Source organism: Nicotiana tomentosiformis, chromosome 1 (assembly GCF_000390325.3).
Source record: "Nicotiana tomentosiformis chromosome 1, ASM39032v3, whole genome shotgun sequence".
Lineage (NCBI taxonomy): Eukaryota > Viridiplantae > Streptophyta > Magnoliopsida > Solanales > Solanaceae > Nicotiana > Nicotiana tomentosiformis.
Window position 1 is genome coordinate 131640925 of NC_090812.1, and position 72089 is coordinate 131713013.

The 72089-nt window shown below is 38.2% G+C and overlaps 1 protein-coding gene across 3 annotated transcripts; it reads left to right on the top strand.

The window, feature by feature from the left end:
* Positions 1 to 46211: 46211 nt before the first annotated feature.
* LOC104087106 (cationic amino acid transporter 2, vacuolar-like) lies at positions 46212 to 57332 on the top strand. 3 transcript variants are annotated; one of them, XM_009591510.4, is made up of 14 exons: positions 46212 to 46675; positions 47757 to 47958; positions 48160 to 48244; positions 49174 to 49314; positions 52084 to 52202; positions 52283 to 52379; positions 52459 to 52631; positions 52758 to 52824; positions 53237 to 53395; positions 54853 to 55123; positions 55527 to 55629; positions 56138 to 56250; positions 56477 to 56552; positions 56730 to 57332. In XM_009591510.4, the coding sequence occupies exons 1-14, from the start codon at positions 46510 to 46512 to the stop codon at positions 56884 to 56886; spliced, it is 1929 nt and encodes a 642-aa protein (XP_009589805.1). In that variant the 5' UTR covers positions 46212 to 46509; the 3' UTR covers positions 56887 to 57332. The 3 variants fall into 3 exon arrangements, with proteins under 3 accessions (XP_009589805.1, XP_009589804.1, XP_070047660.1); XM_009591509.4 differs by lacking the exon at positions 46212 to 46675 and adding an exon at positions 47075 to 47261; XM_070191559.1 differs by lacking the exons at positions 46212 to 46675; positions 56138 to 56250 and adding an exon at positions 47075 to 47261.
* Positions 57333 to 72089: the final 14757 nt, after the last annotated feature.

Genomic DNA, 72089 nt, shown 5'->3' on the forward strand with positions numbered 1-72089 from the left:
AGGGGTATTTTCATCAAGCATCATGAGGTAAGTGATTTCTACTAATGATGAGTTAAATACATGGATTAGGTGAGGAATTTAACATGGAAATGTGTTGAATTTGGGGTTATTGTTGAAAAAACTAGAATGTGGTAAAAAATAGATTTGACCACTAAATTGATTATGGAACGGGGTATAAATTATATATTTGAGTTCGTAATGCCATGGGTAACATTATCTTCGAAAATTTCCGGAATCAGGGCACGTTAGCCCGAGGTTGACTTTTATTGACTTTCTGAGTGAGTTTGGGAATCGACTTTAATAGTTAAATTATGAGCTTTCGAGAATATATTGATTGTTTTGTACGTCGTTTGACTAGTTTTGGGTTGCTCGGCATCGATTTGAGGTGACTAGTGAGGTTTGGGAGTCGAGTAATGGTCTTGGAAGCAAGGTAAGTCTCTTTCCTAATCTTGTAAGAGGAAATTAACCCCGGGGGTATTTTAATTTTTGGGTGCTATTTGTTATGGGTGCTACGTACGTATGAGGTGACAAGAGTCCGTGCGTAGCTAGATTCTTGTTTATGTCCAGGTTGACTTAGACCTACACCATGCCTTAACTGTATTATTTGAATTAAACTTGTTTGTTTGATTACTTGAACTTATAACTGGGATGAGACCAGGATTTATGTATTGACCGAGCCTCTTACTTCATATTTTGTGGGATATTTGATGATCGGTAGTTCTGTATCTTCTCGACTCGCATGTATCTTCGTGGATGATAGAGATTCATTAATCTTTTGGGAATGGGCCATTCGCCTTGGCAGTATTGTGAATTACTCTTATGGGATCGGACCGTTTGCCTCGACAATATTGTGAATTATTCTTATGGGATCGGTCTGTTCACCTTGGCAGTATTGTGTAAAACTATTCTTTTGGGATCGGGTCGATCGCCTCAGCAGACTCGTGTGTAATACTTGATAGGGAGTCAGCGTGCATATGAGTTTTCCTGACTTGAGATTTGGTATCGTATTTGATATTAGTTGACCTTGTCCCTTCAGGGCAGTTTATGGTATTTAATGATTTCGTAATTATTCTTGCTTAAGAATCATATTATTGATATCTATCTGTCTTGCTACTACTCATTGTGTTTCACACATGTCTACTTTATTTACATTGTTATTGGGCCACTAGTAAGTGTCGATATCGACCCTTGTCACTACTTCTTCGAGGTTAGACTAGTTACTTACTGGGTACGCGTTGATTTATGTACTCATACTACAGCTCCTCACTAATTGTGCAGAAACTGAGACAGGTACTTTATGTGGTCACCCGGGCACGTAGCCGCATTTGCTAGAAACCTTGTGTTGAGTTGCTTTCCATGCTTTGACCCGCAGCACCAAGAGTCTCCTTCCCCCTATGTTTATTTTATTCTATCTGATTTTATTCCAGACAGTAGATATAGCAGTTTTGTATAATCTACTAGATACTCATGTACTTTGTGACACCATGTTTTTGGGATTTCTAGTAGATTATTATAGTTGTACTTAATATTATCATCATTATGCTTTATGTTTATTTCGTACCGGTGATTTAGTAAGAATGAAAATATTTTAACATGATTTCTAGACTTATTTCCACTCCGTCAATGAAATTCTTGATTTTAAAGGTTTTATGAATGGATAATTGTGTTGGTGGTGAACTGTTGGCTTGCCTAACAGCAGCGTTGAGTGCCATCATGGCCTATGGTGGGAATTAGGTCGTGACATCAAGTCACCCACCACAGACATACATATGATCAACTATTTAACTACTAACACATTTCCATTGTACACAACTCCTAGAGATAGTTTCACCTCTCAAAATCCAATCTTTATACCTCAAAAGTGCAAGATTCCTTATCCTAGTGAACATGCCTACTCAAACACAACTTTGAAGTCGCACCTGCGAGCATCTCGAATGTGTATTTCATCAGTTCTTCCATGTCAGATAACTAAAATCTAATTCAATGACTGACTATCATACAAAGGTCATAGTGCTTAGTCGAATTATCTATAGACCCTATCTGTATTCATCCTCCACAACACATTCCCTTTTCTTGGTGACACTAAAATCGTCATTACTATGCTTCTTAAACAACTCAAATCATTTTCTCTAACTCTAATCCCAATCCTTTTGCCAGAAGACGAACCGCGGCTTTGCGAAGCAACCCATACCTCACAGTACTCAACACACCCTCCCCCCATGCCACATCTAAGTACAAGCATCCCATTATCTACTCCAAGTCAAAAGTAGGATAGACCTCAAGCTCTTAAAATCCCACTTACACATAATCAAGCCACTGGAACTGAATCTCTCCAAGTCAACCAAGTCACGCAGATTGCCAAACCCAAAAGTCCTACCACAAAAGTGCTTGTAATGTCCCATCATACCAAAGAAACTGATCATTTCTGTTACCATGCTGGTCCAAGCCACTGCAATGCTAACCCAACTTCTTCAAATTACTCTTGGCTTGACTTCAAGGCATAACTTTTCTTTCCTAATACAGTGTGTTCTTTGACCAAAACTCATCCCAAGTAACCCCGACGTGAAATTATGTCATTCTAAGATCCGTAAGCCACTTTATTCCCTTTCATGCATCCAAACTACCTCAAATAAGAATGATAAAGAAGTACTCCTAGCCTCTGCCATAACCCAATACAAATCTCAAATTCCTAACCACACGAAGGATCCAGTAAAACCTTAAGTATCATATCTTGTAACTTGAACCCACTAGAACCATTCTCAAGAGTCATGTGCTCTGCTTCACTCCCTGATGCATAGCCAATATGCACTGAATGACTTATGCTCCTTTAGCACATAAATACTCTAAGAAGCAGCCTCATCCTTAGGAAACCGAGTAAATCATTTCCCCTTGCACACTACATCCATAATGAATAGCAAACATGAGTCATCCCACAATCTCCATATATATCAATAAAGTATAGTACATCATACATCCAGCAAATTCCTTTCCCAAATCATCCTCAATGTTACCCTTCTCAAACTATAGCTAATACACAAGCATAATCCTGGTCCAGGAACTACAGTAAAATGTGTCCATATGCCCGTTCGTCGATGGTAGACTCCTCCACTTGGCTTGAAGCCATAATCACATCATTCTATGATCCATAATAACTTTTTCCTCCTTATGTCACACCCCGACCTGGGGAGAGTGACCGGCGCATAACCTAGATATCCCAGTCAAGCAAGCCTACCCGATGTCTTCTACCCGACCTTGCCCATGAATAAAGTGAAGATGTTTACTATTAGTTAGACAATAATAGGATTTCATGATTAACACCAATTTCATTACCATTAATTACATCCTATACAATTCCCAAAAACACATTACACATTCATAGTTTAGAAGTGGAAACTTGTGATACAAATAAAACATTTCTAGTTAAACTTTCCAAAACCAAGATATAACCCACACTATGTCTAGGGAGACTCTAATAGATACAAAAGAGTAATATGATGGTGCTGGCAACAAGGCCCCGGCTATACCTCAAAACGCTATACATAAGGAAAGAAAGATACAAGACCCCAATATGAAGTGGGGCTCACCAAGTCAGCAGAGAAAAGGGTGTACCACTATCACTAGTCGATGTCGCCTATTGTGGAACCACCTGCATCCATTAAAGATGCAGCGCCCCCAGCAAAAGGAACGTTAGTACATATGGAATAGTACTAGTATGTAAGACTAAACACTCTCTCGAAGAGTCGAGTAACAGTACAAAGAGAAACAACATAGGATCAAGGAGAGCCTCAAACAATATAAAAGCATCAAGTCAAGAGAAAGACAAGTTCTCAAGTAAACATCAATATTTTCAAGTTGGGAGATCTTTAGTACCGATACACCACTGTGTTTTTAGCAGGGAGTCCGATCACGGCCCGATAGGCTAAGCCATCTCACCCAAAGACATCCAATCACAACACTACCATGTCCGCGGCATGGCATCCGATCTTAGCCCGATCGGCTAAGCCATCTCACCACAATGCCGTGTGGATCGACATCACTTTTTGCTAGCAAATATCTCATCCCAATTAAATGAAATAATCTCAACACATCAGCCTCATCCTATTTAAGGGTAATAATCTCAACACATCAATACGGATATTTTACCCCTCAATCACTCCTACACTGGCACGTGTAGTTTCGGGGTTAGGTTATTTCAACCTACCCTTCCTCAGTGACTAAACAATACTCCTAAAACATTTATTATATAAAGGAGTTACAGTTCATTTCATAGTCTTTGACACATCTTCTTCATTTCATTGGCACTATTGGACACAAGTATAATTCTCATTCGTGGCACGATGGCCACATTTTATATCTTATATTCACTTCTTTCCTTTCAAGCTTCATAATATGCTATCAACAATAAGAGAATTTGAAGTCAAGACTTTAAGTATATATATGAGCAATAAGAGTCTTGAGAATATTGAGATTTTCTTCCACAATTAGGCATAATAACTTGCAATTTGAACATGATTTTAAATCACAACACCTTTGATACATTGATCATACTTGGATACATTCTCGAAGGAGATTATGTTATGATAGGAGCAATTGTCACACATTTTGAGTGTGTAAATATATATATATATATATATATATACACACACACACTTCAACATAATGCTTAATTGGAATGATCAAATATGTTAGGAATGATTCGAAACATAGGAATTAGGAACTTGGGCCAATCACACTTGAATCTTATGAGAACATCATGGAATTCGACTCTACAAGAGAAGTTTAGCCAACATATCTCGGTTGAGATTTTCTTAATATACTACAACGTTCTGAAACTCCTAGATACTTCAATCTAATTAGAGACATGACAAAATTGAACCATAATTAGGAAGAGATTCATGGGTTCAACCCACTAAGACATTTTATCAAGTACTAAATGTGCAATATGATTTCAAGGTTCTTTTATGGGGGATTTCCTTCACCCCATAACCAATCCAACACCAAGAGTTTACCCATACAAGTTCCATGAACTCCCAACCATCTATATCGTTACATGCATGCACAAAGAACAACTCCCATACCCAAGAACCATACTCCCCATTACCCAACTTCTACCCAAATTCAAAATTGAAAGCTAGGGCTAGAACCTTACCTCTTTAGTAGACAATTTTGCAAGCTTTCCTTGTGAATTATCTAAGTTTTGAGCAAGGAATTGAAGTGTGGAGATGTTAGTGATCTTCCTTCTCTCTCTAGCTCCCTTCCCCTCTCACTAAAATATCAGATTTTTGCCTTCTAAACAAGCCCCAATGACTTTTAATCAAAGTGGGGTCGGGTTATAAAAATAGAAAATGGACCCTCCGAATAACAGGTATGCGGCTCGCGAAGTGGACCACAAAATTGTCCCAGAACCTGGGTTGAAAGTTTATGCGGTCGCATAACACACCGCAAAAGTCTCCCTCTGGAATTTTTTATGTTGAATCTATGACGAATGTGCGGCCCGTGAAATGATTATGTGGTCGCATAATTGACTGCAAAATGAACTTCGAAAATTGCTTTGGTCCTGTTGCATTCTGCGGCCGGTCTGCGGTCCATGAAGTGATTTTACGGTCGCATAGTGGACCGCAGAAGTACCATGTTATACAAAATTATTCTTCCAACTCCCCGACGCACTGTACAACCCAAAATGTCCGTACTCTACAACCCTCAAACACATTAGTCTACCTCAGCACCACGAAACCCCAGGTCCAAGGTCAAATTTTACGGGGCCTTATACCTTAACTATCATGATCTCGTACTTTTACTCAACTGAACTTCTCATAAGCTCATATAACACTAGTTATCACAAATTCAAAATTATCAGCCCAAACATATACTCATCCTTGTGACAGTCGTGCCAACTTTCTCAAATGATCTGAACTCTCATTGTAGTACATACATTCCACTAGATAAAAGGAAACCTCTTCATAGGAGCCTCATAAGAAATCATACAACCTCAAACCTTCTCACAAGAGATACCCATTAGCCTCAACTCGACATCTTTCTATGACCTTACCGTGGTTATAACCACTATGTAATTAATTGATCGTCCCGAGTCAACACTCATCAACAAGATATAAGAATTCACTTTATTCCACAAATGAACAACTGAAAGGTCCATCAACACACTACAACTCAAGACTGTGTTGCATATCAATATGATAATCAAACATCCATATCCTTTTTGAATCTTAAGCATATCTTTCTCGTCACCTACAAACTATCTAAGTGTAGTCCTTTGTCACATAATGCTCATTACATAGCTATCTTGCCGCTCACTGAGCCATCAATCCCACTTGTAGGGACACTATCATACATAAGAGCCCAAAAATCACATACTCACACAACTGAATCTGCCAAGCCAATGTTGCGGTCTAAACCTGGCCTCAAGTCCTTTAGACTAACCTATCTTCACACCACATGAAAACATCTCGCAGCGCATCAATGACATCAAAAGTTATTGGTGCATAACATGTATCTAGTACTCAATATCACATACGAATGAATAAATACAATGAGGGTTTAAGCTTCAAGATGAAACAAAGCACACGGTGAGGAATGAAAGAGTGCGAAGTTTCTTAGATGCCATGTAGCCTCTCAAAGATAAGCATAGACGTCATCATAACGATCTCCAAGACTCTACTAGATATTTGCTCATGACTCGTAGAACCTATAAACCTAGAGCGCTGATACCAACTTATCATGACCCAACTCCCACATAGTCATGATGGCACCTAGCCTAACGTGCTAGGTAAGTCAAACAACATATAACACAACTCGAATCAAAATCATCAATAAATAATAAATATGATTTTGGAAATCAAAACAACTATCTCAAGGACTCGTAGTACAAGTCCTAAACTACCATGAACAAAGTGGTAGCTTGTAAATGGAATGCTAGTACATCTTCAATGCTAGCCTTTGTTATCTATGACAGGTCAACTCCAAATTCTGCAAGGTGCAGAAGTGTAGTATGAGTACAACTTATGTCACGTACTCAATAAGTATCAAGACTAACCTCAATAAAGTAGTAACAAGGTTTAGCCAAAATATATTCACTTTATATAACTTGTGTAGCTCAATAGTATGTATAATAATAGAGGAATATCCATGAAACAACCAACGAGAATAATGGGTATCAAATATAAGGTGCAAAATTTGAGGAGAAAGCTATAAGCATGCTTCTGAATACCCAAAGCTTATTCAATTGCACCAAATCCACATGTTAATACAATTTGTGCCAAGTAGATTTTATCCAAGTACTTCTACAAGATCACAACAAGGACTAGGCATGATAAAGTCTTAACATGTACATCAAACCCAACATTTCCTAAGTGTCAAACAATCCGCTAACAAGTCTTATGCTACGAAATATGTGTAAATGTACATATGTCAATAATATGTATAAAGGTTTCTACACGAGTCTAGGATGACAATTCATGCTCAAGACGCAGTCCTTTACTTAGAATCAGTGCCAATACACACACAATGCTCTCATATGGCCCAAGGTACAGTGGGTGATTATCTAACTCCGGAGGGATAGATCCATATCCAAGTGCTATACGGATAACTCACGTGCTATACAGACAACTCATGTGCAAATAATAGTATCACTAGCACAGACAACTCACGTGCCTTAAATATACTAATATGCACAGACAACTTACGTGCCAATACTCAATATCAATATCACAATAACCGCATAGTAAAAACCACATGCCATAACCATCTCAATTGCACGAACAACTCGTGTGCCACAATCTCAGTCCATATAAGAGGACTATACAGAGATGTATGCATATGAATAGGAGATAAGCATGAATAACGCACACGAACAGAGAAATAACCATGCATGGATGTATGTATGTATACAAGAGATGATCTCTATGCATGATATGTGCCTAAGTGTAACATATGACTACGATCCCAACATGTAATCCATTATCCAAATAAGCATCGAAAGCCTATAATATCTAACACGAATAAGGAAGCACAAGTATTCATACAATGGTTTAAGACTTATCACAAGAATAACATGTGTCTTCATAATGTAATATGTGACTACTGCCAAATCAAGTGTATCAACAAATCTCAAGAATAACCCATCTGGCTCAAATAGGCTGTTATAAGGAAAACTATGATCTCTAGCATGAATAATCAAATAGAGCATAATTTACGAAGAACTCGCATCCATTTAAGGCATGAAGAACCTATAATCTAGCCAAGACATGATATAATCTTGGTTTTCGCATGTAAATGTGTCATCTAATATATACGTCACCCCCAAAACACGTAGCACGTAGAAAATAATTCCATTTTTAGAAAACAATCCCTCGAGTTGAGGTCAAGCAAGATACTTATTATCTGGTTGTTCATCACCAAATCATGTATAAACCTCTTTCTTACTCTCCAATCATGCAAATCCAAGACAACATCATCCAAAGAGGTCAAATAATGCTATAGGAAGCAACCCTAATCAATAAAGCATCAGCCTTTGAAACATTTCCAAAAAGTCAACAAAAGTCTACCCGGTCTTGCATGCCCAAAATCTGAAACCAATACCAAATCTCCTTGACCTATAACTTACTGAGTCTAAATATATAATTAGTTTCCAAATTGGTGCTCAAGACCTCAAATTACACTCACTTAAGTTGTAGATAAAACCCCCAAATTTTACTTTGAATTTTCATGTTTTAGGTGCAGATATCCATAGGGAATCAAGATACATGATCAAAATCAAGTAGAAATTACTTACCCTCAAAATATGGGTGAAATCGATCTCCAAATCCGCCTCTTCCCAATCTTCAAAACTCAAAATAGTGAAAAATGATCAATTCCGAAAATTCTAGACAAAATATACCCTTGATAGCATATTTCCCTTCATGATCACGATTGAGAGCCAAACGATCGTGATTCACAAATGACTCGGGTCAGAATTCCTCACATGCAATCACTGATTGCCCCCACATTATCACATTTCACAATCTCCTCACCTAGTGTAGTACCTCTATGTGAATGCGGACATACACACACGATCATGAAACTTCATTAGCAACCATACACAAATGCGAAGCTCACACGCGCTCACGATGAACCAACATCCTCCTGCCCTAGCCTTCTATGCGATCACACTTATTTTCTGCGATCGCGATATACTACACGGCTACACTTCGCGATCGTGAACATATTCCCATGATCACGTATCACCAGACCTGCTGCCTCCACCTCCCTTCTTCGCGATACCGATACACTGCAACACACCCGAAAAATTGCATATTCCAGCTTGGTAAGAAATGGTCTGAAACTACCCCGAAACGCACATGAACCATTGGGATCCCGTATAATCATTCTAACAAGTTCATATAACTTATTCAGACTTTTCTAAAGTCTCAAAACATAAAAAATAATATCAAAATCAAGAATCGCACATAAAACCAAAAATCTTTGAACTTTAATAAATTCAAATTTTTAACCTTCAACTAGAAGTGCTAAATCAACTCTAAGCCACCCAAGGCATGAACCAAACATACGTACAAGTATGAAACAATCATACGAACCTATTGAAACCTTTCAATAACTAATCAGTAGTCATTTACACAAAATTCAAACCCGGTCAACTCTTCCAACTTAAAGCTTTCAAATTAAGATTTACTTCTCCAAACCACCCTAAACCTCTTGGAAATCAAAATCGTCCATACTCACATGTCATAATATATTATATAAAGCTACTCACAGTCTTAAATCATAGAAAGGAATGATAAAATTAAAAACGGATGGTCGGATCGTTACACTTGAGAATGTAGAACCTACAGAATACTTGGCTAAGCTTGCTAAAAATGATGCAGTGTGATCATAGGTTGCTGGGATCTTAGCGCCAGGCAATTCTCCTCCTTAGGTGGATATTAGGGTGTGTTTTTATCGAAGAAAATTGAACTTTAAAGCAAAAGGGTGGCAGAAATTTGATTGCAGTAGACTTGACATGTGCTAGAATGAAAACCACTTACCATTGAAAAGGGAAATCCTTGTGGCTTCTATAATGGTTAGGTACTCTATCAATATGGGTTCTTTCGTGTCTTCTAACATATCCTTTTTATCTCAACAAGAGAACACATCTTTTCCATTTCCAAAAACTCTCTATTAAGGTAGACCCGAGGAAACAAAGCCAACGGGGCCATTTGATGCTAAAATGAAATTAACTACGCAATTTTATTTGTATTCCCTGAAGAACCTGCACAACCCAAAGAATAAGAAGACAATTCCATCTGTTATAGTGACTCTTCAGCCTGAGGAGCCACGTGTGTCTACTTTGGATGGATCAGATGTCCCATCTTCATCAGATTCACATTTATCTAAGCCTATGGTTGTTGATAAAGATAGTGTTGTGCCTCTATCCCTAGTAGTTTTAACTTCCATTCCTTCGTCAATGACCATGCCTACAGGTCCATTATATACTTTTTAAATCACTAGGACACTGGTGAGTTTCAACGACTGGATGCAGAGTGCAAGTACTAAATTGAATGAGTTGATGACTATCGTGTATGGGTATTCTACTTCACATTCAACTCCCATCACTTTTGATCAGATCTAGATATTGCTTGATGATCAGAAGGTCATCATAGATACATTGGTACAAAAAGGCTTGGTGATAAAAGAGTTGGTGAAGGAAGTGAAAGTATTAAAAGAGAAATATGCAACAACAACTTTAGTTGATGCTTTGAGAAGATTTGAAGAATATTGCAGCATGTGACCTCCCTTTTGACATGCTTATTAGTGAATATCAGCCTCCTCCTCCAACTCACACCTCTCAGCCTTCTACCTCATTTACTCAGACAAAGCCACAAGATGATACATATGTTGCGGACAGAGAGAATCATTCAGGAGCAGTAACAGATGACTTCTAGCACTGCACCGGTACTTAGAAAGGTGTTTACCACTCCTACTATCGGGACTGATGATGACACTATCCTTGTGGTAAAGGAGGAGCACATAGATGACCCAACAGCTGCTGGTGACACTTAGGGCGTGTCTCCCTCCCCCCCCCAATCTATTCTTATTGTTATGTTCATAAGCATTGGGGACAATGCTTGCTTTTTATTTGGGTGTGGGAGATTTGATTTGTGAATTTCTTTATGGGTTATAATAATGTGATGATGACACTTAATTTGTTTTTCCTTGAGTAGTTTGGTACTTAGTAGTTTAATAATAATGGTAGTTATGCTTGTGCTTTTAAATAATGGATTAGCCCTTGATTTTCTTTAGACCACGGTTCTTTGCAGTGGTAGTTTTATTTTGTTACATAGGGCATTTTTATCATGCCTTGGTAGTATTAGTAGTAGCAAGTAATGAATAAGATCTTTGAATGAATCCCTTCTTTGCTAAAGTTATTTTTATCTCATGTGGTGCCAACACATTTAACTACATACATGTAGTTTGAACGAGTGCTTGAATTATTTTGAGGATGTGATTCTAGTTAGTGACTTTGAGGTTCTTTGGTTAACTTTTGAAATGATTATGGTCATTGTGGCCTTTAGAATCTCTCTTCTTTTACGGTTCATTTTTATGTGAGGTAAGGAGCATCCGTGTTTAAAAGTTCACTTGTATGATTTGATAGTCTAGAACTTGCTCTGAATGTACTTCAAAGTGAAATCCTAGGCTAAGCTTGGATTGAAACATGACTTGCCTTCAAATTGCCATCCTTTATACACTATCCTAGTCAACCCACTTTGAGCCTTTAGCCTCTTTCATTGGCAATCATGTTACAAGCCTTTTCCCTTTTTGATCGTATCCTCTTTTGATGCGATAGCTTTCTTAAGCACTTTAAGTCACAATCTAAGTCAAAAGCCTAAGTTTTAGGGAGAAAATGGAAAAATTGTGATGAGGAAGCTACTTGAAGGAGAAACAACAAGGAAACAACTAAAAAGTAATGAAAATAATTGTTGTGAAAGGAGAAAATTAGTGGTTTGAAAAAGACAAAAATAAGTCATTATAGAAAATTAGGAGAACCTTCAAAGAGATGAATAAGCTAAAGATATAAGACTTAAAACAAGGAGTTTGGATGAAATTGATGATAAAGGAGTGATGTTAAAACTCTCTAACTCCAAGCAATATGGACTCCAAGAGCTCTCTTAATCATTTTACTATGCCTTATTGAAATTGAAGAAAAGAATGGAAGATTTTGAAAAAGAATGGGATTGTTATATTAAATTGATTGTGTGAAGCACTTAGGGAAGGTGTTAGTCACTTTTATTCATAATTGTATCCTAGCCCTAACAAAAATCCTTCATTACAACCCAAGCAAAGTCCTAATAGAATTTGAATCAAGCATGCTTACATTATTGGAGTCATAAATGAGGGACAAGTTTATGGTACTTGAAGCCTAACTTGTGAAAATTTCCCATACCTTTGTGTGTAAGATGAGTGTTTGTGTGTGCTATTAAATTTATATGAGAGCTTGACTCTTTGAGGTAAGAAATACAAATGGAAACTAGAGAAAGAAGAGTTTAGACTTACTTTGATAAACATGAATGAGCAAGAGATCATAATGAATGAAGCTAACCTTTGAGGCTCAAATGTCACACTTGTATTGCATGGGTTGAAAATAAATCTTTTGAATTTATAAACCTTGTTAAGAATGTATGTGTGATGTAGGTAATTGATGCTACCAACTAACTCATAAATGATCTATGCTTGGGTTTTTGTTTGTACTAAGGGTGATAGGAGAGTTGATGTTAATTTAGTTTCTTGAGGACAAGAAATGAATTAAGTTTGGGGTAGTTAATAAGTGAGGATTGTAACTGCTTATTAATAGTATAAAGTCTAAAAGTAACTATTTCATGCCCGATTCTAATGAAATTTTTTGGATCTCAGGCTTGCTATAAAGAATCCATTGGCTTAGAGAATTAATGACTTGAAGAATACAAATTGAAGGCAAATCAGTTGAAGCTGAGAAGTGTGGTTCGCAAACCAAAAGTGCGGTCCGCACTTAGTCTCTTGTGACCACCAAAATCAAGAACCTAAAGCCTCTGTAACTCAACAATTTTGCGGATCTCACATGAAAGAGTGCGTCTGCATTATGATCTGCAAAGCAGTTTGCATTGATGAATCCAAAAGATCGAAGAATAGATAGGAAGCATAATTCAAACCTCTCCAAGTGCATCCGCAAAACTTAAAGTGCGCCTGCAAGGCTTAAAGTGCGGTCGCAATACCTGAAGTGCGGCTACAAGACCTGAAGTGTACCGCAACTCTCCTGTTAGACGTCCGAAGTGTGGACCACGCTCTCATTGTACTGCCACAAAGCACCCCGAAGGGCATTTTCGGCAGGAAATTCTAGAGAATAATATATATAGAATTTATATATCTTTTTAAGATATCTTTTGCTTTGGGTCTTTGAGTACAACATCTTTTGAATATTTTAAGTATTTTCAAGGAGGAAGATAATCATTAATAATAGAGTTTTCTCTAATTTTGTAATTAGTAGTATAATTATATTTGTTTCTTCTAGTATTTGTGTTTTTGTCTTCATAATTATGAGAATCAAGACTAATATTGTCTGAAACATTATGGGTGTTCCATATTGAGCTTGTCTGTTAAACCCCATATTTTCATACGTAAAAGTGCGTCATAAGCAAACTAATGTAAGACCAAAAATGAGATCATCTTTGAAAGTATATAAAGTAAGTTATCATGTTACCTCGGAGGTTACAAATATTGAAGATCATGAACAACAAGTACAAAGAGGGTTGGAAGGTTCAGAAGCTAAAGGAAATGTAGAAAATAATGGTTCGTCGAAAGTCGACAAGTCGGGAATATTATAACCCGTACCTTTGGGGTGAGACTAGGGTTCTTAACATGATAAGGGAATTATGTTATGATTTATTTTAGTCTTATGATATTTATGTGTTAAGTTTTGAAGTCAAGCGAGTTGTGGAACAAAAGTCGATGAAAGTCATCACAAGTTATGTTCATAAGTTTTACTGAAATTTGGGTCAAATATCACTGCTATTTTCTCCCAATATACCTAGAGTTATGGGGTGATCCATCCATAAAATTGAATATCTATGAATCTATTTTATAACGCATTAAACCATTTGTCAATAAGATATCGGGGTAGTGAGATATATGCATTTTTGCAAGCCTGTGCAGACTGCTAGGTGACAAGTAGGTGTGTCACCTACTTGCTTAAATGAGAGGACTAAATATTTCCAAAAAGGGGATATTTAGGGTCGGCCAAAGAGACCTTTTAAGGTCTTATCTCCTGTAAATATTACACATATTATATAGCAAAATAACCAGAGATAAGCCCCTGCGAAAATTCTCCCAAAACATTCAACACAAACCTAAATGATTTTCTCTTCTTTTCAACTTCTAGTTGGAGAAAAACCTAAGGGTTGAAGGACCAAGATAGGAGCTGAGATATTCACCAAATAAGGTAAGTATAAAGCTCTCTTTCATCCATTTTTTCTACTGTAAATGTATGAAAAGTCGTTCTATAATTGTAAGAACTCACGGGACGGTGATAGAAAGCCGTGAGTTCGAGTTATTCAACTTGTAGTGGACTGTTTTGTAGGCTATTTCGTGTTGTTGTTGGATTACGTGTTTTGCTACTGTTTTAGGGAGTTATGGAGGATAAATGGTGTGGAGAAACACCATATAAATTCAGGGTGGTGTGTTGGTCGTTCGTAGTAATATTTTCGGATTTTTTGACACTACTATGGTAGTCGTTTTGCATATGAAGAGATTGGGGTATGTTGGGCGGTTTTGTGGTAATTTGTGGTGGATATAAGGTTGAAAATGATGTATATATGTTTTTATTATTGTGTTCTTGTGTTTTTTGTGTTGTCTCAAATTGGGAGGAAGTAAAGATTATAGGGGAGATGTTGCCCAGTTTAATATAAAATAAGCTTGTCGTTCGTTGTGCGATTAGTTATACCTTTCGTAACATAATGATAGTATTATTATCGTTGTTGTAGATTAAGGTGCAAAGAGACGAGTTCAACGTGGTTATTAGAAAGATTGTGATAAGGTGTGTTAAGGCTAAAACTTTTCTTTATTTTGGCATGATCTTTTCTTCATTTTGGCATGATCTCGTAAATGCATGTGTTTGATAATGAGACAAAAAGAGAAGTCCGTACTCTTGAATTTAAGTACATTATCCTAATCTCATAATTTATAGTATTCTCCTTTATCGGGACTTTATATTCCATTAAATATTGTCTTCTTCCAGTCAAGAGAGCAGAGGATATATATATACAGTATTACAGTATTTTCACCACCATCGAGCTATAATCGGTGGGCAGGCCCCTATTGGGCAACATTTGATCAAATGGTAAGTTATATACCGAGTCTACTGTGATCGAGCGCCTATGAGCGAGCCCAGAATGGCCAAGAAACGGAGCCTAGTATGTTCGAGCGCCTATGAGCGAGCCTACTACGACCAAGCAGTTACACGTTCCAAGCCTTATAAGGACAAATATCTATTTTACTTACTATATAGAGAGAGTTGAGTCAGTATCAGCAGGTAAGTATATTCCAGATCATCTTTGACTCCCAGTTACTTTCAGTTATTATATTATAAGTTTAGCTTTTGCTTTCAGTTATTCTATTGCCTTACATACTTGGTACATTATTTTGTACTAACGTCCCTTTCCTAGAGACACTGCATTTTATGCATGTAGGTTCGGATAGAAAGACTGGTAGACCTCCTTTGTAGGTATTGTCTGTGTTCAGCTTGATCGGTATGCTCCACGTCCGTCGGAGTTGCCGGATATAGGGTTTTGAGTACATATTGTGTATATATGTATATATATTATGGGTAGGTCGGGCCCTGTTCCGACCACAGTACATCTATCAGTACAGGCTTGTAGACATATCCGGTCAGTTGGTGCAATATGTTGGGCTTGTAGGCCTTGTATGTATATTTTTGTTGGTTTGTCAACTGTAGTGGTTATGACGGCCTTATCAGCCCAGCTTTATATTGATGTTCACTCATAGCTAGTTTCCGTTCAGTTTTATATTTTGTTTCACAAATTATCTTGCAATGTGGCCCTATGGCCAAAGTATGACATTATATGTTCAGAGTCCCTCAGTCCCAAGTTGGTACGCTCGGTTAAGTGAGGCATCGGTTGCCGGTCTCGCCCCCCCCCCGGTTTGGGGTGTGTCAAACTTGGTAACAGAGCAGTTCTATCCTAGGGAGTCTACAATCCGTGTCTAGTAGGGCCTTGTTTATAGATGTGTTGTGCACCACATTATATAAATAGGGAACTACACGGCATTTAGGAGTTGGTTACCCTCATTTCAAATCTAAATCGTGTTGTAGAACTGAATTATAGGAAATTTGAGTTAAACTTACATATTGGTGTTTGCATACAGAGATGAAGGTGATAAGGAAGACTACGTCTAGTCAAAGGAGAGACACAACAGCGAGTGAAGGGAATAGCAGGGTACCCCAGTAGATGGGGCCCAGTATGAGGCCCAGGGCAAGACCCCTACTCAGCCATTACCGGCTCCTCCACCACCTGAGGAGATTCCTAGGGATACCACACATCCAGTTCCTCCTCCACTTCCATCAGATCAGGACTTGAGAAGTGCGGTGCATTTGTTGACACAGTTGGTAGCTACCCAGCAACAAGCTAGGGCATCAACTAGTTTATTGTCTTGAGTCCCCCAGAGTTCACGGGGATAGATCAAAGGGAAGACCCACAAGATTTCATAGATCAGCTTCACAAGATCTTTTGGGTTATACATGCCACGGAGAAAGAGGCAGTTGACCTGGCAGCTTTTCAACTCTGAGATATAGTTGTCCTTTAGTATGAGGGATGAGAGAGGTCCAGGGGACATGATACACCTCCAGCTATTTGGGAGAATTTTTCATATGCCTTCCTTGACCAGTACTTACCGTGGGAGATCCGACAGGCTCGAGTCGATCAGTTTCTAGCCTCAAGCAGGGAAGTATGAGCGTTCGAGAGTATAGTCTCTGTTTTGACTCATTGGCCAGATATGCTCTATCCATAGTTGCTACTATACGGGATAGGATCCATAGGCTTATAGCAGGGTTGACCCAAGTATTGACCGAGGCATGTGTCACTATTGCATTGTAGGATAGTATGGATATCACCCGGATTCAGGCATTCTCCCAGAATATAGAAAGGGGCAGGCATCGGTAGCAGGGTACAAAGAGGAGTGAGCAAGGGCAGCATAAGAGGATGAGATTTGCTAGGTATCAAGAGCAGTCTCAGGGTAGTTATAGGCCCCAGTACTTTGGATGGCTACCTAGGCCTCCACTGCCTTAGTTACAGGGTTACAGGTATGACCGCTATGCTCAGTCAGGACCAGGAGAGAGCTCTCGGGCGCCGGGTTTGCAGCGACAATGAGGTTTAGGGAAGACATGGTCATTTTCGCCGCAGTGTGACATTTGTGGTAGAGGACACTTGGGCCAATGCCGAGCAGGTTCCTACGCTTGTTATACATGTGGGCGTTTGGGGCATATGATGCAATATTTCCCAAATAGAGATTTTGGGGGTATGGAATAACCAACGAGTACAGCAATAGGATCATCTATGTTCGTGCATCCTTAAGGCGCGAGTCTCAGTCTTCAATTGGTAGAGGTCGAGACAGAGGTAGAGGTTCCAGTTCAGGTGGTAATCAGAACCGTATCTATGCTTTAGCGGGTCGACAGGACCAGGAGTCTTCACCGGACGTTATGACAGGTATATTGACCATTTTCTCTCACGATGCTTATGCCTTGATAGACCCAGGATCTACTTTATCATATATTACCCCATTTGTCGCGGGGAAGTTTGGTATAGTGCCTGAAATACTATGTGATCTTTTTGTGGCATCTATACCCGTCGGAGAATCGATTATTTCTAGATGGGTTTAGTGAGGTCATAAGGTGATTGTTTGTTGGTCGTCATACCTCAGCCGATCTAATTGAGCTAGAGATGATGGATTTTGATGCTATCTTGGGCATGGACTGGTTGGCAGCTTACTATGCCACAGTTGATTGCCGAGTAAAGGCAGCCAGATTTCATTTTTTGGGTGAGCCAGTCCTTAAATGGGTAGGTAATACAGCAACACCTAGAGGTAGGTTTAATTCTTATCTGAAGGCAAGGAAAATGATCGCAAAAGGGTTCATTTATCATATTGTGCGAGTTAGAGATACCGATGCTGAGATACCTACACTTCAGTCTATTCCAGTAGTCAGAGTGTACATATATATGTTTCCAGATGAGCTTACAAGTATTCCTCCAACGAGAGATTGATTTTAGCATCGATTTGCTTCCAGGAACTCAACCAATGTCCATTCCTCCGTATAGAATGGCACCTGCCGAATTGAAGGAGTTGAAGGAGCAGTTAAAATATTTGTTGGAGAAAGGTTTTATCAGGCCCAGTACCTCACCTTGGGGTGCACCGGTACTATTTGTGCGGAAGTAAGACGGCTCGCTAAGGATGTGTATCAATTATAGGCAACTGAACAAGGTAACTATTAAGAATAAGTATCCACTTCCAAGGATCGATGACTTGTTTGATCAGTTGCAGGGGGCTAGATGCATTTCAAAGATAGATTTGAGGTCGGGGTACCACCAGGTCAGAGTTCGGGAGAAAGATATTTCGAAGACAGCCTTCAGGACCCGATATGGCCACTTTGAGTTCCTTGTCATGTCCTTCGGGTTGACAAATGCACCTGTCATATTTATGGACTTGATGAATAGCGTATTCCGGTCATTGTTAGATCTGTTCGTGATAGTATTTATTGATGATATTCTAGTTTATTCACGTTCAGAGGAGGAGCATGCGGACCACCTACGAGCGATACTCCAAACCCTCTATGATCGTAAATTGTATGCTAAGTTTTCTAAATATAAGTTCTAGTTGAAGTCTGTAGCATTCTTGGGGCATATTGTATCTGATGAAGGTATAAAGGTAGACACTCAGAAGATTGAGGCCGTGAAATCTTGACCTAGACCTACCACTCCGACAAAGGTTTGTAGCTTTCTAGGCTTAGCAGGATACTAGCGGAGGTTCGTAGAGGGTTTTTCTTCCCTTTCGGCACAATTGAAGAAGCTGACACAGAAAGCAACTAAGTTTTAGTGGACAGAGGCTTGCGACCGAAGTGTCCAAGAGCTTAAGAACAGGTTGACCTCAGCGCTAGTTCTAATACTTCCAGAGGGTCCAGAGGTTTATGCCATGTATTTTGATGCCTCAGGTGTGGGGTTAGGATATGTCCTGATGCAACATGGGAAGATAATTGCATATGCTTCAAGTCAATTGAGGAAGTACAAGAGGATTTATCTGACCCACGACCTCGAGCTATATGTGGTTGTCCATGCACTTAAGATATGGCGACATTATTTATTTGGTGTCCATGTGGATGTATTTACATATCATAAAAAGCCTGCAATATATCTTCAAGCAAAGGGAGTTGAATTTGCGACAGAGGCGATGTCTAGAGTTATTGAAATATTACGACGTTAACATTCTCTACCATCTAGGGAAAGCTAATATTGTAGGTGATGTGTTAAGTCATCGGTCTATGAATAGCTTAGAACATGTAGAGGCTGAGAAAAGAGAATTAGCTAGAGATCTTCATCAAATTGTCTTGTTTGGGGGTTCGGTTAGTAGATTCTGACGATGGTGAAGTTCTCCTCCAAAACACTGCAAAATCATCTCTCATAGATGAAGTATAGGAAAGATAGTACGAGGACCCATAGTTGGTAGAGTTGAGAGAGCGAGTTTTGCAGTAGAAGAAGTTGTTGTTAGAGATCAAGGAAGATGGGGTTCTCAGATATAGGGATCGTCTGTGTGTCCCAGATATAGCAGGGCTACGAGATAGGATAATATTAGAGGCACATTATTCGTGGTACTCCATTCATCATGGGTTGAAGAAGATGTATCATGACATTAAGGATGTGTACTGGTGGAATGATATGAAGAAGAACATTGTTGATTTTGTCGCCCAGTGTCCTAATTGCCAGCAAGTGAAGGTAGAGCACCAGAAGCCCAGAGGGCTAATTCAGACTATAGAGATCCCGACGTGGAAATAGGAGATGATAAACATGGACTTTGTCACGGTTTTGCCTCATTCTCATCGTAAGTTCAATTCTATATGGGTGATAGTCCATAGGCTCACGAAATCAGTCCATTTCCTACCGGTCAGATCTACATATACAGCAGAAGATTATGCGAAGTAATATATTAAGGAGATAGTGCGACTACACGGAGTACCGGTATCTATTATATCTGACCGTGAGGCCTAATTTACAGCACATTTCTGGAGGTCATTTCAGAGAGGTCTTGGGACTCAGGTGAATCTCAGCACAACTTTTCATCCACAGGCTGATAGACAAGCCAAGTGCACAATTTAGATGCTTGAGGATATGTTACGAGCATGTGTGTTGGATTTTAAAAGAAGTTGGGATGAACATTTACCTCTTATCGAGTTTGCATATAATAACAGTTACCACTCCAGTATCCAGATGTCTCCGTACGAGGCTTTGTATGGGCGTAAGTGCATATCTCCTATAGGGTGGTTTGATATTGGAGAATAGGGGTTACATGGGCTAGACTTGGTTCAGCAGGCCGTAGAGAAAGTAAAGTTTATCCAGGAGCAACTATTCACAGCTCAGATTCATTAGAAGTCATATTCTGACGTGCGGCGATGAGACTTAGAGTTCGGGGTTGATGACTGGGTATTCTTAAAGGTGTCGCCTATGAAGGGCGTGATGAGGTTTGGCAAGAAAGGCAATCTTAGCCCACGGTATATTGGGCCTTATAGGATTATTCATAGAGTGGGCCGAGTAGCTTATGAGTTAGATTTGCCCTCGAAATTAAAGTCTGTCCATCCAGTTTTTCACGTATCTATGCTACGAAATTGCATTGGGGATCCTACTCGAGTGGTGCCCACTGATGATATACAGATCACAGCGGACTTTTAGTACGAGGAAGTTCCAGTTGCCATCCTAGAGCGACAAATCTGCAAGCTTCAAAATAAGGAGGTAGCCTCCGTGAAAGTTTTTTGGAGAAGCAAGAATATGGAAGAGATGACGTGGGAAGCGGAGGAAGAAATAAAGTCTAAATACCACCACCTATTTGAAACTGAAGATATGGCTCGAGATGGGATACTTCAACACAACTCTATTCAGGCCAGTGGGTCATCAGGTAAGCTCTAATTATTTACTTTCAGTATTTATGATTGACGGTTAGGTGAGGCCAAGTGTTGCTTTATGGACATTGGCCATGTATGGCATGCATAGTATGTTTTCTAGCTACGTACAGGTTGGTTTTAGTCTAGTGTACGGGGCAGACTCTGGCAAAAAATTTTAAATTCTCTAAGAGTAAACATCCGAGGATGAATGTTCCTAAGAGGGGAATGATGTTCCACCCCATATTTTTGTACGTAAACGTGCGTCGTTAGCAAACTAATATAAGACCAAAAATGAGATCATCTTTGAAAGTATATAAAGTAATTTATCATGTTACCTCATAGGTTACAAATATTGAAGATCATGAACAACAAGTACAAAGAGGGTTGGAAGGTTCAGAAGCAAAACGAACTGAAGAAAATAATGGTTCGTCGAAAGTCGACAAGTTGGGAATGTTATAACCCATACCTTTAGGGTGAGACAAGGGCTCTTAACATGATAAGAGGGTTATTTTATGATTTATTTTATTCTTATGATAGTCATGTATTAAGTTTTGAAGTCAAGCGTGTTGTGGAACAAAAGTCGATGAAAGTCATCACAAGTTACGTTCATAAGTTTTACTGAACTTTGGGTCAAATGTCAGTCACTGTGATTTTCTCCCAATTTACTTAGAGTTACGAGGTGATCCGCCCATAAAATTGAAGATCTATGAGTCTATTTGCTAAATTATTAAACCGTTTGTCAATACGACATCGGAGTAGTGGGATATATGCATTTTTGCGAGATTGTGTAGACTGCTAGGTGATAAGTAGGTGTGTCACCTACTTGCTCAAATGAGAGGACTAAATATGTCCAAAAGGGGATCTATTTCGGGTCGTCCAAAGAGACCTTTTAAGGTCTTATCTCCTGCAATTATTACACTCATCATATAGCAAATAACAAGAGATAAGCCCCTACAAACATTCCCCAAAAATTTCAACACAAATCCTAAATGATTTTCTCTTCTTTTCAACTTCTAGTTGGAGAAAAACCTAAGGGTTGAAGGACCAAGTTAGGAGCTGAGATATTCACCAAATAAGGTAATTATAATGCTCTCTTTCATCCATTGTTTCTGCTGGAAATGTATGGAATGTCGTTCTATAATTGTTAGAACTCAGGGGACAGTGATCGGAAGCCCTGATTTCAAGTTATTCAATTTGTAGTGAACTGTTTTGTGGGTTGTTTTGTGTTGCTGTTGGATTGCGTGTTTTGCTACAATTTTAGGGAGTTTTGGAGGAGAATGGGTGTGGATAAACACCACATAAATCTAGTGTGGTGGGCTGGTCGTTCGTAGTAACATTTTCGGATTGTTTGATACTACTATAGTGGTCGTTTTGCATATGAAGAGATTGGGGTATGTTGGGCTATTTTGTGGTAATTTATGATGGATATAAGGTTGGAAAATGATGTATATATTTTGTTATTGTTGTGTTTTTATGTTGTTGGTGTTGTCTCGAATTGGAAGGAAGTAAATATTATAGGGGATATGCTGCCCGATTTAATATAAAATAAGCTTGTCGTTCGTTGTGCGATAGTTGTACCTTTTGTAACTTAATGATAGTATTATTATCATTATTGTAGATTAAGGTGAGAAGAGACGAGTTCAACATGGTTATTGGAATGGGGCGTGACGTTGTCTAAGATTGGGTTATGTATTATTTAGCCATTTTTATGCTTAAATTGAGAATTAGTAGTTGCAAACATTGATTTTTCCCCTTTTTAGTTGACTCTTACTTGAGAAAGATGAGATGAGTTTGGGTAATCTGGCTAACAAGAATTGTGAGCTATCTTAGGCATAATTAATGGAGTGAACCAGAGATAGGGATCTCTTGACTTGGATACAACAATACCTAAGCTTAATGTAATTTTATTTACTTGGGAGAGAATTTGAATTAGCCCACTCATTAGTTAAGAAACATCAAGTGGGTAAACTAGAGTATGTATCATAATATCCCCAATCATCTAATCAATCTTAGTAGACTGTACCAATCTAGCTGAACACCGTAGGCCTTTAATTATACAAGTACTTCTCCTAGTTAATTCTTGCTTCTTACGTGTTAGTTGAACTGTCTCTTAGATAATAGTTAGCGTAAATGATACACTTAGTGATTCCAACCTTTGATTGAAAGTTAATTTAAGATATAAGTGGTCTCACTCTTAGGTATCTACATTACTACCTACATAAAACTCTTTGTGGTCCGACCCTGACTCTTAGTTGGGTTATTATTGCAATGATCGTTTGACTTCTTTATTAGAGGTGTGTTTTCGGCATTACCAGAGACCAAGACAAGGATAACTTTTAGTCAGGTTGTGGAGATTATAATGAGGATTGAGCATATCCGCGGAAAGGATAGAAAGAGGTGTGAGAGGTCAAGAAGACTCATGGCTTAAGCGGTTTCAATGGTGCCTCGCATGGAGGCAAGAATTATTATAGCAGAGATCATCAACGTAGGCATGTTCAGTCAGCACTCTAGACTTCACATGGTACTCCACCATGATATAGTGGGGTACTCTTATGGAGCAATTTTCTTATAGCACACCTTCGTTTAGGGTATTTACAGTATGCTTGCGAGGTAGGGTCCTTTCAATGGATATTTTGGTCATCAAATATAGTCTTAGCAGCCTCGTCAGTGTAGAAGTTGCTTTTAGTGCGGTGTGATGGGGCATATTAAGAAGAATTTACCTAGACCACAAAGTGGTACACCTCAATAGGGCACTCAAGATATTGTCAAGGCTCTAGTTTCTTCATTACCTATGCAACTATATACGGGTGGTGCCCAGCCTAGGAGAGATCATTCTAGAGCTGCAGGTCAGGCTAGGGGAGGCCAAGCAAATTCTTATGCTTTTTCGGACAGGCCAAAGATAGTTGCATCTGATGAGGTCATCATAGGTATTATTTTAATTTGTCATAGGGATGTTGCGGCATTATTTGACCCTAAATTTACTTATTCCTATGGTCATCTCATTTTGCATCACATTGCCTCGTGAGCCAACTGATATTTCTGTTTATATATCAGCATGGATCTGGGATTTTATAGTTATTGATCAAGTTTACTGATTTTTTTGTTGTTTCTATTAATGGGTATGACACATTGGTGGGTCTATTTTTATTGAATTTGGTGGACTTTAAAGTTATTCTTGTTATAGATTGGTTATCTCTATATCATGCTATTTTAGATTCTTATGCCAAGACAGTTACTTTGGCTACGCAGGTGTTGCCTAGAGTGGAATGGAAGGGGATACTTAGTCTCTCCAAGAGTAAAATGGTTTCGTTCTTAAAGGCACAGTATATGGTGGAGAAGGGATGTCTAACTTATCTACCTTTCATTCGAGACTAGTACTGACACTCCTAATCTTGATTCGGTACTAGTTGTAAGAGAGTTCCTGGATGTGTTTCTTACAAATTTGCAAGGTATTCTACCTAACAAGAACATTGATTTTGGCTCTAATTTGGTAGCATGCAGTAGCCCATATGTAGGCCACCATACCATATAGCTTCAGTTGAGTTGAAGGAGTTAACAGAACAATTGCAAGATTTATTGAGTAAGTGATCCATTAGGCCAAGTGTTTCTCCTTGGGGTGCACTGATGACATTTATGAATAAGAAGGATGGTTTGATGCAGATGTGTATTGACTATCGATAGCTGAGTAAGATTACCATTAAAAGCAAGTATTCATTGCCTCGCATAGATGATTTATTTGATCAGCTTCATGTTGTCAAGATTTTCTCTAAGATTGAATTGAGGTCTGGTTACAATCAATTGAAGATTAGGGCTTCCAATATCTCTAAGATAACTTTTAAGACCCATTATGGCATTATGGGTTTCTTGTTATGTCCTTTGGGATGATTAATCCCTTAACAGTATTCATAGATTTGATAAATCAAGTATCCAAGCCCTATTTGAATTTATTTTTATTATGTTTATTGAAGAAATCTTGATGTATTCACACAGTAGAGAGGAACATGAGCAACATTTAAGGGTTTTGATTCACATTTTGAGGGAACGTAAGCTTTGTGCTAAGTTCACCAAGTATGAGTTTTAGCTTGATATAGTTGCATTCTTGGGTCATATCCTGCAATAAAAAAGTATTAAGGTTGATCCTAAGAAGATTGAGGTAGTGCAGAATTGGCCTAGACCTACTACGCCTAGTGAGATTCTGAGTTTCCTAAGTGTGGCGGGTTATTACTGTTATTTTGTAGAAGGACTTTCATCCATCATAACTCCATTGACTAAGTTGACTCAGAAAGGTGTTCCTTTGAGATGTTCTACTGAGTGTAGGAGAGCTATCAAAATTTTAGGATCCTATTAACTTCAGCTCCAGCTTTGGTATTACCTACAGGTACAATCACTTACACAATGTAATGTGATTCTTTGTGCATTGGTCTTGGAAGTGCATTGGTGCATGATGTAAGAATGATCGCTTATGCATCATGGCAAATGAAGGTAAATAAGAAGAATTATCCTACCCATGACCTAGAGTTAGCGAAAATTATATTTGCATTGAAGATTTAGAGGCATTACTTGTATGGAGTGTCTTGTGAAATTTAAATTGATCGTCATAACCTTCAGCATCAAACTAAAAGACTTGAATTTGAAATGATAGAGGCAGATTATGTTGCTTAAGGATTATGACATCATTATCTTGTATCACTCTAGGAAGGCGAAGAGTGTGGGTATTTTGGAATATATACCAATTGAGGAGGGTCTTATGGTTGTGCATGTTCCGGCATTAGCTAATAGATTTGTGAGATTAGGTATTTCTGAGCCAAGCAAGTCTCTTGCTTGTGTTATTGCCCAATCATTGTTATTTGAGTGAATTAATGCACACTGATATGATGATCCACATTCACTCATACTTAAGGACATGGTGCAGCGAGGTGGTTCTAAGAAGGTTATTACTGGTGAAGATGGTGTTATGTTCCTTCGGGGTCAAATTTATGTGCCTAATGTTGGTGATGTGAGGTGCTTGATACTTGAGGAGGCTCACATTTTAAGGTATTCTATTCATCCTAGGGCTGCAAAGATGTATCATGACTTGAAACATCACTATTGGTGGTGTACAATGAAGAAAAATATTGTTGGGCATATTTTACGGTGTTTGAATTGCCAATAGATCAAATATGAGCATCAGAAATAGGAGGTTCCACTCAAAAGATAGTTATACTTGAGTGGAAGTGGGATTACATCACTATGAACTTTATGGTAGGTTTACCACATACTTTGAGGATGTTTGATACAGTTTGGGTCGTAGTTGATAGATTGACTAAGTCTGCACATTTCATACCAGTCTTGACTACTCACTTTTTTCAGAAGCTAGCACAAATTTATATATCTTGAGATAGTTCGTTTGCATGAAATGCCCATTTCCATTATTTCAAACCGGGGTACACAGTCATGTCGCACTTCTAGAGAGTTGTAAAGTGTGAGTTGGCCACACAGTTTAAGCTTAGCACAACCTTTTACCCACAAGCTGATGGTCTGTCCAAGCAGACTATCCAGATTCTCAAGGACATGTTGAGGACATGTATGATTAATTTTGGACGTTATTTGGATTAGTTCTTACCTTTGGCCAACTTTGCTTATAATAACGGTTATCAATCTAACATTCACATGGCACCGTATGAGGCTCTATATTATAGATAATATCATTCTCCAGTTGGTTGATTTGAGCCTGGAGCTTGGTTAGGCTAGGTTATTAGGTATAGATTTAGTACAGAGGCCTTGGAAAAGTTCGAGTTAATTCAGGAGCGACTTTGCACAACTCAGAGTATGTAAAAGAGTTATGCGGGCCAGAAGCTTCATGACGTGGTCTTCATGGAGGGTGAGAAAGTATTATTAATGTTTTTGTCCCTGAAGGGTGTGATGATATTTTTTTTTAAAAGGCAAGTTGAGTCTGAGGTTCATTGGCCCATTTGAGGTTCTAAAGAGAGTTGAAAAGTTGGTTTATGAGATTGCCTTACCTCCTAGCCTATTGCAAGTACATTTGTTATTTCACGTATCCATGATTTGGAAGTACAATGATGACAAGTCGCATAATTTGAAATTCAATACAATAATTGGATGAAAACTTGGCTTATGAGGATGAGTCATTGGGCATTGTAGAGAGGCAAGTCCAAAAGCTAAAGTCAAAAGATATCGCTTCAGGAAAAATGTTATAGAAGGACCAACCGAGTAAGGAGGCGACTTGGGAGACCGAGTCAGACATGCATCGCAGATACCTGCACTTGTTTGATGGCCTAAATTTTTAAACCCATTCAAGGACGAACTGTCATGACACAAAATCCCAACCATGGGGACGTGACGGCACCTAACATCCGCTTGCTAGGAAAGCTAACATTAGCACAATAATTAAAGCAGATTAATAGCTAAAGACATATTAATAATGATAAAAGAGTGACAGTGCATAAAACGTATCATAGGTATACAACCATCGTTGTCTAAGACTATCCCCAGAATCTGGTGTCACAAGTACATGAGCCACTAGTAGAGCTAAATAAAAGTCTGAAATGAAAAATATAAAATTGTCTGATATAATAAATAGTAGATAAAGATAGGAAGGGAACTCTAGGGTCTGCGAACGCCAAATAGCACTACCTCAAGTCTCCTGGGAAAGGTCCGAACAATCACCTCTGAACGCTGCTGGGACCAACATCGAGATTTGCATAAGAAGTACAGAAGTGTAGTATAAGTATAATCGACCACATGTACTCAGTAAGTATCGAGCCTAACCTCGACTAAGTAGTGACGAGGCTATGGCAAGACACTAACTTTAAACATGTATGAGTAATAAGCAGAAAAGTAATAATAATATAGACAAATGAATAACTAAATAACGAACAGAATAATAAAGTAGATAACAGAAGGCCCCAAAATAACATCACATCACAAACTCGTATCACAACACGGTGATGGAGCATAACAACCAAGAACAACTACATGACATCCTTTGTGATGTGGCGTGTAACCCGATCTCAATAACAATAACAATAATAACATTGTTGCAGCGCGCCGCTAGATCCCAATAGCAATAACAATGCCTTTACGACGCACAACCCGGTCCCAATAACTAAAACTCATAATTCACCAAGGAAATATGAACATAAACAAAGAAGGTCAAACATATGTCAACAAGAACTTCAACAAGTCATAAACACGAGAACAATCTAAAGATCACACAAACTGATATAACATGGTAGAGTGAAATAAGAAACAAGTAAAGGCAATAAGGAAAGTAAAGGCATGAGACGGGTAAAATTCATCTGTCTAATAACATGTAAGAGTATATAATAAATAAAGGCGTACAATAACTAAAAGTATGAAATAAGCTAGAACGTGTAACAATTAAGGATATGTAACAAGTGAAGACACATATATCAAATAAAACATGTATCAAGTAAGACCACCTAACAAGTAAGAACATGAATTAAGTAAGACATGGTATAATTAAAGACATGAAATAAAATGATACACCCCGCATAAGTCCACAATAACAGATATACACTCGTCACCTTGTGTATACGTCGTCCCACACATAGATCGCATAGCAAATAGACTAATCATACCTGAATTACCTTAAATCAAGGTTAATTACCTCTTTTCGCAACAAGATCAACAATCCAATACGGCTTTCCCTTTAGAACAAACCTCCAAACTACCCAAATCTAATTAAATATTTCTCAAATAAGTCAAAACAAGCTTTAGAAACTACACTCATACAAAAAAGTTTGATCTTTAACATAACTAGAAAAGTCAACCCGGGCCCACGTGGTCGTAATCCTAAATTAATATCAAATCTCGATTACTCATTCAACCCCGAGTCTAGATATGTGATTTGTTTCGAGATCCGACCTCAATTTGAGGTCTAAATCTCAATTTTATAAATTCCTAATTTCTAACCGAAACCACAATTTCTACTCTATAAAATCATAGATTAGATAGTGAAAATTCATGAAAAGTAATAGAAATTGGACAAGAACAAGTTAAGATTGCTAACCGGTGAAGTTGGCAAGAATTTGCTCCCCAAAATCGTCTCTATGTGGAGTCTAGATCTCAAAAATGGAGTAAAATGAGCTAAGTCCCGAAATCCCAATCTTTTACCCACCTTCAGGTATCACAATTGTGAACTCTTATTTGCAATTTTGACGTCCACAAATGCAAATAGCTGGTCGCAATAGCAAACCAGCCATGATCATCCAATATCGCAAATAACATATAATGATCGCAAATGCGAAGTTGTCCCTACTCCAATCGCAATTGCGACAAGAACTTCGCAACTGCGAAGGCTGGACCACTCGCAGATGTGAATTAAACTTCACAAAAGCAAAGCTGTCATCCCCTACCCAATATCACAAATGCGAGCAAGCTCTCGCAAATCTGAGGCTCGCATTTGCGAACTAATCCTCGCAAATGTGAGATCTGCAGCCCAGCAACACCAAGAACTCTTCAACTATTCCAAAATAGTTTGCAGCCTATCAGAAACACACATGAGCCCATTAATTCTAAACGAATCACTCGTAAGCTCAAATCATCACAATAACATCTAGAATCAAGAATTGATCTCCAGAACTTTAGATTTTTCAAAGTTCAAACTCAAATTTCCCACTTTCTACATAAAGCGTCGAAACGGCCTTGGGTCACCCGAGACCCCCAACAAAACATGCGTACAAGTTCAAAATCATCATATGAACCTAGAGGAACCGTCAAAATATCAATCTGAGGTCGTTTACAAAAAATATTAATCATAGTCAACTCTAACCATTCCAAAGTCAAAAATCGCATTTTCTTTAAAATTTCACATTTAGACTTTTCCACAAATCAACACGGACCATGCACGCAAGTCATAAATTATCAAATAGTGCTATGAGATGTCTCAAATTATAAAAAGGGGAGCAAAAACTCAAAATAACCTATCGGGTCATCACATTCTCCACCTCTAAAACAAACGTTCGTCCTCAAACGAAAATAAAAATGTACCTGGGCTAGTAAAAAGATGAGGATAACTACTCCTCATATCGGACTCGAACTCCCAAGTAACCTCCTCAGTTGTTTGACATCTACAATGCACTTTCACCGAAGGAATATCTTTAGATCTTAACTTTTGAACTTGCCGGACTATAATAGCCACCAGCTCTTCCTCAAAAGTCAAATTCTATTCAAGTTGCACCATGTTGAAGTCTAAAACATGTGACCTATCCTCATGGTAGTTTCGAAGCATGAAAATATGAAATACTTAATGTACCCCTGGTAGGCTAGGAGGCAATTCGAACCTATAAGCAACCTCCCCAACTCTCTCCAAGATCGTAAATGGGCCAATAAATGTAACGACCCGACCGGAAATTTTGTGTATATGAGCCCTGGGTCCCCTTTTGATGCTTTACATATATGTATTTTGGGGTTTTACGACCTACGGGGTTGGTTAGTTTCGTTCTAGGAAGGATTTGGGTTGATTTGGACCTTTTGGTTCTTGGTTTAGAAGCCTAAGTTAGAAATGTTGACCAAAGTTTGACTTTTATGGAAATGACCCCGGAATGATATTTTGATGGCCCCAATAGGTTTGTATTGTGATTTTGGACTTGCGTGTATGCCCGAAATCGAATTCTGAGGTTCTTAGGTTGAGTTGACATGTTTTGTCGAAAGTTGGCAATTGAAGGTTTAGAAGTTTTTTGAAGTTTGATCATAGGTTGACTTTTTGTCTATCGGGTTAGGAATTTTGTTTTGGGACTTGGAATAAGTCCATTTTTCTATTTAGAACTTGTCTACAAAATTTGGTGTCATTTGGAGTTGGTTTGATAGGATTCGGACTCTTGGTTGCAATTCTAGAGGTTCTTGAGTTTTTATTTGAAATTCATGCGTTTTGATGTCTGATTCGTAGTTCTAGATGTTATTTTTGTATTTTGATCGGGCAAGCGAGTTTGTATGATATTTTTAAACTTGTGTGGGTGTTTGGTTTGGATCCCCGAGGGCTAGGGTGAGTTTCGGACGTGTAATAATGACTTCAAATAAGAATAACTCAACAATGAGAGAGACAAAATGTAACAATGACTTCAAATAAGAATAAACCAACAATGGAAGAAATAACATGTCAATAAAAGAGGCAACAACTTCAATTAAAGGATATAAGAGTATATTTGACAATAAAAGATAGAACATGTACTAACAACTTCAAATAAAACATATAAGAGTAAATCTAACCATGGAGGATATAACATGATAGGGCAACTTGAGTTAGATGCATGAAAGAGCTTCAGAGTCTATATCGGTCAAATTTCCATATATAAGGACATGTAAACACTCGTTACCTCGTATACATGTCTTCCATGTAATTCAAATAGTGCAATCAAACCAATCTCTACGGGGTAGTTCCCCCACAAAAGGTTAGGCAAGATACTTACCTCAATTAGGCCAAATCAACACTCGAAAATAGCTTTTCCCCTGATGTTCGCCTCCATACGGCTCAAATCTAAACAAAAATGACTAATCTAACAATAAGTTTGCAAATGCGAGCATGGAACATATCGCAAAAGCAACCATGGCTATCACAAATGCGACCCGGGCTAACCCAGGCTCCTATTGCAAAAGCGAACATTGGGTTTGCAAATGCGAACCTGACAGACTCTAGTGATCTTCGCAAATGCAACTCCCGCCTCGCAAATGCGAACAAAATCTCCAATTTGTGAGACCTGCACCACCAGTTCAAAAACTGGCAACACTAAAACTCTTCAAACACTCTAAAATGCATCTGAAACTCACTAGAGCCCTCGAGGCTCCAAACCAAACATTCACACAAGTCTAAAAATATCATATGAACTCGCTCGCACGATAAAAACACCAAAATAACATCTGGAACCACGAATCGAACATTAAAACACATAAAATTAACATAGAAACTCAAGAACTTCCAAAAACACAACTATGGGTCCGATTCCTATCAAATCAACTCGGATTGATGCCAAACTTTGTAGGCAAGTTCCAAATAACATAACGGATCAATTCCAAGTCCCAAAACTTAAATCCGAACCCGGTAGCCATAAAGTCAAAATATAGTCAAATCTAAGGAATTTCTAAAACTTCAAATTGCCAACTCTCAACAAAACAAGCCAAATTAATCTAGGGACCTCCGAATTCAATTTTGGGCAAACGCCCAAGTCCAACAATCACGGTAGGAACCTATCGGAGCCATCAAAACACCATTCCGGAGTCGTTTTCACAAAAGTCAAACCTCAGTCAATACTTCCAACTTAAGCTTCTAAAATGAGAATCACTCATCCAAATCATTCCCGAAATATCCAAAAATCGAATCTGACCATACATGCAAATAATACACAATATGAAGCTTCTCAAGACCTCGAACCACTGAACGGAACGCTAAAGCTCAAAACGACAAGATCGGGTCATTACATCCTCCCCCTCTTAAACAAACGTTCATCCTCGAACGTACCAAGAGTCTTTCCCAAGCCATCAAATCACTATATAAACTGACCATACACGTACACACGGGTGATCCCACGTCACCCTAATCCACATAAGCCCAAAAATATCATCCCAACCAAAGATTATTCCGTACACTCATGCCAATAAGTCGTAGAATCAAATTTCCACAACCACCAACAGACCTATTATCACACAAACACACTGTAAAATCCTCAACTAGCTATAACTGCTAATGCATACATCCACAAGGTATAACCACACGTCATGACACATCGGCCATATGCCCGTAGCAATAATTCAGACCATAATAGCTGCCCCTTACCAAACCCAGTACCGGTAAATAGTCTCATATCGACTAAAACCTTGTCCTAAACCTTCCCAACACTGATCAAGATGCAAGACACATGTGAAACTCATAACTACTCACCCGACCAACAAGCCACATCAAATGCCACTTGGTCACATACAACGCAATCCAATCCCAACAAGCACAACCCAAATATGACTGAACATGGAAGACGAAACATATGAGAGAACTATCAAACAAGTCCAACGGGTATGACTCCTCATTGATACCATACTACGAATCCAATCCACAAGGAAGAAATAAGACACACATAACAACCACAACGAATCTTAACCCAATATAACCTTACTGCGGCACACATCCCGGTATAAATACACCTATCCACAAAGAACACCAGGTCCCAATCCTCCACTCGGAATCACAAGTAAGATAAACATCTTAATAACTAAAACACTCTACTAACTCAATCCCGTTGAACCAAAACCACAACATGTAACAGACTTCCCCTACCCGTAGAGCACCCAAATCACAAGTCGTGGCCAAGCCACCCATAAATCACATCAAAACCTACTGCATTAACTAACAGAAAGTTCTCCTAACCCTCATGACCCTCAATAGCGACCAAACCAAAACAATAGACACGGGTTATCATAATAGAATCCCCCAACTAGCATGAACAGATGAACAGAGTATAAGAATTATGAAACACAATCATATACGAAGCAAGGTAGGATGAAGCTTACCGATAAATGTGACCGGATCAAAATAATACTCATGCATATCTATAGCCAACCGAAACCATACTTGTACTGATATCATTTGGTGCAACAGACTCAGTCCAACCAGAAAAAGCATAACAATGGTCCTGGCTTCCCTCTCTAGCTGGCGGTGCAGGTATAGCAGTAACTGGAGCGGAACTCATAGCCTAAATACTCTACGGCGGCACACCTGTCCAAAGTATGGGACAATCTCTCACCATATGGCTGGTATCCCCACACTCAAAGCAGCATATCCGCTGACGTGGTTGTGGATGATGTCTGGTACGGGTACTTTAGGACCCATGGATATCTAAAGAACCACGTTAAGCCTGAAGTGCAAACTAAACTGGCTGACCCACAAAACCTCTACCATGACGTACCCTACCTCCAAAAGAGGGATCAGTAGATCCTCCCGGTCCGCGAGACCTTTTAGCCTCCCTGTCCTCCCTCTTATGGCGCATACCATTCATTCTCCGAGCGTTCTCTACAACCTGCTGAAACGGAGTATCTGTCTCCAACTATCGAGCCATGCTGAATCTACCACTATAATTTAGCCCCTCAATAAATCTACGGACTCACTCTCTAACTATAGGAACCAAGGTAGTGCATGTTTGGACAACTCGATGAATCTTATGGCGTACTCCGACATTGTCATCGTGCCCTAGCACAGCTGCTCGAACTCTGTGCGCCACGCATCCTAGAGGGTTTAGGCAACAAACTCCCTAAAAAATATCTTTGAAAACTGAGCCCAAGTGAGTGGGGTTGCATCAGCTGGATTACCCTCCTCGTAAGGCTGCCACCACCGATATGCTGCTCCTAACAACTGAAATGTAGTAAAAGCAACTTCGTTCACCTCCACAATACCCATGATGCAGAGAATACGGTGACACTTCTCTAGGAAACCCTACGCATTCTCGATAGTTGTGCTACTAAAAGTAGGAGGATCATGCTTCTTGAACCTCTCAAGTCTCCTCTTCTCTTCCTCAGATGCCTCTGGCCTGACCTCAGGCTGAACCGGAATAACGGGTTATGCTGACATGACACCCACGACCTGATCAATGTGAACTCGGTGCTCTAGAGTACGGTCGGTGGTAGTCTGAGCTCCTCCCTCAGTCAGTGAAGTAGCTGGGGCAACCGAAATCAATCCCGCCCAAGCCAATGTACCAAACATGCTCAAGAACTTCTATAATGTCTCCTGAAGTCAGAGGATAGCAACAGGCACCTCCGGTGCCTGTCCCCCAATCGGAGCTATTGGTGGCTCCTTAGCTGTTGCTCTGGTAGGTGCTCTAGCTGTAGCACGTGTTCCTCCTCGGCCTCTGTCTCTGCCTCTACCTCTGCCCCGGCCTCTGGCAATACCGGCTCTGCGGGTAGCATCATCGAGGTCTGCAGCTCGCGTCCTCACCATCTGTGAGAGAATAGAATGACAAGGCTCAAACCCAAAAATCAATAAACTCACATGATAGGAATGAAAGAAGTGAAGTTTCCTAATAGTTTTGTAGCATCTCGAAGATAAGTACAAATGTCTTCGCACAGATCCGTAAGACTCTACTAAACCTTCTTATGAATCGTAGCACCTATGAACCTAGGGCTCTGATACCAACTTGTCACGACCCAAAATCCCTCCTTAGGAGTCGTGATGGCACCTACTCCCTAAGACTAGGTAAGCCTAACACATGTTGAGTTATTACTAGATTTAAACCATTTAACCATTAAAGATGAATTAGTAATTGCCATACATAGCCAACAATCATCAATAGATTTACAATATTCCAAAATCGGTAGTACGTATTCATAAGCCTTTATAAGAGTAATTAAGAATATCAAATATATCATTGTTTGAAATATAAGTAAACAGTAACAATGTAAAGCTATAGAAGGTGTATCTGAGTCCTGCTAGCATAGTGGCAGATATACCTTGAAGTCTCTGTAACAAATATCCAATAGCTAGATAAAGTCTGGCACGCCTAGAGGTACCTGGATCTGCACAAAAATGTGCAGAAGCGTAGCATGAGTGCACCACAGTAGTACCAAGTAAGTATCAAGACAAACCTCGGTAAAGTAGTGATGAGGTACTGTCGAGACACCTACTAGACATAATAACTTGTGCAAGTATTAATATAAACTAACAGAGGAATGAATATAAATATAAAGCTAAACATAGAAAGAATAATAATATAACACTAGCAAATGGAAAGTAGAAACAACAAGGAGTAAACAGGTGATAACACTGCAAAGTAATTAGAACATAAATAAAGTACCAGTGACCCCAATTTGGGAAAACAAATGACAACCAAATAATCAACCGTTCTTTCACAAGGTTTACACAAGAATCACATCCGGGTACTACACCTCATGATCACATGTCACGGGTCCCAAATCACGAATCATAATCATGCAGCATCTCGTGCCCATATTACTAATCATAATCGCACGGACAACTCACGTGTTGCATGGACCACTCACATGCCAATACCATTAATACCATAGATCTGTATGGATGAATCATGTGCCAGTAGTAACAATACTTCATATCCGCACGGACAACTCACGTTCCAGCAGTCCAATCCACGCACAGAAGGCATGTATACAAGAACACATGTACATGACAAATAAATATAAAATTTCATACTATTGGACTAATATAGGATACATGTTACGGTGTATGCTTGTGCAAGTTTACTATCACAGTTCAAGTCAACAGGTAAAATTAGAGACACCGAGTAGCACATTGGAAACAATGCCATAAAACCCGTAATATGCATGACACACACAAGAAGGTCATACTACCACACAAATATCATCAATAACAATGCCCTGGGGCCATCACAGATTATCCCCAGCATAGCCCACCTTGTCTCGCCGCGTGCGCAACAATAAAGTAAATATATGCCTTATCTCGCCACATGCGCATAGATAATTATCCCACTTTGTCTCTCCACATGTGCAAACCCAACATATATATACAACCCGCCTTGTCTCGCCGCATGTGCAAATATCAATAATAGCAATTGCACGGACAACTCGCGTGAAAAACACCCCGACAGTCCTCTCAACAATCCTACATTAGCCAAAAACATAACAACTCGCACCATATGTGCCCATTTGCCACAATATTTCCATAACAGCAATTTTGATACCACAACCATACATAGACAACAGCTCAATAACGTCGAGTAAACAACAACAATAATAAAAATAACACGGTAGACTTGAGACTCCCTCCACTCACACTCCAGAGCAGATGGCTCCCATATATCAGACTCTGGCGATTCCGGCAATTAGGGTATTTTAGCCCGTTGTTGCTGCGCAACCCGGAGAGAGGCCCGTGATGTCTTCTAAGGGATTAATGAGGTTGGATAAGTTCACCAAACTCTTTCCTATTCACTTTGGTGGTACACCTTTTGAGGACCCACAAGACTATTTGGATCGTTTCAACTAGGTGTTGTGAAACATGGGTATTGTGGAGTCCAATGGAGTCAACTTTGAAGTGTTTCATATGACCAGTTCTACCAAGAGGTGGTGGCAGGATTTTATGCAAAGCAGACTAGCCAGTTCACCTCCACTTACTAGGGATTAGTTTTCGCAGCTCTTTCTGGAGAAGTTCATTCCTTTCACTCTGAGAGAGGAGTACCGCAGGCAGTTCGAGCTCCTCCAACAGGGTGGCATGATTTTTACCTAGTATGAGACCATATTTGTGGATATAGCCCGTCTCCCCATCAATAAATCTCCTCACCCTCTCCCTATATGTGGATCTAGCCCGTCTCCCCATATTTTAGCCCGTTGTTGCTACCTGTAGGAGATTCTATTGTAGTAGACCGTGTTTATCGCTCGTGTGTGGTTTCTATCGGGAGCTTTGAGATTAGAGTAGACCTTCTACTTCTTGATATGGTGGACATTGATGTTATCTTGGGTATGGATTGGTTGTCACCTTATCACGCTATCACGCCAAGACAGTGACCTTAGCCATACCGGGGTTGCCTCGATTAGAGTGGAGGGGGACTCCTCGCTATTCTACTAGCAGGGTTATTTTTTATGTGAAGGCTCGGCGTATGATCGAGAAGGGATTTCTAGCATATTTGGCCTATATCCGTGATCCTAGTGCCAAGGTTCCTTCAATGGATTCAGTAGCAGTTGTGTGTGAGTTTCCAGAGGTGTTTCCTACAGATTTGCCAGGGATGCCCCCGACAGAGATGTCGACTTTTGTATTGACCTGGCCCTTGGCACTCAGCCCATTTCTATTCCATTATACCGTATGGCCCCAGCTGAGTTGAAGGAACTAAAAGAGCAGTTGCACGATTTGCTTGATAAGGGATTCATTAGACCTAGTTTCTCACCCAAGGGTGCAACAGTGTTGTTCGTGAAGAGGAAGGATAGTTTGATGAGGATGTGTATAGATTATCGGTAGTTGAACAAGGTCACTATCAAGAACAAGTATTCATTACCGAGGATTGATGACTTATTTGATAAACTTCAGTGTGCCAAAGTGTTTTCAAAGATTAATCTGAGATATGGCTACCATCAGTTGAAGTTTAGGGCATCAGATGTCCTTAAGACACCTTTTTGGATTTGGTATGGTCATTATGAGTTCCTAGTGATGTCATTTGGCTTGATAAATGCCCCAGCGGCATTTATGGATTTGATTAACCGGGTATTCAAGCCCTATTTGGATATTTTGTGATTGTCTTTATTGATGATATTTTGGTCTACTCCCGCAATCGAGAGGAGCATGAGCAGCATCTTTGGATCGCACTTTAGACTCTGAGAGATAGTCAGTTATATGCCAACTTTTTAAAGTGTGAGTTTTGGTTGGATTCGGTTGCCTTTTTGGGTCATGTTGTATCTTCAGAGGGCATTAAAGTGGATCCTAAGAGGATTGAGGCAGTTCAGAACTGGCCTACACCTACTTTAGCTATAAAGATTCGGAACTTCCTAGGTTTGACGGGTTATTATCGCTAGTTCATGGAGGGATTTTCATCTATCTCAACCCCATTGACTAGATTGACCCAGAAGGGTGCCCCATTCAGATGGTCTGATGAATGTGAGGAGAGCTTTCAGAAGCTCGAGACTGCATTGACTACAGCCCCAGTGTTGGTGTTTCCTACGGGTTTAGGGCCTTACACTATGTATTGTGATGCGCCGTGTATTGGTCTTGGCGCGGTGTTTATACAAGAGGGTAGGGTGATTGCCCATGTGTCTCAGTAGTTGAAGGTTCATGAGAAGAATTACTCGGTGCACGACTTGGAATTGGCAGCTATTGTTCATACATCGAAGATTTGGAGGCATTAACTTTACGTCATGTCGTGTGAGGTATTCACGGATCATCGGAGTCTACAACACTTATTTAGGCAAAAGGATCTAAACTTGAGGTAGCAGAGGTGGTTAGAGCTATTAAAAGACTATGATATCACCATTTTGTACCATCCGAGGAAGGTTAATATGATGGTCGATGCCTTGAGCAGAAAGGCTAAGAGTATGGGTTGCCTTGTATATATTCTAGCTGGTGAGAGACCGCTAGCATTGGATGTTCAGTCTTTGGTCAATCAGCTCGTGAGGTTAGATGTTTCGGAGCCTAGTCGGGTTCTTTCTTGCATGGTTTCTCGGTCTTCTTTGTATGAGCACATCAGAGAGTGCCAGTATGACAACCTCCATTTGTTTCTTCATAAGGACACAATGCAGCACGGCGATGCCGAGGAGGTTTCTATTGGAGATGATGGGGTGTTGTGGATGAAGGGTCGGATATGTGTGCCCAATATGGATGGGCTGTGCGATTTGATTCTTGAGGAATCCCACAATTCCTGGTATTCACCGCCAAGTTGTATCAGGATTTAAGGCAGCACTATTGGTGGAGAAGAATGAAGAAAGATATAGTAGAGTATGTGGCTCGGTGTTTGAACTGTCAGCATGTGAAGTACGAGGATCAGAGGCCGGGCGGTTTGCTTTAAAGACTTGAGATTCCCGAGTGGAAGTGTATTACCATGGATTTCGTTGTTGGGCTCCCACAAACCTTTAAGAAATTTAATGTTGTATGGATTGTGGATAGGTTGACCAAGTTGGAACATTTTATTCCGGTGGTGGCTACTTATTCTTCATATCATCTGGCCCAGATCTATATCTGTGAGATTGTTCGTCTCCACGGTATGCCAGTGTCTATTATCTCCGACTGAGGCACGCAATTGACATCGTATTTTTGGAGAGTCGTGCAATGTGAGTTAGGCACATGGGTTGCGTTGAGTACATCATTCCAACCCCAGACTGACGGATAGTCCGAGCACACCATTCAGATCTTGTAGGATATGCTACGTGCATGTGTTATGGATTTCATGGGTTCATGGGATCAGTTTCTACCGCTTGCTGAGTTTACCTACAACAACAGCTACCAATCGAGTATTCAGATAGCTCCTTTTGAGGCCTTATATTGGAGGCGGCGGCATTCTCCAGTTGGTTGGTTTGACCAGGGCGAGGCTAGATTGTTGGGTAGTGACTTGGTTCGGGATGCCTTGGAGAAAGTAAAGTTGATCTAGGATAGGTTTCATACAACCCAGACTAGGCAGAAGAGTTATGTTGATTGGAGGGCTCATGATATAGCATTCATGGTGGGAGAGAGGGTTTAGCTGTGGGTTTCACCCATGAAAGGTGTGATGAGGTTCGAGAAGAAGGTCAAGTTGAGACCTAGTATATTGGTCCTTTTGAGATCCTTGAGAGAGTTGGTGAGGAGGCCTACAGACTTGCAGTGCCACCCAGCTTATCGGTACTTTACTCGGTGTTCCATGTTTCATGCTTCGAAAGTAGCATGGTTATCTGTCCCATGTATTAGATTTCAGCTCAGTCCCATTAGACAAGGATTTGACTTATGAATAGGAGCCGGTGGCTATTCTAGCCCGGCAGGTCCGAAAGTTGAGGTCTAAGAGTTATTTATTTGTGAGAGTGCAGTAGAGAGGTTAGCCGATCGAGGCAGCTACGTGAGAGTCTGAGTACGATATGCAGAGTAGATATCCACAGCTTTTCGCCAGTTCAGGTACTTTTCTATGTTCGTTCGAGGACAAATATTTCTTTTAAAGGTGGAAAATGTGACGATTTGATAGGTCGTTTTGAGTACTAGCCTTGATTTCCGTGTTTTGAGACCTCCATTAACTGTGTTTGATGTTTTTTGATTTGCGTGTGTGATCCGTATATCTTTTTGAAAGGCTTTTATGTGAAATTTTAAAGAAAATGTAAATATTGACAAAAAATGAGGTTATAGTTGACTACGGTCAACATTTTTGTGTAAACAATCCCGGATCGATATTTTGACAATTTTGGTAGGTCCATATTATAATTTTGGACTTGGACATATGTTCGAAAATTAATTTGGAGGTCCCTAGGTTGATTTGACTTGTTTTGCCGAAAGTTAGCAATTTGAAAGATTGGAAATTTTATAGGTTTGACCATAGGTTGACTTTATGGTTAACGAGTTGGGATTTTAGTTTTGAGCCTTGGTATAGGTCCGTTTTGCAATTTGAAACTTGTCTGCAAAATTTGGTGCAAATCAGAGTTTGTTTGATAGGATTCGGACGCTTAGTTGTGATTCTAGATATTCTTAAGTTTCCCTTTAAAATTTCATTTGTTTTGATGTTCAATTTGTAGTTTTAGATGTTATCTTGGTGTTTTGATCGTGCAAGCGAGTTTGTATGATGTTATTACACTTGTGTACATGTTTGGTTCTCGGGTGAGATTCGGACGTGTTTCGGATGAGTTTGGATAGTGTAAGGACTCTTTGTGTGTTTCAGTTCTGCGAAACCTGTTCGTAAATGCAAACTTGGGTTTTGCGAAGTTGAGCTCGCAATTGCGATGGGGGACTGGACCGGGTAGTCTTCGCATTTGCGAAGAAATATTCGCATTTACGGACATCCCATGATTCGCATTTGCAATGGCTTGGTCATATTTGCGACTAACCCCTAGGCTTGGACATGTTCGCAAATGCGAACCTTTGGTCGCATTTGCAGTTGGAAGGGAGATCGCATTTGCGATATTTTTGTCGCAGTTGCAACTATAGCAGGCTAGGGACAGTTCGCAATTGCGACCTGTTTCTCACATTTGTGGTGCTCGCAATTGCGAACAAGTGCTCGCAATTGCGACATCTGTAGCTGAGTAAAAGAAAAGAAAAATGGGACTTAGCTCATTTTATACCATATATCAACCCTAAACACTCTAGAGGTGATTTTTCAAGAACTTATTCTTTTCAAAATAATTAGTAAGCAACTCTAATCCACTTTCTTTCAATTCCCCATTACTTTTCATGAGATTTCAACATCAAATTTAGGATTTTCATGGTAGAAATTAGGGATTTGGGTAGAAATTGAGGAATTTGTAAAATTAAGATTTAGACCTTAAATTGAGGTCGGATTTCGAAACAAATCACATATCTGGGCTCGGGGGTGAATGGCTAATTGGGTTTTGGTTCGAATCTCGGGTTTTGACCAAGCGAGCCCGGGGTTGACTTTTGTTGTCTTCTTCAAAAATGATCAAAATTGAACCTCTTTCATTAATGGGTAGCTTCTAAAGCTTATTTTGAATTGTTTGATCGATAATTCGCTAGATTTGGTTGGTTTGGAGGCTTGTTCAAAAGGCAAGGTCGTGGTTGATTGATTGCTTTGTTCGTGGAGTGAGGTAAGTATTATGTCTAACCTTGACTTGAGAAAATTAGGACTTGCTCAATTATATGTTATGTGAATTATGTGGGGAAAAGGCGTATATGCAAGGTGACGAGTGTATATACGCCGTCATGGGATTTAGCATGTAGGATTGGATATTATTTCCATGTTTTTATTTATTCCATGATATCTCTTGTTATATTCTTTAACTATTATATGTTTTACTTGACTTCTATGCTATATTTGTTACTTGTTTTTTAATTGCTACTTGCTTTAATTCGTTCATTCCTCACATGAATCCTGCTTATCTGCTACCTGTTTCTACTTGCCTTAATTGTATATCTTATTTTCCACATATTTTACCTGTTTTTATTGTTTTAGATTATAGATGCACTCTATTAGGTTGCTTCGCTAATGTGATCATTTTAATTATTTTTATTGACGAATTGGTAAAATTTGAGATTCCGAGATGTTGGAGATCCTCCGTTTATTCCGTGATTCTATATTGTTCTGTATATTCCACCTTTCGTGTGTGATATTTTATGAATATTGTTGTTGAGTTGTTTATGTTAATAATTTAAAATTGTTTGGGATCGGGTTGCACGCCGCAACGGTATTGATTGATATTGAAATGATATGAAGGAATAAGGACGGATTATGATATGAACAGATTATGATATGGTAGGATCGGATTGCGCGGTGCAACGGATTTGATATGTTGTAATAGTTTGTGATTGTTGAATTCTCCTCGGTATTGTGATATGAGACTGGAGACTTTGTTATTTTGGGGCTCTCTGGTGGTTGACCTTCGGGTCCGTTTATATGAGTTTATTGCTTTATTTTTATTCTCGTCTTTCTGTTATTATTATTTTGTACATGTTATTTGTAAGTGACTTGCCATAGCCCCGTCACTACTTTGTCGAGGTTAGGCTTGGCATTTACAGAGTACATGGGGTCGGTTGTACTCATGCTACACTTCTATACTTCTTGTATAGATACCGGTGTTAGTCCCGATGGCGCGTAGCGAGACTGCTCGGATTCAGCTACTTTAGGAGACTTGAGGTATAGTTGTACGCCGTCCGCAGCCCTGAAGTCCCCTTTTCATTCTGTATTTACTATTTATTTAGTTTCAAACAATTGTATTTTGTTCAGACTTTACCTGTAGTACTCTTGATGCTCATGTATTCGTGACTCCAGATTCTAGGATATGATTAGACTTCGTCAGTTGGAATTTTATTAGTCTATTTCAAATAATTACAGTTTGTTATTATTAATATTTTGATCTTAATTTGTTAAAACTGGTTAAGTAATTTAGCTAACACTGGCTTGCCTAACAAGTGAAATATTAGGCGCCATCATGGTTTTGAGGGTGGGATTCCTGGTCATGATAATATCTTTATCTATAAGCTTGGAGTACGCGATTCTAACTTGGATCTATGATTATTTCATGAATCTAACCTAAGATCTATCATTTGAATATGAATTCAAGGTGAAAATTTTGGGACCTAGATCTAGAATTAAAGGACTTTTAATTATCTAAATGGACCCAAATGAAAATCTAAGCGTAGATCCGAACTTGTGAGGTTATGAGTCAACGAGATTTGACCATATGTGTCTGAGTTGACTTTTGGGTTGATTTTGGCCTAGACCTAAATTTAAATTATGTAATTAATTGCATTAGCCTTATTTGACCTTATTGAGTATTTTTATACATAAGTCGAGGTAAAATAAGACTTTGCCCTCAATAAGAGAATCTTTTCCCAGATTGATCTTGTATTCTATATACTAATATGAGGGTAGCACACATGCAAGGTGATGAGCAAATATATAAAATAATAGGTTTTTCATGCTTGGGTAGAATGACAAGCTTTGTATGCTCTACTTACTTTACTTGTTCCATGATTATTTGAGCATCATTACCATGCTAGCATCATATTGTAGGCATCTCTCATATGCTAGTATAACATGATAGAATATATATATATGTATGTATGTATGTCAGATTACATGCTAGTTATGCACTAATTATATGCACTTTGATTTGCATATTTTATATACACCTTGCTATAATTATGGAACGTGAGTTGTCCATGCAAATTTATGATATACATGTGAGTTGGCTATGTAGTTGCGCGTGAATTTAGATTCATCCCTCTAGAGTCACTTGATTACCCGTACTACATCGAGTAGTATGCGCGTAAATGTTTTCAACATGAGGAGTGTCGGGGTACCGGTAGTGCTAATTAATTGTAAAGTTCGAATCTTTATTATGCATTAGTGATATTAGGATCGTGTTGATGCATTTAGTGATAATATTGTTATTGCGCATATCCTATGTTGTTTCTGTTCTTCCTTTTTATTAGTGCTATACATATGAACTGCACATATTTATAAAGCGAGTATTTTTACAAGCCCTCGTCATTACGTCGTTGGGACCACTCAATGATACTTGTAGCGTACATGTTGTTGTACTTATACTATATTTTTGTATGTTTTTATGTGAATACTAAATTTGATATCAGTGGACCTAGGATGCAGCGTAGGAGCTAACTTGGAGACTTTAAAGTGAGCTGCTTTACTTGTTTCGCAGCTATTGGAGTCTTTTTTTTTATATCTTTTTTGTTGTTGTTCTTTACTTCTAGACAGTGAAATTATTTTGTGACAACATTGTATTTTCATTCGCAATAGCTCATGACTTTACTAGTTCTTGGGGGTTGTACTTAGTATTTTCAGTTGTATTTGAAGTTGATATTCTCTTCTATATATGATACTATGTTAGACTTAATATCAATATTGTTATGTGTTTATTGCAGCATTGTATGTTAATTCACCGAGCGTGTTAAGTTAGGTGTCATCACAGCTTAAGATAAATTGGATCGTGACAGGAAAGGACTAGATCCTGTATCCATAGTGGACTACGGTGGTCCAATCGACTCAGCTAAGCTTGAACAGGGTCATTCTACAAAAGTACATGCAACGAAGATTGTCCTAGGAAAGGCTTACTCATGCCCTGAACTCAAAACCATCTAAGGTTAATGAGTTTGTCAAATTTGAAAGCAAGGAGGGCTACTCGTTCGACACTCTAAGGCATATCATTTCTTCAATTACCTATTGAAAGACAAGCAAATCAAATTAGGGTGTACATACTTGAGCAAATATGGAATTGTCATATCGAAATTGAAATTTTTTATACTTTGATTTTGGTATTATGATATTTGGTATTGTATTTGGTATGCTTTTCAAATTCTTTAATATTCTATACTGTATTTGGTATTTATAAAAACTATATTGAATACTTCTATATAATCCATATGTATATACTATTATATATAATAATAATAATAATTTAACCAATATAAATATAAACTAATAAGACAAGCCCAAAATCCTAAAGTCAAAAGAAGAAGAATTGTAATGGATACAAAAAAAAAAAAATTGTGTGCTCTTATAGTCCCAAATTAAGTTTCTTTTTTTCGACTCACCGTGTGTATTTTATAACAACTAATAAAACTCACTATTTTTTTCGTCCATTAAATATATTTTTCAAGAGTTTTAAGTATGAAAACGTCATATCGATTTTCACATATCCACGCGTTAAAACTTCAAATGAAATACTCCACTTTTGATTTTCAATTTCTTCTTAAATCATCAAAAGTTGCAAGAGATTCAATAAAGGATGCAAAAATTTCTTTTCCGTATTTCCTTCCACGGCTCAATAAATGCAAAAAAAAGTCGCATATTAAAAAATAGAAATAAGTCAACTTCCACGACTCCAAGTCCCTTCGAGGACATCTAATAAAAATAAAAAGTCAACTTTGAAGGAGGAGTTAGGTGTACGGTTGGTAAGGAAGAAATTCATACTAATAATTGAGGCACAGCCAAAATACTAAGAATTACGCGACATTTTCTCTTATTGGTTAGATTTGAGGATTCTCTCTTTCATATGAGAATCTGCCGATTCTCCTTCTAATTTCTGCTGCCCAAAGGCCTCGATTTTCGAGGAATCTAATCCCTTTCCCATCTTTGGGGTTGCAGCTAGCTCAGCTCCCTCCCCCAATTATTGGACGCAAACTAAATTAATATTATAATTCAATTGATCATAGGCTTCATATTTATTGTGAAAAATCAATACTCAATTGGGATAAGTTGTTGATTTTTTTTTGGTTGCAAATGGGGCTTCTTGGTGGTGGTAAAGGAGGGTGTTTTGTTGGGGGAGTGAGAAGTCTAATAAGGAGGAAACAGGTTGATTCTGCTCATTCCAATCCTTCTTCTTCTGCTGCTACTTCTCATCATCAGTTAGCTAAAGCTTTAACTGTTCCTCACCTTATTGCCATAGGTAATCTAAATCAAACATTTTTTTATTTACTTCTCATTCTTTCGAGTTGCTTTTTAGGTTCTTCGACTTCTTTTTTTTTGTCTTTGCTGTTTATCAATTCAACTCAGGAAAGCTATAGTTTTCCTATGTTTACCATTCCTTTATACTCATTATTGGGATTGTCTACCTGGTACTATGACTAGCAACTTATCAAGGGATCTCCAGTTCAATGGTTTCAATTCAATATCATGTCAACTTGGATTCTCAAAGTTGAATAAGATTTTGAAAGTATCACGTTATCAACCCAAAATTGTTATTGATAAAGACTATTGTCATCTGTTAATTCATTATTCCAAGTGAGTTGGGAATATAATCCCACTATAATGACAATTTAGAATACTGAACGTGGCGGTCTGAATCATTATCCCATTGTGTATGAATACGCATTCTCTTTCTGGCAAGCGAAGATATACTTCTAAACTTTCAATAACTTATGATCTCAGGCGAGGCAGAAATTGTTTAGTTCAGATTGTTCCTGTAAAAAAGAAGATAGGATTCCTGAATATTCAGACCTTAATCGAATCACATTTACTCTCAAGAACTAGTGGTAAGGAAAGTCTTCGTCCTGCATTCCTTCGTTTTTACAAAAAAGTCAATTAGTTTGGGCTGGCATAGTCATAGAAGATTTGATCGATTGAATGCCACCTTGGTAGACCTTTACATTTATGTTGCAGTAAGCCTATGAAAAGTGCAAGCCCGATAATCTTTTCTTACTACTTTTACTCTTTCAGTTCTCTCATACTTTCTTTCACTAAAGAAAAAAATCATATCATTGTTATCAAATTTGTTTAAGTACATTGATAATGATACCCTAGAAAATTATGTTTTTGATTAGGTAGCGAATTGTGAACTTGTACCCTCCCACAAACCAAAGGATTCTCCTTTTAGTTTTATTAAGATTATGAATTTTATGGTGCTGATTGCTGAAAGGAGTAAAGCATGCAATTTATGCTTCAAATTGGATGTTGCTAAATATGAAGAGTGTATGTGTTAGTTCATTAGCTTAATGATTGTTTTGTGACTTGTGGCTGATTTTTTGAAGGTGTTGGTTCCACAATTGGCGCTGGGGTTTATATTCTGGTTGGAACGGTTGCAAGAGAGCACTCTGGTCCTTCCCTCACCTTTTCCTTTTTGATAGCTGGAATAGCAGCTGCTCTTTCGGCCTTTTGCTACGCAGAGCTTGCAAGTCGTTGTCCATCTGCTGGGAGTGCCTATCACTACTCTTACATATGTGTCGGAGAAGGGTAATGCCAAAGTTTTTGGTGCCTCTTATCATGTGATAGGATAAAAGTTTCTAATTTTACCTATACTGGCTTTTCTTTTCCTAGATTAAATTTGATACAATCATGTCATGCTCTTATATTTACTTTAAATATTTTTGCTTTTGATAAATTTGAGGATCAGATATGGTCGTAACAGAAATTTCCTCTCATGATGTCTCTCAGTGTTGCGTGGCTGATCGGCTGGGCACTGATATTGGAATACACGATTGGAGGCTCTGCAGTTGCTCGTGGCATATCTCCGAATCTGGTTTAGTATTAAAATTCCTTTGATATTTTTCCGAATTACTAGGTTTCCTTTATCTAGTATTCCAAGCCTATATAAAATTTTCCCTTCAAAAAGGTGAATGTTTTGTTGCTTTTTTTAAATTTCCTGTACCCTTTCGGCGAAGTATCTTAACCGGCATTAAAATATGGACGCTTTAGCACTGATTTGGGATTGTTATGAGTTTCTTATTTTTAGAAAGGCAGAGAAATGTATAAATGACCTATTTCAGTTGGTATGGCAAGAGAAAGCTGTATGTTCCAATACTAGAGCTAATGATTGTTTTTTTTCTTCATGTTTTAACTTTTGTTGTTCTGATATTGACATTTGATGATGTTTTGTATCCATATTTATCCCTATGGAAAGGAAAAAGTTAGGAGAAATATATGCTATATTTATATCAAGTTTAATAGGCTTTTCCTGTGCACTCTGATTTACTGGAAGTATCCTCTCCATACTAGTAATATCTTTGTATCTGTGACTCGTGCTTTCTCTATTCTGATGCTTAGTGGAATTTAACATGGTAAAAGCTGACTTACAGGAAAAAGAAAATAGTGATGCAAGTCATCTAAGATCCTCTTGTTGTCTAGTTGCTTTCTTCTGATTTTCAAGTTATAGATACTACATTCCTGCTTGGATACTTAATTTTTTGGATGTTCATAGTTTCTTCTTATTATAATCTGAGTTTATATTTCTTCTATAGTTTCTTCTGTTTTCATTTTTTTCTCTTATTTTTTAAAACAATCTGATGTCTAAGGATAGAATTATTTAGTTTTCTCTCTCTCCAAGCCAAAAGAAAATCAAACATTGATTATTAGTTTTTGTTTTTTGTTTTTATGAAGAACATGTTGGATTATCATAAGATCTGAGTTTTCCCTCGTGACACTACTTTTATTACCCTTTTTAATCCACAGGCTACGCTTTTTGGTGGTCCAAATAGCCTGCCAGCTTTCTTAGCTCGTCATACAATCCCAGGACTGGACGTTGTGGTGGACCCATGTGCAGCAATTTTAGTTTTTGTTGTTACTGGGCTTCTATGTGTGGGGATTAAAGAGGTATTGTCCATGCATATAAAGTTCTCTCTCTTTTTCTTAGATGTCACGACCCAATTTCACCTATAGGTCGTGATGGCGCCCAACATTACAGCTAGGCAAGCCAACTAGTAATTTAAACCCATATTCAATTCTTTAAAAATTTAACCGAGTAATTAAACTCTTCTTAATTGCAGGAATTTAAAACAATATGAAAAGATTTTAGTAAATTAAAATAATCAAGAAAATAATCAAATCCAAAAAAATTCTACTAGTGTGTGTGCCAAGACCTGGTGTCACAAGTGTATGAGCATCTAGTAGATTATATAAAAATTATAAAAACTGTCTGAAATGAAATAGACTGAATAAAATTCCCAGAAGAGGCACTAGTTGCTGCAGAACGGCTCAGAAAGTAGCTCACCGCTAAGCCTCCGGATAACGCGGGTGTGCGCCGATAGGTCCAACGATAGCACCTGTCTCAGGTCCTGCACAAAAAGTGCAGCTAGTGTAGCATGAGTACGTAAACAACGTGTACCCAGTAAGTATCAAGCATAATCTCGGAGAGGTAGAGACGAAATGGCCGACTTTGATACTCATTAAGGGTCAATAATAATAATAATTGAAATAAAACTAGAGTATCTAAATCAACATGATTCACAGAGTTAACAATAATTTTATTTAACCAGCAGAAATAATTAAATTCCTTCAAATGCAATAATTTCTAATTTATTAATTAAATTCACAAACTGCAATTAAAATATCAAGGTATCGTATAATTATTATTATTAGGCACGATTTCTGCCGAGGTCATACGGCCCGATCCAGAGTGTCGTGTACACTGCTGAGGTACGTGCGGCGCGATCCATAGATGCATCTATACTGCCGAGGCGTTCGGCCCGCTCCACAAGAAAGGAGGACATTTTCTTATGTACCTCCGGAAGGAGAGTATATTTATTATAGATTAATTCGAGAGGATGAATAATTTCTTTTAACAATTAATTAATTTAAGCCGAAAATTAAGTATATAAGATTTTCATCTTTTACTATCTTTCCCTAACAATTCACAATATATTTCAAATAATTTAATTAAATAAAGGATACAATTTACACACATAATTCATGCTTTGAGTCATAAACTACCTGGACTTTAGCATAGATAGTAACTACGTACGGACACTCGTCACCTCGTGCGTACGTAGCCCCCACAATTAGCAACAATTATTAGTTTAATCACCTATGGAGTAATTTGCCCCTCACATGATTAGACAAGAGACTTACCTTGTCTCAAAGCCCGCTTTCCGGTCAAAATGTCACGTAAAAACCTAAATTTGGTGCCGAAAAATCTGAAACTATCCAAAAGTTATATAAAATAATTAATACATGTTCAATAATTCGAAATTCATCTATTAAATAAATTACCCTATCCAAAATGGTAAAATTCCTAAAATTCACCCCGTGCCCACGTGCCCGGATTCCGGAAATTTTCGGAGGGAATCGTTACCCAAAATCTCAAGAACCCAAATATATATTTTCTATCCAATTCCATAACCATTTTCGTGGTTAAAATCTCATTTTTATACAAATCTAGGTTTTTCATCTAAACCCTTGATTTCTAAGATTTACCGGTTATAATCTACCCATAATCTATGTATTTAACTCAAGGTGTGTAGAATTAACTTACCTCCAAGTTGTTAGTTGAAATCATCTCTCAAAAAGTTCTGAAATTGCCCAAACATGAAAGAAAAACGGACAAAAATGGACTGAGCTTCGTCCGTTTTTAAGGTTCTGTCCAAGCAGGTTTTTCGCACCTGTGGAGGGATTGACCGCATCTGCGGCTTCGCACCTGCGGAAATCCCTCGCAGGTGCGAGTCTCACTAGCCTGGGCCAAGCTCGCATCTTCGCACCTGCGCGTTCGCAGGTGCGCCAAAATTCCGCATCTGCGGCGATGGCCTCCCCTTCCCTTTTTCGCTTCTGCGCACAAAACTCGCATCTGCGAGGATCGCACCTGCGGCTGTCTAAGCTCAGGTGCGAACGTACCAGAAGCAGAAGGCTTCAGTTCTTCTTCAAAATTCCAAAATTGGTCTGGGCCTCGTCCGGTTAACACTCGGGGGTTCCGTCCGAACATACCAACCACTTTGAAATCATAAAACGGACTCGGTCAAACTCTCGGAACGTGTAAAACAACATCAAATCTAAGAATCATACCCCAAACCAAATTGATTCAACTTAGAAATTTCAAATTCTTCAAACTTACTCCGAACGCGCCGAAATATACCTATACTACTCGGAATGACACCAAAATTTTGCGTGCAAGTCTTAAATCACTATACGGAGCTATTCCCAGACTCGGAATTCCAAACGGATTTCAATTTCTCCAAAACCTACCCCAAACCAAATTTCAAGAACCTTAAGCCTTAATTAGCTAGTTTTCACTATTAAGCGCCAAAACGCTCCCGGGTTATCCAAAACCCGATTCGAACATACGCCCAAGTCCGAAATCATCATACGAACATATTGGAACCGTCAAATCCCGATTCCGGGGTCGTTTTCTAAAAATGTTGACCGAAGTCAAACTTGGTCTTTTAAAGCCAAACTAAGGAACCAATTGTTCCGATTTCAACCCGATCACTTCCAAATTCTGAATCAACCATCCCCGCAAGTCGTAAAATAATTAAAAGCACATTCGGGAAGTTTTATTTAGGGGAACGGGGTTCTAAAAGTCAAAATGACCGGTTGGGTCATTAGATTAGAGTTTCTTCCTTAGTTTGTGCTAATTTTAATCATATTTTGAAGAGTACGATGGTACAAGGATTTGTCACTACAGCAAATGTATGTGCCATGATTTTTATCATTGTTGCTGGTGGATATCTAGGATTCAAAACTGGATGGCCAGGCTATGAGCTACCTGTGGGGTAATTGACGGTCCTGTACAAACAGTTTTCCATACTTTCTTCACTAGATCTGGCTTTTTTATTTTTTCTTCAATTGACAGGTATTTTCCCTATGGGGTTGATGGTATGCTTGCTGGGGCTTCAACTGTCTTCTTTGCCTTCATTGGGTTTGATTCAGTTGCTAGTACTGCTGAGGAGGTACCGCAATTATCAATGTAAAAGATTCTTAAATTATTGAATCTTATAAGTTTTATTTCTTACGACTCACTTGTAACAGGTGAAGAATCCTCAGCACGACCTGCCAATGGGGATTGGTTTTGCATTATCGATATGTTGTTCTCTGTACATGTTAGTCTCTGCAGTGATTGTTGGTTTGGTACCCTATTATGCTATGGATCCCGACACACCAATCTCCTCTGCATTTGCGAGCCATGGAATTAAGTGGGCAGCGTAAGAAAATGATTTTGGCCTTACAACATCATGTTCAGCCATTCCTTAATTACGGGTAGTATGAGGTGAAATCTGCTCTTTTCCTTTTATTTATCCTAATGTTCTTTTGTCTGGTTCTCACTACAGATATATAATAACAGTAGGAGCTTGTACTGCTCTTTGCTCAACGTTAATGGGCTCACTTTTGCCTCAGGTAACAAGAGTGGACCAGTTAGTTCTTAACTAGCTAGTAGATATATAGGAGACCAATTTATGATTGGATTTTCAGTGTTATTAATTTAAAAATACATCTCTCCAAAACCTTCTTTCATTTTCTTTTGCTAAGAATGTCAATTGGTCTCCTTTACTTATAGCAAAGATACAACAATCAATGCTTGAAGCATGTAACTGGAAAACTGCTGCATGTGACTTGTTACCTCTTTGATGTTTCATATAATTACTTACTAACTTAACGTAGGGCTGGATTAGAGCAGATGGCCTGCTTACAGATCCTTGGATATGTTATCCTTTATTGAAACAAGATACTTTCTTTCTGCTTTGACAGTATTTAGCTCCTTGTTTGGTAGCTAGCAGCATCTCACAATCTTTTCTCTTGTGTTTTTCAGCCTAGAATACTTATGGCGATGGCTCGGGATGGTTTGTTGCCTTCATTTTTCTCAGATGTGAATAAACATACTCAAGTTCCTGTTAAAAGCACTGTAACAACCGGTTTACTTGCTGGAACCCTGGCCTTTTTCATGGATGTTGAACAGTTGTCAGGAATGGTATGCTTACCTTCTGTGAAATAGTTAATTCATGTCAATTGAACTCGCATCCTGAAGCTGTCAAAACTATATTCCCCTCTAACATGTTATTTCTATTCTTAAATGGTACCACATCTGCTGCAGCTTCAAATTTCTAATTACTTTCTTTGCTTCATAGAAAGTCTTACATGAAAATCTGCAAATTTGGCATTTATCTGATATGGATTAAATGAGAAGCATTTATAACATTAATCCTTTTGCTATTTATATCCCTTTGCTATTTCTAGTATCTTTTGTTCTCCTTATTTCTGAGGGAGGGTTTGGAGACAATGGGAGGAAACAATATCTAGACTAATAGTTAGTTTCTGGGTCAGCACAGTCTCCCCATTTTTAATGCTATATCTTTTCTTTCTTTTCTCATCATTGACTTGTTCTTTTTTTTTTTTGGGGTAATGCCTTGTACTTATTCTTTTGCTAGTTGAAAACATTATGATGTTGACTGTGAATTTATTAAGTGCTCGAGGGGAAAACTGTAAGAACACGATATGTTCCTAGACTTTCAATATGTTTGAAGTCCAGTTTTTGTAATTCACATCAGACTAGTCAAAATTAAAAGCATCAAAAAGCATCAAAGCTTGCTGGGGCTTTAAGCGCAAAGTGGAATTAAAGCGTGAGCTTTAACAAACATAGGCTCTTCATCCAAAAATAAAAATATTATATATAGGTAATGTAAGGAAAAAAACTACTAATGCAAACAATAACTAATTAGATAATAGAATTGAAAAAACTATAATTAAGCATAATATATGAAGTAAAGATCATTAAATTAAGAGGGCGGGGCCAATTATCCACCGAGTTCGAACCATGGACCATTGACCCTCTGGGATTTCTCGGTTATAAAAAAACTTATGATGCCAATTAAGGATAAAAGCTATGTTAAATTTCTGATTTAGATGAAAATATGTAGCTGTATGGTTTTTGAAGCTATTCTTCTTATATACCATTCTAAAAAGAAAAAGAAGCCAGTCTTCTTATTCTAAATTATAAACTCTTTGTATTCTGGATCATGGAAAATTTAGTCATTACATTTTTTAACAATTAATGTAACAGTTACCAGCTATATATGGTGGGTACTGTTGCCCCTTAAAGACAATGCTCATAGATGATGAGGCACAAACCTTAGCACCTTAGTGCCTACACTAAAGCACCACCTAAGCAAGGTGAAGCGCAACATTTGGCTTTAACTGAGTTTTAGGACTTAAGGGCGTATCAGATGAGCCATTAATAACAGTGATTCACATACTTTGTGAACCAACAAAGTAAGTGCCGTGCCACTGAGGTTGTTTGTGGTTAGTTTCTTACTAAGGTTTTTTTCTTGAGTACTCCATTTAATTACTTGCCTATTTCTCTATCCTTTCTTTGTCGTGGGATTTTTGTATGAAATTCTTGATTGTCATTGACTCATTTTATTTTTGCAGGTCAGTGTTGGTACACTTCTTGCTTTCACAATGGTGGCGATCTCAGTGTTGATTCTTCGATATGTTCCACCAGATGAGGTCCCACTTCCATCGTCTTTCCAGGTGGCGATAGACTCTGTAAGCCAACGGCTTAGTGAAAGTAGTAGTAGTACAGACATTAATGTTGAGAACACCGAAGTTCCAGTTGTCTCCTTTGATGACGCTACTCCTCTTTTAGATGGGGTACCAGTCACACATCCACATGTGGAGAAAGCAGCAGTCCGATTTAGCTGTGAGTTAATTCTGAATTCTATTTGTCAATTGACTATTATTCTGATGTGAACTTCAGTGGGTGCTAAAAATGAGCATCTATCCTGCATGTGAAGAATTCAGAAAATCAGACTAAAGGTAAAACTTACAGATTGTGCAAGTTGTGGTAAAAAGGAAAAGGATATTGAGGGTGAGAGGAAAAACATTTGAATATCCTCATCTCATGATTAAGCCAAAGAAATCAAAAGAGACGGATCCAATAACTACCTTATAAGCCCCTCTTTCTTTCTTATTTGCAGCACTTCAATGAGCTTAATATGTGGTTCCACGTTTAATTGTAACATATTAAAATTATCTGAATAGGTATCCTGTCTAACTTAAAATTCGAGCAGTCATGTTGTTCCTTCTCTTCGGCTTTCTTGCAGTTTTCATTGACCAAAGGCGGAAAGTTGCTGGCTGGACAATCATGTTCACGTGTATTGGAGTGTTTATGCTTACATCTGCTGCTTCAATTCTTAGCCTGCCAGGGTGAGTGCGCTCTCTCTCAGGTATTTTGCATTTTACCTGTTTATATTTTGAAGAACTGCTGAGATGATTTGCAAGGGACCAAAATGATGTGTGAGAAGGTCAATTACCGGGATGCTCGACATCCAATATCCATGCTTGTGCATGTATATAGATGTAAATTTAGTAAATTAAGGTTACGTAAGACTCCTTTAATAATTCATTAATTTTTATCAAGATGAAGGGAGTCTTGGCGTAACCGGTAAAGTTGCTGCCATGTGACCATGAGGTCACGGTTTCAAGACGTGGAAATAGCCTCTTGTAGAAATGCAGGGTAAAGCTGCGTACAATAGAACTTTGTGGTATGGCCCTTCCCCGGACCCCGCGCATAGCGGGAGCTTAGAGCACCCGGGCTGCCCTTTTGTAATTATCAAGATGTTAGCCAGTTTTTTGGTACATGTGTTGCAAATTGTACTGGTAGCTATTGCTTGTTTACTATAATCTTACTCGTGATCATTTATATCATAAACAGCCCTATAAGGTTCACACTCTGTGGAATTGGTGGGTTGTTCCTGCTATCTGGTCTGATAGTGCTTACCTGCATAGACCAAGATGATGCAAGGCACAAATTTGGACACGCAGGAGGTATGCTGTGTTTATACATGCCTGAATTAAGATTTATTAGAGTGCTTCTACCAAGAACTTCCAACTATGTATTGTATTGGTGGGCCACGACTACAACATATCAGCTTCCGTTTAGTGCATCTGACCCTAAAAATTACCTCTAATTACAATTCCTACTGCTTGACACTAGTAGTGAGTTTTCTGCAGATACGTGGTCAAGCTTAAAGTGTACTTTTGCTTCCTGTAGGATTCACTTGTCCGTTCGTGCCACTTCTACCTATTGCCTGCATTCTCATCAATTCCTACTTGTTAATTAACATCGGGTGAGTGCTCAGACCTGCTACAGTATTATTTTAAACTATGACGTGGTGAATTCCGCATTTAGGTTTTTGTGGGACTATTATATATGTTTTCCCATACTCACAAGAGATGGTCTACCAGCTGATGCATGCAAAAACTATCTTCTGTTTTACATGTATCCCTGCTTTCATGTGCTGCAGTGGTGCAACTTGGATGCGTGTATCAGTGTGGCTGGCACTAGGTGTGTGTGTATATGCTTTCTATGGTCGAACCCACAGTTCACTGCAGAATGCAGTTTATGTTCCAGCAACCCATGTTGATGAAATTTACCAGAGCTCTGCTTCCCTTGCATATTAACATATTATTGCTGGCGCCAGTGATAACTCGTCTTCAATTGAACTCAGAAGCAGCATCCAAGATCAGCTGTCTTCGTCCACGGTGAAGCAGAAAAACACATTGGCTTCCCAAGTGTTTTGTCTATAGAAAAACTGCTGCACGGTTTAGATAGCCCACACACATCTTTCCCTGTATGTGTCACATTGTATTTTGTTGCCTGTAGGACTTCCATTTAAGGAGGAAATTAAAGAAAGGGGGAAGGGTAAAGAAAAATAAAAAATGAAAAAAAAGATATGTGGTTCCAAGTCACTATACCACATTCACATTGTTATCAAAAGTGGCTCCTTGATTCTTCGAGCCTCTTGTATGTATACCATAATTGTCATAGGGATAGGTTGGAGCTAATATAGTATATTTGAAAATGTACATATGCTGTGTGAAATGCAGATCAAAGAGTTTATCTTGAATTCAACGAGTCTGCTATTTTCTTCTGATTCTTTTTTTAATTTCCAAAGAATGTACATTAGTTAAATCTTTCTGCTGGTTGGAAGTTTTTCCTTTTCTATTACTGATATACTACAGCGTTTTAGTGTTTTTTGTCAGTTGGGTCCAAACTCTAGACATTTACACTTTTTGTTTTGGTCATCTACTGCCGAATCTAAAATTAAACAGAATACACTTCGAGCATAAGGTACACGAACAACCATTTGATCCCAACAGTAGAAAGATCCGAGCCGTAGATTTTACATTCCATAAAATATGTATAGTCGGATCAGTAGTAAACTTAGCATTATTAAGGATGAAAGTTGTTGAAGAGAACAGAAGAAAGGGAAAAGAAAAAGAAATGAATGGATCATTGCATATCAAGAAAATAGATGTACTTAAAGCTGACTCTAACCTATATTTTCCGAGGAATAAACCTAGATAGTCCCTCGTGTATGGATATAGGAGTATTTTTGTCCCTTATTTATACTACTAAATATAAAACATCCCTTATATTTGTAAAAGTGGACAGATTTGATCTAACCTTAACTGGGCTCCTAAAGGCTAAAAGTAAGGGGAAGCCTCAACTTAGGTTAAAAGAAACTGAAATTTTGTAAGCCGTTATATTCCATTCTCCTTCTTCCCCAAATTAATCTCATCGATCTAGGGGTGCTTATCGGGCGAATATTTACGTTTAACGGTTTGGCTTATCGGTTATCGATTTATAAATATAGTAATCCGCTAGCCAACCAATAAGACATCGGCGTATTGGTATTGGATAAGCGATCATCACACGATTATCAAGCGGTTTATCGTTTAAATCTAATACACAATAAAAAAGAAATAGAGAATTAGAGATAAGGGAAAATTTGGAGTAAAGCATCATATCTGCTTGGTGCTCGCCTCTCTCTGGTCGAGCATGTATATAATCCAAATTCCAAATAGAATAGTGGCTAAAATTTCTTGACTTTGCTTTGTCTTTGCAATGATTCTGAATGAAGTAAATGAAGCCCTTTGTATTGAAAACTGAACTATCTGAGTAAGACTAGAAAGTAAAAATTGAACCCAATAAAAGCGCTCCTCCAACCATTTCATGTCTATTGAAAACTGAACTATCAGAGTAAGATTAGAAAGTAGAAATTGAACCCCAATAAAAGCGCTCTTCCAACCATTTCATGTCTACTCTTCGATGTAGTTCAATTGCCAGCCTGCCTTATTGGTAGAGTCACCGCAAATCAAATTCATTCAAAGCTGGAGCGAGTGTAGTATTTAGGCAACGAGTTTGGTCATATCAAGAGAGAGACGACTGGTGAGATTGGGAGAAATTTTAATTGGGGACTCAGGTGATAGAGAAGAGAAAGAGACCACTTATGCGGGCTGCTACTCCTAGCGTTGAATTGAGAAATTAGGGATTTAGGGTTTCAAATATTACTTTATATACATAGGGTTAAAAGTGTAAATATAAAAAAAAAATTAACGGACTAACGATTTATCCGATAAGTAAATTGAGTAATCCGCTCCCAAATCATTAAGCCATTAATTATAAAATTTCAATCTGTTGACCAATCATTAACACGATAACCCGATATTAATGAACCAATAAGCCGTTATTGCGGTTCGGATAACGTTTACGGTTTGATTTTACACCGTCCTACATCGATCCCTTTGCTCATCCACCCTCCCACTCCGCCAACCCCCTTTTCCCACAAAAATGACTACAAGGAGTAACAAAAAAAGATATGAAAACTAAGGATCTAAGTCAATTTGAGATGAGTTAGTGTCATGCTTTGGACCACAAAGAAGAACATTGAAGAAAGAAGAGTCAAAGAAAAGAATGGATCTTCAAATGTGCTAAAAATATTCTTTTAGATTTGATTAAAATAACCTTCCAGTCAAAATTATCACAGCAGTTCAAAAGGTGGATCAAAAAAATGGAAGAAGATCAACGAGCTACTCTGATCGAAAATTTGAATGGATACTGAAAGTGAAACTGAAGCCTCTGTTCAAGCCCTGTTGTTCTCTGCTGACTGCTGGATTTGAGGGGGAGAAGCTTTTAATTTCTGTATAAGTGGACTTTTTTCTTAGATGGCATTTTCTGTATTGAAGGAAGATGAAGATGGATTCTGTAAGTTGAAAAATGGTTGTGAAATAACGATTCTTCAGTAGCGTCAATGGAGGAAGGGAAAGTTGAAATAGTGGAAAAATGATTATAATGGAGTGAAGTATGATGGTATTAGCAGCGACAATGATGGTGGAGTTGGAGAAAAAGGAGTGATGTTAGATGGATGACACTTGCCGTTAGTTTTTGTATTTTTCCGTTAGTTTTAGGAACCCAATTAATGGGCACAATCTGTCCACTTCTACAAAGTTTAGGGATATTGCATATTTAGCGGTATAAATAAAGGAACTTTACATAACTGTCACAATTTAAAAGAGATATAACAAATTCGTAACATGAAATTCAATATTACAGTTGTGGTAGAAAAATATTTATATTTATAGCATACAGTTTCATTAAAATAGAAATAGTAATTATTAATCTCTAAACATAAGCAATTTGAATGGAAAGTCAATAATTCTTTGTACAAAAATCATGCCTTTTTTCTCTTTATCTATTAGTTTTCCTTCATTTTCTTCATCTTCTTAATTTTATTTTCTGTCGAAACCAATATATTTTCTAAATTTGTTCCATTCGTTTTCTTTTTAATTATATTTCTTAAGTTTCATAAAAAATACATCTTCAATTAAGATGACACTTAGATATGTGAAATATACATAAAAAATATATCTTAAATTTAATTAAGATGGCATATAAATATACAAAATATATATATATATATAAAATACATCCTGAATTAAAATGGCACTTGATATATAAAATATATAATACATCTTGAATTAAAATGGCACTTGACATATAAAATATATTTGAAATATACATTAAAAATACATCTTAAAATAAGATGGCACTTCACGAATAAATATACAAAAATTATATACATAAAAATACATTTTGAATTAAAGTGATACTTGATATACAAAGTATAAAAGACGTATAAATCAATACATCTTGAATTTAGGTGGCATTCACATATGCATCAGATTTTAAAAAATGGAGTGAAGAAGATGAATGTTGGGCTTATTTTTTGTAATATGCTAATAATGAAAAAAATGCTTTTTATGGAATAAACAATAAATGATGCTATTTTTTAAAATAATAGTTAAAAAAGTATCAAGTGTGTAAAAACTCTATAAATAAGGGACAAAAATATTCTTATACCCATACATAAGGACTATCTAGGTTTATTCCTCTATATTTTCCCTCTCTTCCCTTTTCCCATCCTCTTGTACCGTATGGCTAATCAATAATGAATGACTTAAAGAAAGTCATAATTTTGTCTAAACATGCAACTTCCTCCCCTATGAATTAGAAGTAGGGAATAATTTTCATTGGTCGTAACCGAAGAACAATTTCATGGAAAAATTAGATGGACTAGCCACTTTTTGGGCCTGTTATTAAGATTTAGCCAGCTTTGTAAATATAATAGTAAAGTAGCCACTACTTCATTTAAATTAGGCTAGACTAACGTTTTTGCACCCAACCAAAACAAATAACTCCAATAATCGGTACTACAGCTGGAAGCTTTGACACGTGGAACTCCAACATAATATGTTGGGAGTTCAAAAATGTTTTGAATTTTTGAACCCCATGAATAAAATGTTTTGGATTTTTGAACCCCATGAACGATTCATGGGGTTCAAATCTCGATAAGATTAAAATCAAGCAAAGATTCCTGAATTTTAAAGCTACATCAGTTCAAACTACATGGACGATTCCTAGGGTTCCAACATGTACTATAATTTAGCTTATTTTCGTCTCTTTCTCAAGTTTTCTCTAGTCAGGTTGACGGACTACCATGCTCCATGGAATGACCTACAATAGCTAGCAAGTTGGTAGAAGAAATCCATACACATAAATTTTACTGAATTTATGTGCCAAACTGAATCATTAACAAAATTTTACAAATACCTGAATCTGATAGATTTTCAAAAGCCAGCATTCAAATTAAAAACTGATTAGATCCCTCTTGACTGCAAAGATGATGACAACGCAAAAAAAAAATTGTATTAGACAACAAACTCATGAATTCAATATAAAAATAAATCATTATGTCTTTTAATGTTTGCTTGGATTTAGTATTTTCGGGTAATGTACTGATGTCATCCATTTCTCTAGTTGGTGATTGGAAAACTATTTAACAACTTGACGTTAGCTTTTTGTATCTCTTTTATTTTGTTAATACTTAAATAGTAGAACTCTAGCGTATGACGCTGAGCTTTTACCTTCACAAGTTTTGAATTCTGGTGTTTGTCACGACCCAATTCCCATCATAGATCGCGATGGCGTCCAACTCTGTCGCTAGGCAAGCCAACAATTAATCAACACGCCGATCGATAGTCATTACACATTTTAGTACAAGTGATGAAATAAATAAGCAGAATTTCTCTTTTTTCTTATAGAAAAGTACTGATATTATCTTAAATGTTCGAACGTGGTAGAAATATAAATTCGAATATCATAACAGAAATCAACCAAGAACGAAAATCTAAATCTCCAAAATCCGATGTCATAAGTGCATGAGCATCTACTCTAGAATATACAATACTACAACAATAACTGTTTAGAATAGAAAATAGATAGAATATAGTAAATGAATAGGACGGGGATTCCATGTGTTGCGGATCGTAACATGAAATGCAACTCACCACAAAGTCTCCTTAGCAGTTGTGCCTCCGTGCCTAGATGACCACCAAATGTACCTGTCTCTGTACCTGCACAATTAGTACAGAAGTGTAGTATGAATACATAAATTAATGCGTACCTAGTAAGTATCTAGTCTAACCTCGAAGAAGTAGTGACGAGGGGTCGACATCGACACTTATTAGTGATCCAATAACGTTGTACATAAAAGTAGGCAGGTATGAAACACAACAAGTAGCAACGAAATAGATAAATATAAATATCATGATTCCCAACATAAGAATAATTACGAAATTATCAAATACGATAAACTGCCTCGAAAAAAACAAAGATAATCAATATCAAACACAATATCAAATCTCAAGTCAAGAAAACTCATATGTACGCTAACTCTCTATCGAATATTACGTATGAGTCTGCCGAGGCGAACGACTCGATCCAATAAGAGTGACTGTACAATATCCTGATGTGGTCGTACAGCCCGCTCCCATAATACCGCCGAGGTCATACGGCCTGATCCCTAGATGCATCTCATAACACTGCAAGGTCGTACGACCCAATCCATAATAGGATTGCTAAGGCATTCAACTTGATCCCATAAGAATAGTAAAACTTTTGACGGGTCATCACTCCAACTCGCGAATATATGTGCGAGTTATGAAATCAAGAAACTTTCGGACAAATACGTATAACGCGGGAGAAATTCGTAAGAGAAAGTATAATTTTCGTGGCTAATCAAGTTGCACGTCAAAGTTTCTAGAATAGCAAAGTTCGATACTCTATGCAAGTCTAGTCTCAGGCTAAAATATAAAATTAAAGCATTTAAGTAAGCAATAATAACTCAAGTAGTATAATTAAAGCGTGGTGTGAGTCTAAGTCTACCCAAACATAATTAAGAACCTAGCATACGCACGGACGTTTGTCACCTCATACGTGCGTAGCTCCCATAACACGTAGCATGTAGCAAGTATAACACCTACGAGGGTAAATTCCCTCTTACAAGGTTAAATCGGAGACTTACCTTGCTTCAGAATCCGATAATTGGCTCCAACGCCTCTCTAACACCTCAAACCAATGTCAAACTATCCGAAACTGGCCAAAGAACATGCAAACCAATCAAAATATACTTAAAGACTTAGAATTTGACAATTAGAAACAATTCTCAACTCCACTCGAAAATTCAACAAAGTCAACCCCTGGGACCACACTTTCGGATTTCAAAAATTCTCGAAGATAAATATTACCTATAGCACCACGAACTTAAATATGTAACTTATTCCAAAATTCATGCCCAATTTCATGGTCAAAACTCGAAAATACCATTCTAGGTTATCTTCCAAAAATCCCATATTTTCCCACCTCAAGTCATCAATTTACAAATCTAAATTCATACATATTCATGAAATATAATCAAAAGTAGGTTAGAACCACTTACCCTCAATAGGTGGGTGAAATGGCTCTTCAAAATCGCCCTAAAATCGGCTCCAATTGATCCCAAATGAAAAAGGGAAGAAATCCCAAAATTCCAACTTATAAGGCTTGCCTAAAAATTACCTTTGTGAACGCGGCATGTGCCTCGCATTCGTGAAGCACAACTCAGTTTCTTCTCCAAAAATCATCTTCGCGATCGCGAGACGAGGCCCGGGAACATGGTGCCTTACAAGGCCAACCTTTCGCGACCGCGATCATGATTCGCGAACACGAAGGCCAAGCCTCCAGATCCAGCTTCTTCTTTGCAAATGCAACCTTCCTGTCGGGAACGCGGAGCGCCACTGCCCCAAGTATTTGCGAACGTGACTTATCAATCACGAACGCAAATCACCGACTCAAATCCTTCATCGCCAGCGCATGTCTCTCTCCGCATTTGCGAAAAACAAAACCAGAACTAGCAAACACCAACAACAAAACATTCCGACATGGTCCGAAACCACCCCGAAACATACCCGAGACCCCTGAGACCCCATCCAATCATACAAAATAGTCCCAATACCTTATCCAACTTATCCAAAGGATAAAAACTCCAAGAATAACTTCAAAATCAAGAATCGACAATAAAAATCCTTCTCTTAACTTCCAAACCTTCAAACTTCACCGAATACGTCTGAATCACACTTAGACATTCCGGATTACGACCAAACTTTACACACAGGTTTCGATCAACTAAATGAACATATCCAAGGTCCCAGAACACCACGCGGAGTCCGATAACACCAAAGTATACTACAAGTCAAACTTAGCAAATTCAAAAACCTTTAAAATGCAGACTTCCGACAATGAGCACTGAATCGCTCTCAGACCGCCCGATACTCAATCCGAGTATACGCCCAAGTACGAAATCACCTTATGAACCTATATGAACCTTAAAATCCCAATTCCGATGTCGTTTACTTGAAAGTCAAACCTTAGTCAATTCTTCCAACTTAAAGCTTCTGAATTAAGAATTATTCTTCCAAATCAACTTCAAACTTCTCAAAAATTAAAACCAACTACACATGCAAGACATAATGTATAAAGTGAAGCTACTCAAGGTCTCAAATCACCGAACGACATGCTAAAGCTCAAAACGACCGATCGGGTCGTTACATTATCCCCCACTTAGACACATGTCGTCCTCGAACGTACCAAAAACCGTTCCAAAGTTGCCAAAATCACTTAATAACTTATCATACACATATCCATGGGCGATCCCACATTACCTCAATCCATATAATCCCATCGACACAATCCTGACTGAAAATTCCTCCTTCAACCTCAGCTTGAAATCCTTAGAACCAAATTTAAATTTTCGGAGCTCCCTCAAGATCCTATTCTCTTATATATATATATATATATATATATATATACACATGTTGTATCAAAGCATAATTATACACCCAAGATGAATCACACGATGTACCGCATAACTAATATGGTCATAACAATAACTTCCAATTATAATAGCTGCCCATTAGAGAACTTTGTACCGGTAATATACCTCATACCACATAAAAATCCTATTTCAAACTCATAATACAACAAATGACGAAAAAGACATGTAGTAACTCATAACCACCCGTCAAATCAATGAGTCATGAAGTTTTCTCGCTCGACAAGAACCATTACCAAATTTTGAGTTGATTAGTGACAATCTTCCTCCAAACATACATTATACAAATTCGATTGCACTTACGGGTCCAATAACCTCATCTCACCCAATGCAAGCTGCTCGACCGACAAGCCACACCAAATACCATCTAAAATCACATGCAACAATATCCATGTGCCAAACAAGCGACAACTCGAATATGCTCAATAAGGAAAGGGATCCGAAGTACATAACGAACAAAATAACCAAACAAATTCTATGAATTTGTCCCATAGAGGAGAAGAAAAACATGCAAGATAAGTACAAGGAATCATACCTAACATCTCACCGCTGCAGCATGCAACCCAATCCACACGTGATACCGTTTGCAACGTCCAACCTGAACCAAACAGCATACCCATGGCATACCCATGGCAGCATGCCACCCGATCCACACATAATAATCTGCATCAAAATACCCATCAATCCAAAATGCTCATACTCACTAGACACACGTATATCAACCACAAGCACGCCAAGTGCATAAAAATAATCTCGGGGAGACGTATAGCATAATGCGCTACGGAAAAGGCCAAGCACGACTAAGATGCAATAAGAAAATCAACATCTCGAGAGTCATCTCACTCATATATTGCCACAAGGCCTACACAGGACCACAACATGCATGTGAATAATTCATCAGTCTCACTACCCATCATGCAATAAGAGAGTAACACACGAAATAGATCAGGGCATGAATAACATTCGTTCTGCCCGACGACACACCCGTAGTAAATGCTGCACTGAGCAAACAATTCCAATACAGTACATAATACGCATTTTCATCTGGCCTACCAATGGGCCTTTAAACCGATTCTAATCATCTCAAAATAGGTAAATAGCCTTCCAAAGATCCCCAATGACCCCATCCGTGACACATACAACTAACTGTTAAATCCTGAACGCACTTCCACGGTCCGCAACCAGAGGAATAGTCTTCCTCTAAGAGAAACCAACCTATATACCCGATCTCTAACTCTCCCACTTAAATGACTAACACGTCACGCGCACATAACCATTCCACATGAGATACTCCCAAAACCTTTCGCACCAAGTAGCAAAACCTAGAAATAAATAACCACCAACCATGCAGTTTCTGTAGTACAAGCCAAGCATCTGCAAATTAATACACAATGCTTCTTCCAAAAACACACACCATTGAGTGGATTGATGACTAATCTTGGGCCATAGAGCCATATTGATATTGATAGTGAAGTGACGTTTGTGCCAAGGCCCCCATATTAGGTTGAGTGATATTGATCATTGACTTTTGATCCGATCAGCGTTTGGGCTAAGATTTTCCTGTCACGACTCCAAAATTCCACCTGAGGTAGTCGTAATGGCACCTAGTCTTTAAGACTAGGTAAGCCTAACATACAAGAGAAAATGATAGAAATAACGACTAGGAATATTAAATAAAGCTAATAAATCTCATGATAACATAAATACTGAATAATAATTACAATATTCTCAAAACCCAGTGAAACTGAGTCATAAGCTCTACAAAATTTACTAAGAATCTCTAATACAACACTGTCTGATATTAGGATAAACAGTAGTAAAGGAATATAACAGAAGGTGACTCCGAGGTCCTGCGAGCGCCGAGAAGGTATACCTTGAAGTCTCCGGAATATCTGGTCAATCACCGGTGTCCGGCACGAGCTGAAATACCTGGATCTGTACAAAAATATGCAAAAGCGTAGCATGAGTACACCACAATGGTATCCAGTAAGTATCAAGCCTAACCTTGGTAGAGTAGTGACGAGGCCAGGTCAAGACACATACTAGACAAAAGAAACATGAATAGAATATAATATAATCTAATAACAGAACTAGAGATAATTGACAACAAAGCAGTACAACGAGGTAAGACTAACAACGGATAATAAATCAATAAAGGACAACAAAAGTACACATAAGGCAGGAACAATAAGTGATCAAGCACAGTAGAAGTACAAGTAAAATCAAATGAAGGAAAGACAATAAATGTACAAATCAACAAGTCTTTTCACATAGAATATATAACAAGAATCACAACTGAGGTACCACACCTCATCTTTCACATCTCACAAGTCATGATCACAATGTTCCTTATATCGCCGCGTGAGCCTTGCATTTATATTTTTAAAAATATTTTTTCCCAAATAGCTACACGCGCTTTAGCCCCCTTATCTCACCATGCGACTTCAAGTAATTCCCTTACCAGCAACACGCGTATAAATCCCACCTTATCTCGCCGCATGCACATCAACCCATATCCTTATACTGCCGCATGCACATCAATATCACAATACAATAAACAACTTGTACCACACGTGCCCATATATCACAACTTTGCCAAAAATCAACAATACCAATATTACCATATCACATAGCCCACTACTCAACCACAATGTGTACAAGAATCTCAATAATAACGAATGAATAAGAAACAACTTAACACGAAGAGACATAATATAATAATAACTTCAAATAAGGAAAATCAGCAATGAAAGAGGTAACATGTAATGAGAATTCAAATAAGAATCACTCAACGGTAAAAGAGGTAACATGACAAAAAGAGGAAACAATTTCAATTAAGTATATTAAAGTAAACTTAACAGCTAAAGATAGAACATGTACTAACAACTCTAAAAGAAATGCATGAAAGAAGCCTAAGAGTCTAAACCGGTCAAATACCATATATAAGCCTATGTACACACTCGCCACCTTATGTACACGTCTTCCACATAGTTCAAATAGCACAATCAACCCAAAACCTAAGGGATAGTTCCCCCACACTAAGTTAGGCAAGATACTTACCTCAAACAAGCTAAACCACTCCACTAATAAGCCCTTCCTGCGCAAATGCAACTCCGGACGGCTCGAATCTAGCCAAAATAACTTAATATCATAAATAAAAGCCATATGAAATAATTCTAGATAATAAAGATTCGATCTTTGATGAAAATCAAAAAGTCAACTCAAAAAGTCAACCCCAAGTTCGCACCTCAGAACCAGACCAAACTCACAAATTCCGAACACCCATTCTGATACGAGTCCAACCATACCAAAATCATCCAATTCCGACCTCAAATCAACCTTCAAATCCTCAATTTATGTTCTAGAAAAGTTTTCACAAAAATTCCCAACTTCTCTAATTCAAATAACCAATTAAATGATAACAATAGGGATGGAATCATGAAATATAACCAAATTCGAGTCAAAAACACTTACCCCAATCCAAATTGTGAAAATCCCCTCCAAAATCACCTAAAACCGAGCTCTCTAACTCAAAATATGATATAATAACTCAAGCCCTCGAAATAGAGTACTATATAATCTGCTTAGGTACTGTGCATCACAAACGCGGGACCAGCATCGCGTTCGCGAAGACCATAAGTGGTCTGCCTAGAAAAATACATCCGCGTTCACGTTCATCACATCGCGAATGCGATGAAGCAACATCCAGGCCTTCGCGAACGCGATCTGGACCTCGCGAACGCGTAGGTTAAACTCATCCCAGCACTTGGCTGCTTCGCGAACGCGGAGCTCTATCGCACGAAGAAGGGCGATAACCCAGCCCCCTATAACCTTTCGCGAACATGACCACCATGTCGCGAACGCGAAGAAGGAAACGAGACATGGACATCAACAATCAAAAAACAAGGTGGAATGGTCCGTAGCCCATCCGAAACACACCCGAGGCCTTGGGGACCCATTACAAACACACTAACCAATCCCAAAACATAATACAAACCTACTCGAGGCCTCAAATCACACAAAATATCAAAATTACGAATCGCACCTCAATTCAAGCCTAATAAAATTATGAACATTTCCAAATTCAACAATTGCGCCAAATAGGCCTAAACAACTCCGATTGACCCCAAATTTTGCATGCAAGTTCCAAATGACATAACAGACCTATAACAACTCTCGGAATCACAATCCGAGCCCAATATCAATAAATTTAACCCTCAGTCAAACCTATCAACTTTCCAAACCTTCAACTTTTCAACTTTCACCAATTCAAGCCAAAACAACCTGCGCTCCAAATTCACATCCGGACATATGCCTAAGTATAAAATTACTATACGAAGCTATCAGAACCATCAAAATACCCTTCTAGAGTTGTCTACATAAAAGTCAAACTCCTGTAAACTCTTACAACTAAGGCCTTCCACCAAGAAACTAAGTGTCCCAAATCCATCCAAAACTCACCCGAAACCAAACCAATCTCCCCAGCGAGTCATAAAACCACAAGTACACACATGCAAGAAATCAAATAGGGGAATCGAGGCTAAAATACTCAAAATGATTGGCCGGGTCATTACACCGCCTCTCTAGAGTCGGGTGATAACACATGTTAATTTGGGCCCTGTGAGTGTAGGCACACGAGATGTGCTTAGTAAGGGACTTATGTCAGGCACCCGTACAGTCTTGAATATGTGTTTGCAATGGTTCAGAGGTATTGTACCAGGCACAATGAGAGTGCTGAGAGTATGAGGTATTTGTGCTAGGCACTATGAGTATGCTGAGATTGTGTATGGTTGATGATTAAACTGTGATGTTTTGGATTTTAGCATGTATATTTGATATGCAAGCATAGAGTTGTATTTTTCTTATGCTAATTGGTATTTGATATCTCTGTTTGATGTTTAGAGCTTGAAATCACAATTTATCTTGATAAATCCATGTCTAGGTGATTTCTGTGAAAACGTTGATGCCTTGACTAATATACCTACAAAAGTATGCTTATTTCTCCTCTTATTGTGTTAGAGTTGAACCTGTTATTATTTGAGCTACTTTTCCTTCTATGCCATTATCATATTGTTATTGTTGTTGTTGACTATTGAAAGTGAGTATCACACTTTGCCAACCTCGCCACTGCTTTCACCGAGGTTAGGTTTGCTACTTACTGAGTACATGAGATCAATTGTATTCATACTACACTATGCACTTTATGTGCAGATCCAGGTTCATTCACTTTATGTGCAGATCCAGGTTCTGTTGATAGCGGTAGTTGCTAGTGAGTTATTTATCCAAGCTTACTTGGAGAATTCAAGGTAGCACTATTATTCTGTTCGCATGCCTTGAAGTCCCTTCCTTTATCTTATGTTATTATTGACTTTGTATTTAGTACTCTGTAGAGATCTTGCACTTGGTGACACCAGAGTTTAGATTGTTTCAGTTGTATCGTTATTATGACTTCAGTTATTTATGTTATTCTGCTACTTGAGACTATCTCTTAATGTAGTTGAAGTTTAATTCCGCATATTTTTGTTGGCTTGCCTAGCAAGCGGTGTTAGGCGCCATCACGACTCCGATGGGATTTTGGGTTGTGACAGGTATTAGGAGTATAAAGGGAACAAGAAAAGCAACGCAGCCTGCACTTTATGCAGCAAGCTGTGCCTCTCACATCAGAAGCATGGGAAGAATAGAAGCTTGGCAATGCATTGACTTGTGTGACGCATGGTGATGCACAAGAACAACAACACTTTAAAATCTGGTATTTCGTCGCCTTGGTGGTGCGATGCACAAGAACAAAAATCTACAGCTTGGCCTATATAAACCATTTCGGAGAGAGAGAAAAAGTGACCAAAATTTATTTTCTCTTGGGAGCTTTGAAGGAGAGTCGGACTAGGGGTATTAAAAACCCATTCAATGTAAGTTTTTTGGATTGCTGTGAGTTGATTGCAAGTATTAAAAACTATCTCTAACACCAAATCATCCTTGCGAAATATATTTGATCAGAAAAATTTCAAGAAGCTACAAAAGAGAAAAGCTAGGGTTTTCTTCAACAAGGTAGAGTCTTAACCTCTTGCTCCATTTTATTAATGAGAAAGATATTGTTGGTATATTCTTTATCTAGAAACACTAAGTGTTTCATTGATTGAAAAAGCCTAAAATGTATGATTTTCAACATTGTTGTGTTAAGCGAACACAATAATGAATAGTGTCAATTTGGTGAAAATGGGTTAAATGCTATTCTTTTTAATCTTGTTGGCATTTTAATTATTGAATATTGTACTGTAGAACGACATAGTAAAAGAGGTTGAGATTCAGATAAAGAGAGCTTATGGCCACTTTATGGGTCGAATTGAGTAATATCCTAGAGTATGAATTGACGGAAATTAGTGGTTTGTATGTAGATTGTGAATCTTTGGCGTCATTGATACATTTGGTGTAAGATTTGGAAAGCGATTTGAAGTACGCTGAAACTTAAATAAATTCTATATGTGAGTCCTAGCTTGTGAGGACTAACGGGTTAGGAATGCATCATTCCTTGCATAATAAAATGTTTAAGTGCTATTGACATTATTTTCTTGAAATGTAACATTGTTTTAATTTTACTAAGTAAAGGTGGAATAACACTTGTAATATTTTGAGAAATAGAAATACATGATTGGCGATATGTTTTGCACTTAACTATTTATAAATGGTTGGATTGGCTATAAAAAATATACATGGTAGAAGTAAATATTTTGAAAGTTACTTGAGTCTACCGAATTGGATTTGGATACCTTTTCATATTAGGCCATGAATCGATATTTGTCAGTGTAAGCGTAGAACCTACCTTATGGTTTGAAACTACAACAAAGTGCCCCCACGGGAGTATACTATTGTGCTACTTTATTAGCATGGTTGAGTCGATTTGTGTGGCACAGTGATGAGACGACCTGAGCAAGTAGGGTATATAATAATTGCCGCTAGGTACAAAACCTACTTGACCTTTCATTCGTGTTGCTGATAGTATAGTGCTCCTGGTAAAATGAATAATCTCACTTGATTTTGTTAAAGCTTAATGCTAAAGAAAGACTTTGAAGTATGTTTTATATTATTGTTTTATTTTACCATCTAGATTGTTAATTG

Excerpts from the sequence above, each read along its gene's own strand:
- LOC104087106 (XM_009591509.4), top strand. The coding sequence starts at position 47,090 with ATGAATACGCATTCTCTTTCTGGCAAGCGAAGATATACTTCTAAACTT. Across the intron at positions 48,245-49,173 it reads GTGGCATATCTCCGAATCTG|GCTACGCTTTTTGGTGGTCC; the intron begins GTTTAGTATTAA and ends TTTAATCCACAG. Across the intron at positions 52,632-52,757 it reads CATGGAATTAAGTGGGCAGC|ATATATAATAACAGTAGGAG; the intron begins GTAAGAAAATGA and ends TTCTCACTACAG.